General features: G+C 44.7%; 1 protein-coding gene across 1 annotated transcript; it reads left to right on the forward strand.

The window, feature by feature from the left end:
• Nucleotides 1–37,193: 37,193 nt before the first annotated feature.
• Nucleotides 37,194–40,763, forward strand: LOC145813658 (uncharacterized). Its single transcript, XM_082909407.1, has 2 exons — nt 37,194–39,957; nt 40,033–40,763. Exons 1-2 carry the CDS (start codon nt 39,520–39,522, stop codon nt 40,654–40,656), a joined length of 1,062 nt encoding a protein of 353 aa, XP_082765533.1. The 5' UTR covers nt 37,194–39,519; the 3' UTR covers nt 40,657–40,763.
• The last annotated feature ends 31,326 nt before the right edge of the window (nt 40,764–72,089 follow it).

Here is a 72,089-nt window from a genome sequence, read left to right on the forward strand (position 1 = left end):
TCATTGTTGCACGTCAAAAATGCCACCCCAATCCAATCTGCAAAAAAAATAAATTAAAAGTTTTAGTAATTAATCAATTATACAAAAGATTAAAAACATTAGTAACTCATCAATTTACAATTAGGACGTGAAGAGGTATCCCCCTCTTCTGATGCGTGGGTCAATGCCTCATGATGAGATTGTGAAAGGGCTTTCGATGGAATCTCTAACAGCTGAATAACATAATAAAATATGAATATATGTAGAAAGATATACATGTCTATGTGTGTATGAATTGAAAATAACAAGAAAGAATATATTTCATAATGCATAAATGTATAGTACCTCATGCTCAAACGAATCATAGGATTCAGTGCCACTGCTATCTTCAGCCTCTGACGGTCGATAATCATCGTCATTTTCCTCAATTGGTATTTGTTTTTCCTTCCTCAATTTCTTATGTTGAACCGCAGCCTTCAAACAAGTTGTTATTCTTCACTCCTAGAGCATTCATTCTCTCACGATTTTTATTAATATTCTTCATTCTTTGTTTTCATAGCTCGTTACCTTCTTAGTTGCGGTACTTGGTTTGGTCAATTGCTTTTTTGTAGCGTCCATTTTGCCCAACTATAAAGCATAATTGAACATTTTTTTGGTGGATACACATAATTGAACATTAGATGTAAAGAAAAGATAATTATATATTTCTATACATAAAGCATAAAGCAACAACAACAATCTCAACAAGTGGATATGTCATATAGGCTCTAAATCATTGAAATATGGCTAGAGTGAGATGGATGATTTTCGTTTTTACCATTTACTTATCATAGAACAAATTAATTATAAAGCCATCAGACACATTATATGACCAATCAATGATAAACCTACATAACAGTGGATGAATCCCACAACTGAAATTCAACTACATTAATTAAGAACAATGTTCATATAGAAAGTGCAAAATAACTACAAATCCTAGTCTACATCAAGTTCCATATCGTAATCCACATCAGGTTCGTCACACTCTTCATTTTGTTTGTCAGCTCTATTCTCTATCATTGTTTCATCAGATGACCTAACTGTAGACACCCCATTTTTGACCGACCTCGAGACTCAGACGTCACCAGTTGAGCACTCGGTGATCTTGCATGTTGTGCTCGTTCAGAAGTTTCAGAGTCGCGGCCGTGAGCCCTGCCTCCGGACTTCCGAACTCTTTCCTGTGCCTTGTCTCGGTTTGCGAACCAGACTCGTTTTTCTCTGTTTCTTTTCCTGAGAGGAGGGAGAGGTCCCGTAGACCATCTCTCAATGTCCGTAGGCTACATTTGGTGGCCGTAGGCCATTTTTCCCATTTCGGAGTCCGGTTCCCGGTTTTCGGAACCGTTGGCCGTGCGCCTCGGTTCGGGACCGCTTAACCATCTCCTATTGCTCTGATTTTTGGCATACATCTTATTTCATCCCTTTTGAGGGACACTGGGGGCTGAAAAACCCACTTCGAGGTCGAATACCATTTTCGGTGCTTAACGACCCATTTCCGGGACCCCGAACTGCGTGTTTTGGCTCCGGAACATTTGTTTTGCAACGGTTTTCGCTCATTTTTGGCAGGTACCTCTGTTTTATCACAGGGAAGGTCACTGAAGGGTGGGAGGCCAGCAATTGTTGCAGCAACCAGTTATTTCTCTTCCGGAGCCTCCCGGGGCCCGTTTTTCGCACTTCCGGGCTAATGTTGAATACCTTAGAGCTAGTGTTGCCAACTTTCAACCACATATCTGTGATCTACACATCTGAGAGGCCCCTAAAAGTTCATGGCCGGCCAGTAATTCAACTTGACCCTTTTGACCCCCTCTTTCCGAGCCATTGTTGAACCCCTTGGGCCCACTTTCTGGGAATTTCAATTACATGGTTGTGTTGTACACACATAGGGCTACCTCCCCAATATCTGGCCGGCCAGAAAAGCTTGTTGACCCTTTTGACCCCTAGCCGGCCGGCTAGGGGGTGTGGCCGGCCGGCCACCTCCTGTAAAAGTATGAGGCCGGCCGTATTCTCCTCACTATACCCTTTCCAGCTGTTGGGCAATATCCCCCAGATATTTTCTGTATCCGGGGGATATTTTGTGGGGGAGTTTTCCTCTCCATTTCCCCCACCTTTTACACCCCCCTTTTGGCCCTTTTAACCAGCTGATGGCCTCCTCTACAAGGGTTAGAAAATTTACTCTTCAAGCTTCCATAGCCAACTCCATCTTCTTCCTTCTCAATTCTTCAAAAAACCCTAACTCCCTAACCATCATTCCTTCTACACCACCAAGCTCTACCACCACCATCTCATTTCCAGCAACAAGGAAGGGTTCTTGAAGGTTAAAGAAGCTGCAAATCCATCCAAGAAGCAACAAAAGTTTAGATCTTCAAGGGTAAGTAACACTTTTACCCTTTTGACCCTTTTTCTTGATCTATTTCTAAGCCCCACTTCTTTTTGGTTTCAAGCTCCGGCCCTAACTGAAAAGGGCCATATTTTGAGCTCATCTTCACTTCTCATTAAGGGCTCAACCCTGTTTGAGCCCTCCATAATACACTTGCTTCATTGATCATCTTGTATGTCATGATTTTGCATGCTATTTTTGGCCCATGAGCAATCTGTTTTTGAGCATGTTATAAACTGATATAAGGCTTATTTTGAGCCCCTCTTCAACATTGGAGAAGGGCTCAACATTGTTTGGTGTCTCCATGTGTCACTTGTAGTTATATCCCTTATTTGGCCCCATTTTTGCATAAATTGATAGCCCTCTTTGCTTCTGTTTTTGGACCTTGGTCCGAACTGAAAGTGGTCTTATTTTGGCCTATACTTCATGTTTCATTCACACTTTTTTTCTGTTTGGTGATTATTTTATATACTTCATGTTATAGCACCTTTTGAGCCTTGTTTTGCATCACATTTTTAGCATGTTTGTATACTGATTTGAGGTCTGCCATATACTGTGAATGTTCATATTTTTGGTCCATCTTCAGTGTTTTAGAAGGAAATTTTTCAGTTTGAGTCTTGCTTATACCACTTGCTTCATTACCCCTCTTTTGGCCCCTATTCTTGCATGCTATTTTTCCCTTACCTATACTTGCTGTTTGGCCATGTTCATAACTGTGAAAGTGCATCTTTTGGGACTGTCTAGCTTCTGTCTTTGCATTGCATGTCCATATTGTGCATGTTTGGCATAGCTATAGACCATTTCGGGTGCCTTATGTTGCATTTCGGGGCATTTCCTTGCATTTCATGTCATTTCGCTTCATTTCGGGACTGTTTTCCCCCGTATTTTGTTGCTGAAATTCCATTAGCATGCTTGCATATCATTTTTGCCATATTTCATTACATTTCATCATTGCCTCGGTTTGCGTGCCCGTGTGCACGCATTTCGAGGCACTCCATTTTTATCCGACGGCATCCGATGTGAGTGTGGCTGAGGCTCACTCATGTTGGTATAAGCCCATTTGTCATTTTCATGTCATCTCATCGCATTTCATCATTGCCTCGGTTTGCGTGCCCGTGTGCACGCATTTCGAGGCACTTCTTTTTTATCCGACGGCATCCTATGTGAGTGTGGCTGAGGCTCACTCATGTTGGTATAAGCCCATTTGTCATTTCCATGTCATTTCATCATATTTTTGCATCGCCTCGGTTTACGTACCCGTGTGCACGCATTTCGAGGCACTTCTTTTTTATCCGACGGCATCCTATGTGAGTGTGGCTGAGGCTCACTCATGTTGGTATAAGCCCATTTGTCATTTCCATGTCATTTTATCATATTTTTGCATCGTCTCGGTTTACGTGCCCGTGTGCACGCATTTCGAGGCACCCCTTTTTTCATTCACCGGCATCCTATGTGAGTGTGGCTGAGGCTCACTCATGTTGGTATAAGCCCATTTGTCATTTCTATGTCATTGCATCGCATTCTGCCATTGCCTCGGTTTGCGTGTCCGTGTGCACACATTTCGAGGCACCCCATTTTTTATTCACCGGCATCCAATGTGAGTGTGGCTGAGGCTCACTCGTGTTGGTATAAGCCCATTTGTCATTTTCCATGTCATTTGCATTGCGTATGCATTGCCTCGGTTTGCGTGCCCGTGTGCACGCATTTCGAGGCACCTCATTTTCTGCCATCGGCATCTTATGTGAGTGTGGCTGAGGCTCTCTCATGTTAGTATAAGTCCATTTGTCATTTTCCATGTCATTTGCATTGCGTATGCACCGCCTCGGTTTGCGTGCCCGTGTGCACGCATCTCGAGGCACCTCATTTTCTGCCATCGGCATCTCATGTGAGTGCGGCTGAGGCTCACTCATGTTGGTATAAGCCCATTTGTCTTTTTTCATATCATCGCCTCGGTTTGCGTGCCCGCGTGCACGTATTTCGAGACACCTATCATCGCCTCGGTTTGCGTGCCCGCGTGCACGTATTTCGAGACACCTATCATCGCCTCGGTTTGCGTGCCCGCGTGCACGTATTTCGAGACACCTATCATCGCCTCGATTTGCGTGCCCGCGTGCACATATTTCGAGGCACCTCATTTTCAGTACATTCTGTCATTTTCTCGGTTTGCGTGCCCGTGTGCACGCATTTCGAGACATCTCATTTTCATAGCATTGTATATGTTAGGATTGCATCTTAGTTGCATTTCACGCATATCATGCATATTGCATCGTGTCCGGAATATGAGTTAGCCCGGGCACGGGAAACGAGGTATGTTTCGTACTCCGAGTGACGGAATGTGTCTCAATTCTCCAGTCACCGACACTCCGGATTATCCATGATGGAGTTAGGTTTTAGCTGTAGTTTCATGTGCATTCATCCTATATTGAGTTGTGCATTTCGACTCCTCTGCCATCATGCCTCGGTATGCGTGATTGGTGGCACGAGGATCGAGACATGCATATATTTGTGCAAATACATTGCTATGCCCCTTTCTTGCTCTCTGTTGCAGCAAAATCAGGAATCAGCAACTTTCCGGGACTTGGCACGCTTTTCAAAAAATAACAGGTGTAAACAGAGGCTAATTGGGGCATTCCGGTGGATTTCCGCGCAAGACAGTCCGGACATGCATCATCCACCAGAAGCAAGGCAGTCCCTGGCTTGCACGCCAGTTTATTTGCTTTCTAGTTAATTCATTAATTAATTAGAATTCTGTAATATTTTGGACTGTAATATTCTTTTATTTTGGGGACTGTAATATTTGGACTGTATTATTTATTCGGACCCTCCGAGTGAGGGCACAATTGTAATAAGTGTGCGTGAGTGTGTTGTATGTCTTCCAACCCCACGTCTTTCTCCCTTTTATTTACCCGCTTTTGATGGTTAGATTAGGGCATATTTAAATTAGCATACAATATGATAGCATGTTTGCATCATTCATCTGTATTGCATGCACCGGGCTCGGCGCATCATACTAACTGCATTGTACTTTTAATTCCAAGTTGAATACATGTTAGTTGTAGCATTTCATATGCCATCTTAGAATAGCCGAGCCTACTATAGTTGCATTTTGCATGTGTTGCATTAAGCATTTTTGTATACTTAGGATCATGCATGATTTCTAATGTAGTTCCTATTTTGGCTTGGAGTACTCGGTAAGTTCTATGCTTTAGCATCCTCGCATGCGTGTGAGTGACTGCCATGAATAGCATGCTTACCATGAGGCTATGTGCTTATGTGATATATCTGCCTGAATGCCTGTGGGTGAAGGTTGAGTTGTTTAGATTGGAATAAATCATCGACTGTTTGTTTTAAGCCCACTAGATAGTGGCAAAACCATCTTTTCTAAACCCACCTGCGGGTGGGAAAATCTGCATTTTAAGCCTACTTGCGAGTAGCAAATCATCTTTCAAATAAACAAGCATGAAATGTTTTGTTCCAATTCGGGCGATCCAGTCTATACTTATATGCTGTGTGCATCACATAGTAACCTAGGCTAATAACCGGAATAAGAACTCACAATGTTTTCAAAAATTGATATCATGGTTAGTAGAGGCCGGTCTATGACCGGGCGAGCGGGGGTGCTCACGAAGTGACCTTCCCCAATCGTACCCAAGTTCCCGAGCCGAGGCAACTTTGGTGATGACGGACACGTGGCCTTTTGGCACCGAGTCAGGGTTTCCTAAATTTCCCAAAATAAAATATTTAGGTGGCGACTCTGTATCTGGCAAAGCAGTCCATGTTTGGCACTTCTTTCAAAAATCTGTTTTCTCAAAACGATTTGCCGGATTTGGACTCTTTGGTTCAGACTTAGAACCGTGACTACGAAAAGTCGAGTCCGAGCTGTAGCGAGGTCCCCCCGCGGGCCATGTTACACTAACCCTTGTAACAACTTCAGCTTCAACACCATCTCTATAACATTGAACATTAGGGCCGATGTCAATTGGAACAACATCGGTAATATTTTCTTGTTGGAACACATTGTTTTCTTCTAGTTCATCTAACGATTCTCCATCACCTACCTCTGGTACATCAAAGACACCGCTATGTTGCACTCATTGAACGACTTGCCAAGGTTGTCCCCATTTGGTATCATTTAGGTAAAAGACTTGCTTAGCCTGGCTAGTACATCAAAGCGCCAGCCGACCCTTTTACTTGTGCAGCTAGTAAGAACGCTCAGACTCCAAAGTACCTGCCCCGAGGGCGCAGGACCTTTCATGCTCTCTACATGCCCCTATCTAAGGCACTTCAGATCCTTGCGGAGAGGAGACACCTTAAACCCTTGGAGCCTCGGCCTCTCCCGAAGAATCTCCCTACTACGCATGATGCTGCTCAGTACTGCGCGTACCACCAGCAGACAGGCCATGCTACCAACAATTGTTTCCGCCTCCGTCATGAGGTGCAAGATTTGATTGACAACGAGGTTATCCTCCCGCCCACCTCAGCCAAGTCCGTTACCACCCAGTTATTGGATTTTGAGGACACAGATACTGCAAGTATGTAATCAGAAAGTGAACCACCTGCGGGCGGCATTTGGTATATTTTGGATGTGGCTTCTGGCACGCATTTTTTGAGCATCTGTGAACGCTAGCTTTGTAATTTCTGGCTTGGGTATCGAGTCAGTCTTTTGTTTTGAGTCTGTCTCTTTGTCTTGAGTCAGTCTTTTTTTTGCTTAAAGGTCTGTCTTGTTGTAGCGAGTCAGTCCCCTTTGTATAGGATACCAGGTAATTCTGGGGTTGTTGCCTCGAACACCGTTTTGTCTTGTAATTACCCGTTTTTGTTGTGAGTCTGTTTCTACCGAGGGGCCAGTTATGCCAACAAACCTAAATGAAACAGCTGTGGTTATCTCATTTTCATGTTTGCTTTCAGTATAAGTTAGTTATGCCAGAGGATTCGATTGAGCTGACAGTACATCTCGCCTGCTCTCTTGCGCGCCAAACTCATTGCATTGGCCTAAGTTTTTCAAAAACCCCTTTTGAACACTGCGGTGATAAAAACGAAGAGGAAGGAATTCCTCGGGTTTTGCAAAATTTTGATCATTTTTTAGAGAAAGAGAGGCATGCTAAGCTCTTAATGAATGAAACCATGCTTGTCGGCGTGAGTACTGAGAAGGATCCTGGCTTGATCTAGATTGGCTCCACACTATCTTCGGCGCGAGCGATTTGTCGCTTTCTTAAAAACTTTCAAAAACAAATGTTTTACGCAGCCCTGCGAAGACCTGTGTGGGATTGCTCTTGAGATTGTGCAGCCTAGGATCGCTCTCAACCTCAAGATTCGACCTGTTTGTCTTGAACCTCGAACTCATTCGGAACATCCAACAGTCAACTGTCGGAGGAGGCCCGTGTGGCCAGTTTTGAAGCAGCCCTCGAGCAAGAGGCACCAAAGGCGAGTCAAAAGGATCAGATCCCACTAGAAGAAGCTTGTGGAGCAGCCATGACGGATTCTTCTGCAAATCATTGCAACAGCCGTTCTCCTAGATACAGAGAGGCTTCAACTTCAAAAACTGTTTGGCATGGACTTGTTACACTTTTACCCTTTGAGAGGCTCGCTGGACCGAAAACCCGGAAGGGCGACCCAGGTAAAAGTTAGAGCAAGAGAAAAATACAAAAAAAAGCAAAAAAAAAAAAAAGCAAAAAAAAAAAAAAAGAGAAGAAATAAAATCAAAAAATCAGAAAAAGAAAAAGAAAAAGAAATCAAAAAAAAGAAAGAAAAGCTCGCAAGGTCGAAAACCCGCATCGGGCACCTTGGCAAAAGTTAGAGCTTGAAAAGTGAAGGTTAAAATACCCGAGTGTACCTGTAGACACCCCATTTTTGACCGACCTTAAGACTCAGATATCACCAGTTGAGCACTCGGTGATATTGCATAACGTGCTCGTTCAGAAGTTTCAGAGTCTTGGCTGCGAGCCCCGCCTCCGGATTTCCGAACCCTCTTCTGTGCCTTGTCTCGGTTTGCGAACCAGACTCGGTTTTCTCTGTTTCTTTTCCTGAGGGAAGGGAGAGGTCCCGTAGACTATCTCTCAATGTCCGTAGGCTACATTTGGTGGCCGTAGGCCAATTTGCCCATTTCGGAGTCCGGTTCCCGGTTTTCGGAGCCGTCAGGCCGTGTGCCTCGGTTCGGGACCGCTTAACCATCTCCTATTGCTCTGATTTTTGGCATACATCTTATTTCATCCATTTTGAGGGACACTGGGGGCTGAGAAACCCACTTCGAGGTCGAATACCATTTTCGGTGCTTAACAGCCCATTTTCGGGACCCCGAACTGCGTGTTTTGGCCCCGGAACGTTCGTTTTGCAACGGTTTTCGCTCATTTTTGGCAGGTACCTCTGTTTTATCACAGGGAAGGTCACTGAAGGGTGGGAGACCAGCAATTGTTGCAGCAACCAGTTATCTCTCTTCCGGAGCCTCCCGGCGCCCGTTTTTCGCACTTCCGGGCTAATGTTGAATACCTTAGGGGTAGTGTTGCCAACTTTCAACCACATATCTGTGATCTACACATCTGGGAGGCCACTAAAAGTTGGTGGCCGGCCATTAAGGTCACCTGACCCTTTTGACCCCTTTCTTCCCGGCTAATGTTGAACCCCTTGGACCTTTTTTCTTGAACTTTGAACCACATATCTGTGATGTACACACCTGAGAGGCCCCTAAAAGTTCATGGCCGGCCAGTAAGTCAACTTGACCCTTTTGACCCCCTCTTTCCGAGCCATTGTTGAACCCCTTGGGCCCACTTTCTTGGAACTTCAATTACATGGTTGTGTTGTACACACATAGGGCTACCTCCCCAATATCTGGCCGGCCAGAAAAGCTTGTTGACCCTTTTGACCCCTAGCCAGCCGGCTAGGGGGTGTGGCCGGCCAGCCACCTCCAGCCAAAGTGAGAGGCCGGCCGTGTTCTCCTCACTGTAGCCTTTCCAGCTGTGGGGCAATATCCCCCAGATATTTTCTGTATCCGGGGGATATTTTAGGAGAGAGTTTTGCTCTCCAATTCACCCCCCTTTTACACCCCTTTCTTGACCTTATAACCAGCTGAGGGTCTTCTTCTTGGGGGTTAGAAAAATTCCTCTCCAAGCACAAACCCTAAACTCCATTGTCATCCTTCTCAATTCTCCAAAAAACCCTAACTTCTTAACCTTCATTCCTTCTACACCACCAAGCTCTACCACCACCATCTCATTTCCAGCAGCAAGGAGGGATTCTTGAAGGCTAAAGAAGCTCCAAATCAACCCAAGAAGCAACAAAAGCTTGGATCTTCAAGGGTAAGTTACACTTTGATCCTTTTGACCCTTTTCCTTGATCTATTTCTAAGCCTCATTTCTTTTTGGTTTCAAGCTTCGGCCCTAACAGAAAAGGGCCATATTTTGAGCTCATCTTCATTTCTCATTAAGGGCTCAACCCTGTTTGAGCCCTCCATAATACACTTGCTTCATTGACCATCTTGTATGTCATAGTTTTGCATGCTATTTTTGACCCATGAGCAATTTATTTTCGAGCATGTTGTAAACTGATATGAGGCATATTTTGAGCCCCTCTTCAACATTGGAGAAGGGCTCAACATTTTTTGGTGTTTCCATATGTCACTTGTAGTTATATCCCCTATTTGGCCCCATTTTTTGCATAAATTAGTAGCCCTCTTTGCTTCTGTTTTTGGACCTTGATCCGAACTGAAAGTGGTCTTATTTTGGCCTATACTTCATGTTTCATTTACACTTTTTTTCTGTTTAGTGATTATTTTATATACTTCATGTTATAGCGCCTTTTGAGCCTTGTTTTGCATCACATTTTTAGCATGTTTTTATACTGATTTGAGGTCTGCCATATATTGTAAATGTTCATGTTTTTTGTCCCTCTTCAATGTTGTAGAAGGAAATTTTTCAGTTTGGGTTTTGCTTATACCACTTGCTTCATTACCCCTCTTTTGGCCCCTATTCTTGCATGCTATTTTTGCCATACCTCTATTTGCTGTTTGGCCTTGTTTATAACTGGAAAAGTGCTTATTTTGGGGCTGTCTAGCTTCTGTCTTTGCATTGCATATCCATGTTGCGCATGTTTAGCATGGCTATAGGCCATTTCGGGTGCCTAATGTTACATTTCGGGACATTTCCTTGCATTTGGTATCATTTCGTTTCATTTCGGGACTGTTTTCCCCATATTTTGTTGCTGAAATTCCATTAGCATGCTTGCATATCATTTTTGCCATGTTTCGTCATATTTTGCCATCGCCTCGGTTTGCGTGCCCGTGTGCACGCATTTCGAGGCACTCCATTTTTATCCGACGGCATCCGATGTGAGTGTGGCTGAGGCTCACTTATGTTGGTATAAGCCCATTTGTCATTTCCATATCATTTCATCGTATTCTGCCATCGCCTCGGTTTGCGTGCCCGTGTGTACGCATTTCGAGGCACTCCATTTTTTATCCGACGACATCCGATGTGAGTGTGGCTGAGGCTCACTCATGTTGGTATAAGCCCATTTCTCATTTTCATCATTCTGTCATCGCCTCGGTTTGCGTGCCCGTGTGCACGTACTTCGAGACATCTCATTTTCATTGTATCTGTCATCGCCTCGGTTTGCGTGCCCGTGTGCACGTACTTCGAGGCATCTCATTTTCATTGTATCTGTCATCGCCTCGGTTTGCGTGCCCGTGTGCACGTACTTCGAGGCATCTCATTTTCATCATTCTGTCATCGCCTCGGTTTGCGTGCCCGTGTGCACGTACTTCGAGGCATCTCATTTTCATTGTATCTGTTACCGCCTCGGTTTGCGTGCCCGCGTACACACATTTCGATGCATCTCATTTTCATGGCATTCCGTCATTTTCTCAGTTTGCGTGCCCAAGTGCACGTATTTCGAGGCATGTCATTCCATAGCATTGTGTATGTTAGGATTGTATATTAGTTGCATTTCATACATATCATGCATATTGCATCATGTCCGGAATAGGAGTTAACCCGGGCACGGGAAACGAGGTACATTTCGTACTCCGAGTAACGGAATGTGTCTCAATTCCCCAATCGCCGACACTCCGGATTATCCATGATGGAGTTAGGTTTTAGCTGTAGTTTCATGTGCATTCATCCTATATTGAGTGGTGCATTTCGACTCTTCGGCCATCATGCCTCGGTATGCGTGATTGGTGGCACGAGGATTGAGACATGCATATATCTGTGCAAATACATTGCTGTGCCCCTTTCCTGCTCTCTGTTGCAGCAAAATCAGGAATCAGCAATTTTCCGGGATTCGGCACGCATTTCGAGGATAACTGCTAAACAGAGGCTAATTGGGGCATTCCGGTGGATTTCCACGCAAGACGATCCGGACATGCATCATCCATCAGAAGCAAGACAGTCCCTGGCTTGCACGCCAGTGTTATTTGCTTTCTTAGTCAATTCATTAATTAATTAGAAATCTGTAATATTCTTTTATTCGGGACTGTAATATTTAGACTGTATTATTTATTCGGACCCTCCGAGGGAGGGCACAACTGTAATAAGTGTGGGTGAGTGTGATGTATGTCTTCCAATCCCACGTCTTTCTCCCTTTTATTTACCCGCTTTTGTTGGTTAGATTAGGGCATATTTAAATTAGCATACAGTATGATAGCATGTTTGCATTCATTCATCTGTTTTGCATATATCGGGCTCGGCGCATCATACTAACTGCATTTGTATTTCAATTCCAAGTTGAATACATGATAGTTGTAGCATTTCACATGCCACCTTAGAATAGCCGAGCCTACTGTAAATTGCATTTTGCATGTGTCGCATTAGGCATTTCTGTATATTTAAGATCATGCATGATTTCTAACAAAATTCCTATTTTGGCTTGGAGTACTCGGTGAGTTTTTATGCTTTAGCATCCTTGCATGCGTGTGAGTGAATGCCATGATAGCATGCTTACCATGAGGCTATTTGCTTATCTGACATAACTGCCTGAATGCCCGTGGGTGAAGGTTGAGTTATCTGAATTGGAATGAATCATCAAAATGTTTCAAACCTACCTGCGGTTAGCAAACCATTTTCAAAAACAAACATAAAATGTTTTGTTCCAATTCGGGCGACCCGGTCTATACTTATATGCTGTGAGCATCACATAGTAACCTAGGCTAATAACCGGAATAAGAACTCACAATGTTTTCAAAAATTGATATCATGGTTAGTAGAGGCCGGTCTATGACTGGGCGAGCGGGGGTGCTCACGAAGTGACCTTCCCCAATCGTACCCAAGTTCCCGAGCCGAGGCAACTTTGGTGATGACGGACACGTGGCCTTTTGGCACCGAGTCAGGGTTTCCTAAATTTCCCAAAATAAAATATTTAGGTGGCGACTCTGTATCTGGCAAAGCAGTCCATGTTTGGTACTACTTTTTTTCAAAAATCAGTTTTCTCAGAACGATTTGCCAGATTTGGACTCTTTGGTTCAGATTAGGAACCGTGACCACATTGAGAGTCCGAGCTGTAGCGAGGTCCCCCGCGGGCTTGTTACAGTTTCTGGCGACTCTGCTGGGGATTTAGAGAACTTGACTCGAACTCGTGATATCTGTTTTTGACTACACTTGAGTGTTTCTTTGCATTGCATTTGCATTGGTGCGCCTAGGACACCGTGTTTGCCATCTGCTATTCCTGAACGGTTTGCCGGAGGCTTGTCTTGTCAATGCATGACCATAAGGCTGACCGGTTGTGGGCTCTGCCAGTATGGGAACACAAACCCCGGTTTTACCGGGGCACCCTCTTTGACCATTCGACCTAGTGCATATTCGGAATCCATAGTGACCATTCCATACTAGGACAGGTTGCTTACCCGTTTATAGGTTGTTTGAAACCGCTGCATGCGTAGTGAAACCCTAGCTCCTGACAAAATAGGACAGGGAAACCTTACCCCTTCATAGGGGTGTTTTGGCTCTCACTTATCTGTTATGTGCTTTAGAGTGCGTCTCTACAGGAATGCATGTATCAGTGTATGAGTTTGGGCATCAGGCCTGCGGGCACCAGTTTGCGAGTTTGGGCATCAGGCCTGCGGGCATTACTATCAGTATTTGGGAGTCAGCTTTACCCGTGGGTATCAGACTCAGTTTAGGGCAGGATTTTGGGGCAGAATTCAGTAGAGGGCACACTCATTCAACTATGCTTGTATCCGTTCAGATGGAATCAGGCTGAGATGCTGTCTGTTTTCTCTTTTGCTAGGTAGTCTGGGAACCATAGCTTCTGAAGGCTCCGATATCCCCCGAGGTTCATCGAACTTGTGCTGATAGACTTTGCTAGGTCAGAGATTCAGTTCAAGGGCAATCAGTGTTCCTCCACCAGAGGCAAGGGATAGATACCAATCAGTCAGATGGAACGGCAGAACACATCAGGGATAGAGGCCATGATGCGCCAGATGCAAGAAAGTATGAAACTCATGCAGCAGGACGCTGCCCGTCAGGAGGAGTTTTCCAAACAGCAGGCCGCAATCATGACCCAACAGGCCGAACTGATTACTAGACTGCAACAGCAGAATGAGGCATCTGCTTCACAACAAATTCCTCCACCGGCAGGGGCTCCATTACCTGAGCAGATACCTGCTGTTCGGAACGCTCCTCCAAACATCCAGAATACTGTGCCGACTATCCAGAACCAGCAAGAGGACACAAGTCTTCCAACGGGGCCAGCTCCGCCCCCGCTTCCACCACAACTGTCCAAGGTCCATACACCCAATCACCCGGACTCTCCATTCGAGGTCGAGGTTGATAATACAGCTCTGAAATTGAGCAAACTGGAGAAGCTCTTCAAAAAATCCCAAGGGGCCAAGGCTATGCCGGATATCGGAGACGGATATACCGAGGAGGCCGTAACACTCCCTGATAGGTTCAAAATGCCACAAATCGACCGCTTTGACGAGACCGGCGACCCCATGGTCCATATTCGACTGTTTGCAGACGTCTTGCGGCCGATGGGCCTAACACGACCACAGAAGCTCTCACTATTCGGCCGAACCCTGTCGGGTGTGGCCTCCCATTGGTACGCAAGATTACAAGATGAAGTGAAGAAGAATTGGGATGAGATGGCTGAGGCCTTTGTCACACAATATTCATACAACACTCAAATCGAGATCACAACTCGTGATCTCGAAACGACAAGGCAAGAGCCCAAGGAATCTTTCTCGGACTTTGTGATCCGGTGGAGGGCGAAGGCCTCGATGATGACTCTAAGGCCTACTGATAAGGATCAAATTCGGATGATTGTGCGCAATCTCCAGCCTAAGTTAATGCAGAGAATGATTGTAATCCCCTTTCCCACTTTCTCAGATTTACACGATATGGGGGTACAAATCGAAGATGCAATGAGGCAGGGTCTGTTTGACCAGGATAAGGAGCAGCCCAGGAGGGCGTTTTCCCGCAGTTCGAATGCGACCACCAGTGGTGATGCAGCTGCAAGATCTTCTGATGTGGGCATGGTTGCTACCACCGTATCAAAAACAGCTACCCCATTCACCGGTGCGTCCGGAAGTAGCTCACAAGGAACCAAATATCCACCCCAAGCCAAGAAGGTTTTCACCCCACTTTATATGCCTTTGTCAAAGGCTCTTGGGGTTTTGATCAAGAAAGGGCATCTGAAGCCCCTGGAGCCGCAACCATTACCAAAGAACCTCCCTCTCTCGCACAATCCAGCCGACTACTGTGCCTTCCATCAGCGAGCCGGCCATGACACTGACATGTGCTTTCGTCTCCGCCACGAAATACAAGATCTGATCGACAACGGGGTCATCCCTGCACCAGGTCCTACAAAGTCTATCGGCACTTGATCAGTGAACTTATGGTGGGATAATGAGATGTGATCGAGGGATGAACCACCTGCAGGCGGCACTCAGATTACTCCGGATGTGGCGTATGGCACGCACTGTTTTGAACATTTTGCAAATACTAGTTTTTGTGCTTTCTGACTTGGGTATTGAGTCAGTCTTGTCGTTTTGTTTTGGGTCTGTCTTGTTGTATCGAGTCAGTCCTGTTGTATAGAAGTCGGGTGATTCCGGGGGATGTTACCTCGGGCGTCACCATTTTGTTTTATGCTTGTCTTTTCGTTTTGTTTTGAGTCTGTTTCTGCCAGGGAGCCAGTAACACCAGCAGATTTGATTGAAACAGCAGTGTTTTTTCATGCTTTGTGCTTGCTCCTGCTTTGTGCCAATTGTGCCAGAAAGATTTAAATGAAACAGCAGTAATTTTTGCACTTCTGTGTTCGTTGCTGCCGTGTGCTAGGTGTGATGGAATCTGAATGAAATGGCAGTGCATTCCACCTGCTCTCTTGTGCCCCAGAATCATTGCATCGACCTAAGTTTTTCAAAACTCTTTTTGAACATTGCAGTAAAAACGAAGAGGAAGGAATTCCTCGGGATTTGCAAAACTTTGATCATTTGAGAGAAAGAGAGGCATGCTAAGCCCTTAATGAATGAAATCATGCTTGTTAGCGTGAGTACTGAGAAGGACCCTGGCTTGATCCAGACTGGTTTCACACTACCTTCAGCGCGAGCGATTTGTCGCTTTCTTAAAAACTTTCAAAAACAAAATGTTTTGTGCGGTCTTGCGAAGACCTGTGTGGAATCGCTCTTGAGATTGTGCAGCCTAGGATCGCTCTCAGCCTCGAGACTCAACCCCTTCGCTTCCAAACCTTGAACTTGAAATCAGAAGGTTCGACGGTCAACTACGATGTGAGGCCTGTGTGGCTAGATTTGAAGCAGCCCTCGAACAAGAGGCACCAAAGTCAGGTCAAGAAGATCAGATCTCATCAGAAGAAGCTTACAAAGCAAAGCAGCAGCCATTCTCCTGGATTTAGATGACTCCAGGATCTCAAAACCATTTGGCATGGACTTGTTATACTTTTACCCTTGAGAGGCTCGCTGGGCCGAAAACCCGGAAGGGCGACCCAGACAAAAGTTAGAGCAAGAGAAAAATACAAAAAAAGAAGAAGCAAAAAATGCAAAAAGAAAAAAAAAAAGAACAAAAAAGAAAGATGCAAAGAAAAGAACGAAAAAAATCAAAAAAGGAAAAAGAAATGAAAAGAATTGAAAAGAAGAACAAAGCTCGCAAGGTCGAAAACCCGCAACGGGCGCCTTGGCAAAAGTTAGAGCCTAAAAAGGAGAGGTTAATACCCGAGTGTACCTTAACCCCGAACTACGTAAGGCTTGATTCCCATCTTTGGGATACGTAGGCAACTTCATTCTGAAGTCCAGCCGTAAAACACTTCAAACTCAATCATGTCCATGTAATGGTTCTGATAATCTTTGCCTTCTCTATATCTGAGAGTCTGGTTGCGTTCGTCGCTCTAAGGACTGACTACAATACACTACGGTGCCATTCAGACAAGGGGCAACTTTCCGTTGCCATTCAATGCACCGCGGTGTAATTCAAACAAGGGGCAACTTTCCGTTGCCATTCAATGCGCTGCGGTGCTATCCAAACAAGGGGCGACTTTCCGTTGCCATTCAGAACGCCGCAGTGTCATTTCAAACAAGGGGCAACATTCCGTTGCCATGCAGTGTCCTTCAGACAAGAGGCAATTTTCCATTGCCATGGATCCGAGGTTGCGCATCTCAAGAGTAGGTTCCGTACTCGTTGAGCAGTGGTCATTTGCAAAAATAGTTTTTGAGAATTTTTACTAAGGTTGACTAATCTTCTCGAAAAGTATTCCATTTTCAAAACTGGACCATTTCTTGGACCCAAAAAAGGAAAACTCTCAGTGTTCACTGCCTAACTTGCATGATTTTAAATCAGAAAATTGAACAAATATGTTAATCTAACTCTCATTTTGGTCAAAATTTTTTAGGAGAAAACTAAAACTAAAATGGTCAAAATGATGAACTACTGGCACAGTTGAGTTAGGCTTCCTGCCTTTTCCCCACTGCCAACATACTTGCCAGAAGGGCACTCTACCCGCCAAAAAAGGGGATAACCGAAGTTAACAACAAATGGCTGAAAGTTCTCTCATCCTCCAAGCAGCGAGGTATCAAGCCGAGTGCGAAGCACGATTTGGAATGGATCGAGATGCTCCATTCCCTCATCCGGCGCATCAACAGATGTCACCGAAGGAAATAGCCGCGAGCTGATTATGTTGGGCATGAGCCCGCAATTTCCTGTTCATCCATCAACCACCCAGGGGAGGGATGAAAGATGAGAGATTGAAGAATAGAGAGATGTGTGATGAGAGAAAAAGTGAGAAAAGGGCTTTTTCAGAAAAACAGAGCTTGAGGGCCGAGTGATGTGAGGATTACAAATGAGAGAGGGTGGGGAACACTACCCGGTGAAACAGGCTCCCTGTGCACGTCTGAGTGTCGTGTCTTTTTGTTTTATCTCGATTCTTGTTTTGAGTCGTTTTGAGTGTTACTCGATGTGTCTAGGTTGTGTGCCTTTTATTTCCTTGTTGCGTCGTTTTGCTGCGTTCAGTCATAGGCTCAATACTTGGTCGAAAGCTCATCTCTGAATTTCAAAAACAAAATCGTTTTGTGCTCCGAGTGCCATGCCATTCTCCACATTTGTGCAAAACAAGATTCGTTTTTTTCATAAAACCGCAGGGTTCAACCCAGGTCATGCGAGAACAGTAGAACTAGGACCTATTTGAAGCTATATGGGTTCCAGACTACAAAGCAAAAGCAAAAGAGGAAATGTCGGGTATCTGAGTTTGTTTCAACTTCAGTAAGTTCCGAGACTACATCCCGTGTGTGCCTCTTCAAGTCTTGCCAAGGCTCCGAAGTATGAGTGTGCCTCTACCTCAAGCTCAAGATCAAGTCTGCTTCAAGCCAAAATGGTAATCAGAAGTGCTCTCCCTGAGTACCATTCCCCGCCAGAGGCATCTTGGCCGTGTTCGCAATGAGTTCCTAGGAGACCAACTGCGACGGTGGAAACTAGAGTTCGAATGGCCGATGCCTAGAACGTAAAGGTTCGGGATTTCCGAGACCAAAGTCTGGTTTAAATACCCAGAGGCATGCCCTCGGCTTGAAATCTGTATGGCAGCCCCATAGATTGAGATAGCATGTGAATGCGCCTCGATTCTGGATACTGAATCAACCTAGCCTGTCACCCCGTTGGAGAATAGGGAAAGTTGTGAACATGGCCAGGAAGGAAAGGTAGTAACTGCGGTTTGGAAGTACAATCAAGAAAGTGCAAGGAGAACCCACTCTTTTCAGTTCAAAATGTTTCTGCGGAATTTTCAACTCATATCTTCGATGTGTGGCTCATCGTCAGTCGGCATGCACGAGGTGTATCCTTTTTGGAATATATCGTGACCCCTCCGAGAGGTAAATCGGAGGTTGCGTTTGGAATTTGGTCTACTTAAGGCTTGTATTCCCTTATTCGGTATTTTTGTTTCAAACGGGTGTTGTTACGCGCGTTCCACTGGCATTGTTGTGCTCATTCGTTGCATTGTTATGCACATCTATCTAGCATTGTTATGCTCATTCATTGCATTGTTATGCACATCTATCTAGCATTGTTATGCTCATTCCTTGTATTGTTATGCGCATCTATCTGGCATTGTTATGATCATTCGTTGCATTGTTATGCACATCTATCTAGCATTGTTATGCTCATTGCTTGCATTGTTATGCACATCTTCTAGCATTGTTATGGTCATTACTTGCATTGTTATGTACACTTCACCTGCATCATTATGCACCTTTTCACTTACAATTCTTATCTTTCCTCTCTTGCATGTGATATGCTGAAAGGTTTTCTCTTGCGTGTGATACGCTGAGAAATTTATCTTTCCTCTCTTGCATGTGATATGCTGAGTAGTTTTCTCTTGCGTGTGATACGCTGAGAAATTTATCTTTTCTCTCTTGCATGTGATATGCTGAGCAGTTTTCTCTTGCGTGTGATACGCTGAGAAACTTATCTTTTCTCTCTTGCATGTGATGTGCTGAGCAGTTTTCTCTTGCGTGTGATACGCTGAGAAATTTATCTTTTCTCTCTTGCATGTGATATGCTGAGCAGTTTTCTCTTGCGTGTGATACGCTGAGAAATTTATCTTTTCTCTCTTGCATGTGATATGCTGAGAAGTTTTCTCTTGCATGTGATACGCTGAGAAACTTATATTTTCTCTCTTGCATGTGATATGCTGAGAGGTTTTCTCTTGCGTGTGATACGCTAAGAAACTTATCTTTTCTCTCTTGCATGTGATGTGCTGAGCAGTTTTCTCTTGCGTGTGATACGCTGAGAAATCTCCCTTTTCTCTCTTGCATGTGATATGCTGAGCAGTTTTCTCTTGCGTGTGATACGCTGAGGAATTTGCCTTTCTTCTCTTACGTGTGATACGCTGAGAAGTTTACCTTCCCTCTTTTGCGTATAATACGCTGAAAGGTTTACCTTCTTCCTCTCCTATGTGTGATACGCAGAGAGATGTTGTGTGTTAGACTCTGGGTATTCTCGGTAGTCGATTTTAGCCTTCTCCACGTGAGACGCAGTGAGAATTGCATAATTTTCTTACATCCTTCTGCATGAAATGTAGTTAGATTTGTATTCGCTTGCTTAAAACTGCTGCATGGTATGCTTCATTACAGCTCTCTTTGCATAATCATAAGTTATGATCAGCTGCTTGCGTATCATTTTCATTTTGCCCCTGCCTGCGGGCACATCTCTGTTTATCTTGCCTGTTTGTCTAAGTCTTCGGCCTTGTCAAAAATGGGTCGTCTCTGGGCTTTGACATTCACTCCCGTCACTTATGACTTCCGAGTTCTGTCAAAGAGGGGCAACTGTAGACACCCCATTTTTGACCGACCTTAAGACTCAGATATCACCAGTTGAGCACTCGGTGATATTGCATAACGTGCTCGTTCAGAAGTTTCAGAGTCTTGGCTGCGAGCCCCGCCTCCGGATTTCCGAACCCTCTTCTGTGCCTTGTCTCGGTTTGCGAACCAGACTCGGTTTTCTCTGTTTCTTTTCCTGAGGGAAGGGAGAGGTCTCGTAGACTATCTCTCAATGTCCGTAGGCTACATTTGGTGGCCGTAGGCCAATTTGCCCATTTCGGAGTCCGGTTCCCGGTTTTCGGAGCCGTCAGGCCGTGTGCCTCGGTTCGGGACCGCTTAACCATCTCCTATTGCTCTGATTTTTGGCATACATCTTATTTCATCCATTTTGAGGGACACTGGGGGCTGAGAAACCCACTTCGAGGTCGAATACCATTTTCGGTGCTTAACAGCCCATTTTCGGGACCCCGAACTGCGTGTTTTGGCTCCGGAACGTTCGTTTTGCAACGGTTTTCGCTCATTTTTGGTAGGTACCTCTGTTTTATCACAGGGAAGGTCACTGAAGGGTGGGAGACCAGCAATTGTTGCAGCAACCAGTTATTTCTCTTCCGGAGCCTCCCGGCGCCCGTTTTTCGCACTTCCGGGCTAATGTTGAATACCTTAGGGGTAGTGTTGCCAACTTTCAACCACATATCTGTGATCTACACATCTGGGAGGCCACTAAAAGTTGGTGGCTGGCCATTAAGGTCACCTGACCCTTTTGACCCCTTTCTTCCGGGCTAATGTTGAACCCCTTGGACCTTTTTTCTTGAACTTTGAACCACATATCTGTGATGTACACACCTGAGAGGCCCCTAAAAGTTCATGGCCGGCCAGTAAGTCAACTTGACCCTTTTGACCCCCTCTTTCCGAGCCATTGTTGAACCCCTTGGGCCCACTTTCTTGGAACTTCAATTACATGGTTGTGTTGTACACACATAGGGCTACCTTCCCAATATCTGGCCGGCCAGAAAAGCTTGTTGACCCTTTTGACCCCTAGCCAGCCGGCTAGGGGGTGTGGCCGGCCAGCCACCTCCAGCCAAAGTGAGAGGCCGGCCGTGTTCTCCTCACTGTAGCCTTTCCAGCTGTGGGGCAATATCCCCCAGATATTTTCTGTATCCGGGGGATATTTTGGGAGAGAGTTTTGCTCTCCAATTCACCCCCCTTTTACACCCCTTTCTTGACCTTATAACCAGCTGAGGGTCTTCTTCTTGGGGGTTAGAAAAATTCCTCTCCAAGCACAAACCCTAAACTCCATTGTCATCCTTCTCAATTCTCCAAAAAACCCTAACTTCTTAACCTTCATTCCTTCTACACCACCAAGCTCTACCACCACCATCTCATTTCCAGCAGCAAGGAGGGATTCTTGAAGGCTAAAGAAGCTCCAAATCAACCCAAGAAGCAACAAAAGCTTGGATCTTTAAGGGTAAGTTACACTTTGATCCTTTTGACCCTTTTCCTTGATCTATTTCTAAGCCTCATTTCTTTTTGGTTTCAAGCTTCGGCCCTAACAGAAAAGGGCCATATTTTGAGCTCATCTTCATTTCTCATTAAGGGCTCAACCCTGTTTGAGCCCTCCATAATACACTTGCTTCATTGACCATCTTGTATGTCATAGTTTTGCATGCTATTTTTGACCCATGAGCAATTTATTTTCGAGCATGTTGTAAACTGATATGAGGCATATTTTGAGCCCCTCTTCAACATTGGAGAAGGGCTCAACATTTTTTGGTGTTTCCATATGTCACTTGTAGTTATATCCCCTATTTGGCCCCATTTTTTGCATAAATTAGTAGCCCTCTTTGCTTCTGTTTTTGGACCTTGATCCGAACTGAAAGTGGTCTTATTTTGGCCTATACTTCATGTTTCATTTACACTTTTTTTCTGTTTAGTGATTATTTTATATACTTCATGTTATAGCGCCTTTTGAGCCTTGTTTTGCATCACATTTTTAGCATGTTTGTATACTGATTTGAGGTCTGCCATATATTGTAAATGTTCATGTTTTTGGTCCCTCTTCAATGTTGTAGAAGGAAATTTTTCAGTTTGGGTTTTGCTTATACCACTTGCTTCATTACCCCTCTTTTGGCCCCTATTCTTGCATGCTATTTTTGCCATACCTCTATTTGCTGTTTGGCCTTGTTTATAACTGGAAAAGTGCTTATTTTGGGGCTGTCTAGCTTCTGTCTTTGCATTGCATATCCATGTTGCGCATGTTTAGCATGGCTATAGGCCATTTCGGGTGCCTAATGTTACATTTCGGGACATTTCCTTGCATTTGGTATCATTTCGTTTCATTTCGGGACTGTTTTCCCCATATTTTGTTGCTGAAATTCCATTAGCATGCTTGCATATCATTTTTGCCATGTTTCGTCATATTTTGCCATCGCCTCGGTTTGCGTGCCCGTGTGCACGCATTTCGAGGCACTCCATTTTTATCCGACGGCATCCGATGTGAGTGTGGCTGAGGCTCACTTATGTTGGTATAAGCCCATTTGTCATTTCCATATCATTTCATCGTATTCTGCCATCGCCTCGGTTTGCGTGCCCGTGTGCACGCATTTCGAGGCACTCCATTTTTTATCCGACGGCATCCGATGTGAGTGTGGCTGAGGCTCACTCATGTTGGTATAAGCCCATTTCTCATTTTCATCATTCTGTCATCGCCTCGGTTTGCGTGCCCGTGTGCACGTACTTCGAGGCATCTCATTTTCATTGTATCTGTCATCGCCTCGGTTTGCGTGCCCGTGTGCACGTACTTCGAGGCATCTCATTTTCATCATTCTGTCATCGCCTCGGTTTGCGTGCCCGTGTGCACGTACTTCGAGGCATCTCATTTTCATTGTATCTGTTACCGCCTCGGTTTGCGTGCCCGCGTACACACATTTCGATGCATCTCATTTTCATGGCATTCCGTCATTTTCTCAGTTTGCGTGCCCAAGTGCACGTATTTCGAGGCATGTCATTCCATAGCATTGTGTATGTTAGGATTGTATATTAGTTGCATTTCATACATATCATGCATATTGCATCATGTCCGGAATAGGAGTTAACCCGGGCACGGGAAACGAGGTACATTTCGTACTCCGAGTAACGGAATGTGTCTCAATTCCCCAATCGCCGACACTCCGGATTATCCATGATGGAGTTAGGTTTTAGCTGTAGTTTCATGTGCATTCATCCTATATTGAGTGGTGCATTTCGACTCTTCGGCCATCATGCCTCGGTATGCGTGATTGGTGGCACGAGGATTGAGACATGCATATATCTGTGCAAATACATTGCTGTGCCCCTTTCCTGCTCTCTGTTGCAGCAAAATCAGGAATCAGCAATTTTCCGGGATTCGGCACGCATTTCGAGGATAACTGCTAAACAGAGGCTAATTGGGGCATTCCGGTGGATTTCCACGCAAGACGATCCGGACATGCATCATCCATCAGAAGCAAGACAGTCCCTGGCTTGCACGCCAGTGTTATTTGCTTTCTTAGTCAATTCATTAATTAATTAGAAATCTGTAATATTCTTTTATTCGGGACTGTAATATTTAGACTGTATTATTTATTCGGACCCTCCGAGGGAGGGCACAACTGTAATAAGTGTGGGTGAGTGTGATGTATGTCTTCCAATCCCACGTCTTTCTCCCTTTTATTTACCCGCTTTTGTTGGTTAGATTAGGGCATATTTAAATTAGCATACAGTATGATAGCATGTTTGCATTCATTCATCTGTTTTGCATATATCGGGCTCGGCACATCATACTAACTGCATTTGTATTTCAATTCCAAGTTGAATACATGATAGTTGTAGCATTTCACATGCCACCTTAGAATAGCCGAGCCTACTGTAAATTGCATTTTGCATGTGTCGCATTAGGCATTTCTGTATATTTAAGATCATGCATGATTTCTAACAAAATTCATATTTTGGCTTGGAGTACTCGGTGAGTTTTTATGCTTTAGCATCCTTGCATGCGTGTGAGTGAATGCCATGATAGCATGCTTACCATGAGGCTATTTGCTTATCTGACATAACTGCCTGAATGCCCGTGGGTGAAGGTTGAGTTATCTGAATTGGAATGAATCATCAAAATGTTTCAAACCTACCTGCGGTTAGCAAACCATTTTCAAAAACAAACATAAAATGTTTTGTTCCAATTCGGGCGACCCGGTCTATACTTATATACTGTGAGCATCACATAGTAACCTAGGCTAATAACCGGAATAAGAACTCACAATGTTTTCAAAAATTGATATCATGGTTAGTAGAGGCCGGTCTATGACCGGGCGAGCGGGGGTGCTCACGAAGTGACCTTCCCCAATCGTACCCAAGTTCCCGAGCCGAGGCAACTTTGGTGATGACGGACACGTGGCCTTTTGGCACCGAGTCAGGGTTTCCTAAATTTCCCAAAATAAAATATTTAGGTGGCGACTCTGTATCTGGCAAAGCAGTCCATGTTTGGTACTACTTTTTTTCAAAAATCAGTTTTCTCAGAACGATTTGCCAGATTTGGACTCTTTGGTTCAGATTAGGAACCGTGACCACATTGAGAGTCCGAGCTGTAGCGAGGTCCCCCGCGGGCTTGTTACAGTACCTTAATCGGAACTACGTAAGGCTTGATTCCCATGTTTGGGATGCGTAGGCAACTTCGTCCTGAAGTCCAACCCCTAACGCTTTCATAGCGTCTCGGTCCATGCAATGGTTTCGATTTCATCCCAAAGCCCAGTCGCCAACACCTTCAAAGTGACTGTGTCCATATATTGGTTTTGACCATCTTCGTCATCTCTGTGTCCAAGAGTTCGACCACCACCAATGAAGACTATTTGCGGACTGTTGCGGCATCATCCAAACAAAGGGCAACTTTCCGTTGCCATGAGTCGTCGTGAGTCGCCATTCAAACCAAGGGCAACTTTCTGTTGCCATCTACCCCTTCCAAGCCAGGGGCAATTTTCCATTGCCTCCAATCCGAGGTTGCGCATCTCGAGGGTAAGTTTCGCGCTTGTTTAGCTCCGGTCATTTGCAAAATAGTTTTTGAAAATTTTTACTGAGGTTGACTATTTTCTCGAAAACTATTCCATTTTCCAAAACTGGACCATTTTCTTGGACCCAAAAAGGAAAATTTTCAGTGCTTACAGCCTGACTTACATGGCTTTCAAATCAAAAATCGAACAAGTATGTTAATCCGACTCTCATCTTGATCAAAACTGTTTTAGTAAAAAACCGAAATAAAAATGGCCAAAATGATGAACTAGGAGCACAGTTAAGTCAGGTGTTCTGTCTTTCCCCCGTCATCGACGTACTTGCCAGGAGGGTACTCCACCCACCAGAAGAAATAGCTGTGAGCTAATGGCATCGGGTGTGAACCCGTAACTTCCTATTCATTCATTAATCACCCCGGGGAGGGATGAAAAAATGAGAGAATAAAGAATAGAGAGGTGTAAGTTGAGAGAAAAAGCGAGACAAAGGGTTTTGAGAGAAAAACCGAGCTTGAGTGCCAGAGTGATGTGAGAATCACAAATGAGAAAAGGGTGGGAAACAATACCCAGAGAAACCGGCTCCTCGTGATCTGAGGTCCCCCGTCTTCGTTAACGCGTCTGTATGTCGTGTCTTTTGTTTTGTGTACCTCAACCTTTGTTATAGGTCTCTTCCGAGCGTGCCTCGTTGTGTTTAGGTCGTGTACCTTTGTTGAGTCCTTTTCCGCTGTATCCAGTTGTGGGCTCGATACCCCGGGTAAGAAAACCTCTTTTCCAAAAGTTAATCGTTTGTGCTCGGAATGCTGTGCCATTCTCTACAATTGGGCGAACCAAAAGAAGGAAGGGAAAATTTGGGGCATCCGAGCATGTTTTAACCCTACCCAGTTTCACCTTTGAAGGCCGTCTTGTCAGACTGGGCTGTTTTGTTTAAAGTTTGCCGTGTGCAGAATAAACCAGGTGTTGGGTTACGGGCTGTATGCAGATTAATCCCCAGTAGAGTAAGGGCTGTGTGTCCAGAATCAGGCAGTGGGTTGCTTGGGTTATTTTGCTGTTAACTGTTTAGTTATCTGATTATTACAGTGCAAGTGTTCAATTTTCAGACAACCAATCAATTTCATTTACATTGAGGTGTAATATGGGGTGATGCAATGCAAAGTATGAAATGTAAAGATATACGGATATAAACACCTTTTTTAGATAAAAAGCCTATTTCATTTCATCATCTTTTCAAATACACAAGTTTTGGAGACAAAAATCTGCCTGCGGCAGTACAAAGTATCCTAACTACCAACAAAAGAGAAAAGTACAAGAAAGAAGAAAAACAACAAAAATCTGTATCCGTGTCAAGCGGCTCCGAGGGCCATCAGTCTGTCCTAGTCCTCTTCCTGGACGAAGGTCCAGGAGCATCATCAGCATCGTCATCAGAGCCCGAGCTAGAACCGCCTCCGGTCTCCTCCTCAGATGACCCGGCCTCTGTCCCTGCCTCGAACTCATCATCGTCATCATCAGGGGTCGGCACCCGAGAACTACTCCCAACATGAGTACGCCCTCCCCTGGTACGGGGATGTGCAGTGTCTCCACGCCCTCCTCGAGCAGGAATAGAAGGCCCAGCCGGAGCACCACCCACCGGAGGAATCTGGAAGGGAGGCTGAAAAGCACAAAAGGTAAATACATCAGAATACTGTGAGCAGTGTATCAGTGCAAGATGCAGTGTACAGTATGAGAATGCCGAGGGCAGTGTATCAGTGCAGAATGCAGTGTACAATGTGAGAATGCCGAGGGCAGTGTATCAGTGCAGAGCGCAGTGTATAAATGCAGTATATGCAGTGTATCAGATGCTGTGAGATCAGTGTATCAGGTGTTGTGTCGTGCATCAGATTATGTGAAGCAGTGTATGAATGGTTTGAGACAGTGGTCAGAAGGACATACCGGAATACTATAGAGGGCCAGGAGGTTAAAGGTCCGCTGTAACATCCCCATCATGGAGGCATGCAACTCCACAGACTGCCGGGTGTACTTGGAGGACGCCTGCAAGAGTATAAGATATATCAGTGTTCTGCGGAATATCAAATAAAATGAAATGCAAATGCAAATGCAAGATGCAAAATGATGTAATACATACCGGAGGCAAGTCGGGGATACCGGCTAACTCATGACCAGCCGGGGGAGGAGCAAAGGGGATCTGGTAGGTCGCCCCCATCCTGCCCTCTATATGACAGTACAGTGGGCAAGGCGGGCCAGCCAGTCCCCCGTCCCCCCCGAGCTCCGCTCCTGCCATGCACTCGAGCCCTCCTCGATGTGCCCGCTCCAGCCCCAACTCCCGCTCCAGCTGCCGGCGCCGCTGGCCTCTCCCCCTCAGCTCGGCGACCACCGCTCAAGGGTCGCATAATGTAGGTTCGGACGTACTCTGCGTAGTCGCCCCTTGCCTCTGTGATGCTCCTCACCCCAGTCGACGGTGAAGTCCCTCATCTGCTCAAGAGAGAACCCCTCTGTATGCCTCATATGCTTAGGAGGCGGACCCGGAACTATCTGCTCTTGTAAACCCAAGGTCTGACGCAAGAAACGCTCGCCCAGGTACCAAGCCCGACAGACTGGGCCCTCCAACAAAATCCGGCAACGGGCAGTCTCCTCGGCGCCCTCATAGTGATCCCTCACCACAGCCGGTAACGGAGCCCAAGGCTGCCAGGTGATCTGAAAATAATGTGCAGTTTATTATCTACCGTTATTGAAAATATACGGTGCGAAGCAAAGCCAAAATAATAATAAACTCTAAAGTTGAACATACCTCCGCGGCGGTGATGGTGTCGAAGTATCGGCGGAAGAAAATAAGAGACTCCCGTGGTCTCCGCACGCATCGCACATCGAAGCGATGAAAGAAGGGGACGCCGAGTGGGATCTCCTCATCGGGTACTGGGGCAAGCCTAGGAAAGTAGGCATACACCCACAACTGCAGAACAGATATCAGTATGACTATCAGATAAGGCAGAATACAGAATAAAGCAGAAATAGCATAACCGTGTGTTGTGCAGGGTATTGTGCGGAATGTACAGTGTGCGCAGTATACAGTCAGTGTAAAGCAGAGTATATATGTGCCGGGTGTGTAGTGTACAGTCAGTGTGGGGCAATGTACAGTATATGTGCAGTGTGCAGAATACAGAAAGCAGGAAGCAGAAATGTAAAAAGGGAAGAGGACGTACCTCCCAGGCTCGCCAGTAGCCACTGAGAAGCTGTCCGCTGAGGCGGGAAGAAGAGCTCATATAACCATACAAAGTGGCAAGAGCGGCGCCATCCTAGTTATAATGGCGGATCTGCCTGACGTCCACCAGCGCGCTCAACAGGCATAAGGGCACGGTGTTCGCCCGATCGGCGAAGAGAGTCATCCCGAAGAGGAACATGATGAAGCCCCGCGCGTACTGGTCCACCTCCTCCGGGGACATCTGCGCCTCCTTTGCCAAAGCTGGCTGGATCCGAAAGTGGCTCTCAAACCACGAATACCTGACAAACCCCGCTCGAGCAAGGGGAGGCTGCGTACCGAGTAGGTATAGCTGGGCAGCGTCCCACTCATCCATATCCGTGTCGAAGGGGATCGGATCACCCCCTACCCCAATGCCAGTAAGCATCGAGAAGTCGTAAGGGGTCATCGTCATGTCCCCTGCGACGGAGAAGTGGAAGGAGTTGGTGGTATCCCACCACCTCTCCGCTAGAGCAGCAAGCAAGGGCCTGCAGGTAGTCAGTCGAGAGAGCCCCCTGCAGAAGATGCCAAAGCCGGCCTCGTCGACGATGCCACGAACCGCATCTGGCAGCTCGAGGTACCAGTCCCGAGCAACGGTATTCCCATACCCGCGGATGGTATGGGAATCCCCCTGTAATAAAAAACAACAATTGCAAGGCAATATTCAAAATGCAATTCTGAGAAGCATACAATGAACTACAACGCGTGATGTGTCAGCATGTTTGGGTGGTTCAGGGCAGATGTAGTATGCGTGCAAGTTTTAACAGATTCAAACAAATACCGGGTGCCGGTGTGCTTACAGTAAACTACAACGTGTGATGTGTCAGCGTGTTTGGGTAGTTCAGTACAGTATAGCATGCGTGCATATTTTCAGACTCAAGCCAATACCAGGTACCAGTGTGTATGCAGTGAAATACAGCGTGCGCCGTGTGTTTGGGTGATTCGAAGCCAGTGTAGTGTGTGTGCATGTGTCAGTTTCAAACAGATATCAGTTGCACGTATGTTTACAATCAACTACAGTATACGGTATATCAGAATTAAGCAGTTAAAGAGCATAACCAGCTACGGCAGTTTTGCATCCTACATTGCAGAAAGTAAAGTAGGGAAGGAAAGTTACCTCGGAAGCACCGAAGGACAGATGGGAAGTAGGCTCACGCAGGAGGAGCTCGCGTGCCACGCCCCTCTCGAAGCTCCGGAACTGGCATAGTCCGTCGGGGAGCATCTCATGAACTGCAGGCCTGTAGGTCTCTGGATCGAACGGTCGGATACGGAGTGGCAAGGGCTCGGCCTCAGGGTCCATCTCGAGCTCTGGAGGAGCCCCGCCTTGTGGAAGATCGTCCGCCATCTCGAAGAGAATGTGAAAATGGCCGAAAGGCGAAAAATCGGGCAAAAAGGCGAAAAGTCAACAAAAAGTCAAACCCTAAGAGGGTCGAAAAAGCCGGAATACAGAAAAGGCACGAGAATCGAGAAAAACTCGAGTGAAACAAGCCCCAAGTGGCGAAAATCAAGAAAGAAACACCGAAACGAAGTTTCGTTCGGTTGAAAATGTCCGAAACGCGAAGGGGATCGCGAATCGAACAATGAAACGGGAGCTAGAACGCAAGAAAAGGAGAGAATCAAGGGAGGAAAATGCCCTAGAGGGGAGGGGGAAGGATTTTCGACCAAGGAGAAGTGAAGAAAATAGGGTTAGAAACCCTATTTTAAAAGACCCGTGGCCAATTGACAAAACTGCCCCGATACAGGAACTTTTTGCCGGTCGGCCACACTCTTTGCCGGTCGGCAATATATTGTGCTGATGGAATTGCATGATGGCTGGTGGACGGTCGGTGATGCATTTTGATGGCCGGTGGACATCCGGTGGTCTCCTACAGTGATTTTGGAGCCTCCTACACCCTTTTTTGAGTTATTTGTGGGGTTCAGGGCCTTCATTGCTCAAAACAGTGCAAAACAGTGCATTTCCGACGCTCAACCGGCCTCCGTTTTGACCTCGGGTCGTGTCTTCTGTGCATGGCACTCAAATTCGTGCAAGGTGTATCCTTTTCGTATCCTTTTGGCTTTTACGAAACTCAAAAGTTGCCCCCCTGTGCATCACATATCAATCGCACTGTCTTGTGCATTTCAAATCTATCGCACTGTCTTGTGCATTTCAAAATCACTAGCGCTGTTTAGCGTATCGCACTGTTTAGTGCACTGCATTCCATCGCGCTATCTTGCGCATTGCACTGTCTTGTGCACTCGCGTTGTCTAACGCATCGCGCTATTTTACGCATCTCATTGCATTTTACATGCATTCCATCGCGCTATCTTGCGCATTGCACTGTCTTGTGCACTCGCGTTGTCTAACGCATCGCGCTATTTTGCGCATCTCATTGCATTTTACATGCATTCCATCGCGCTATCTTGCGCATTGCACTGTCTTGTGCACTCGCGTTGTCTAACGCATCGCGCTATTTTGCGCATCTCATTGCATTTTACATGCATTCCATCGCGCTATCTTGCGCATTGCACTGTCTTGTGCACTCGCGTTGTCTAATGCATCGCGCTATTTTGCGCATCTCATTGCATTTTACATGCATTCCATCGCGCTATCTTGCGCATTGCACTGCCTTGTGCACTCACGTTGTCTAACGCATCGCGCTATTTTGCGCATCTCATCGCATTTTACATGCATTCCATCGCGCTATCTTGCGCATTGCACTGTCTTGTGCACTCGCGTTGTCTAACGATCGCGCTGTTTTGCGCATCTGTAGACACCCCATTTTTGACCATCCTCAACACTTGGGCGTCACCGTTTGAACACCCGGTGATCATCCATGTTTGTGTTCATTTGGAGTTCCCGGAGGTCCCGGCTACCCGCCTTGCCTCAGGATCTCCGAACTCGACCGTTTAGTGTCTGGTTTTGCACCAAACACTTGTGTTTTGCCTTGGAGGGGGAGGGAATGCCTTGTGAGGCATCCCCACACATCACCGGCCATGGCCACAGGCCACCGGCTGTGTTTTGTTTCTGTCGGCAATCTATTTTGCCGGTCGGCACTATTTGTTACCGGTCGGCACTAAATTTTGTCAAAATGGCAATTTTGAGCGGCCGACTACTGTTCATCTACTTTATGTAGATATTTTGTGCCAGCTGTGATAGCTGGCACCAACTCTGCTTCCCTCCATACACGTGTATGGAGGGATTTCCCTCTAAGCAAGCTTGTTGTGTAAGCTTTGCAAGAGGGACTTCTATAAGAGGAGAAGTCTTCTCCTTGTTCTAGGTTAGAAACTTTGAAGGCAAAACCAGAGCTTATACATATAGATACACCCTCTCTCTATATTTCCCTCTCTCCTCCCTTGTGTGTGTTTCTTGGCCTAAAAGTGTGTTTTCACCTTACTTTTGCACTAATACACACACTATTTGTGACATCCCTGTTCTGTATTATGCTAATTGGTCCCCAATACGTATGTGATTATATGTTTTGAGATAATTTTTGTGTGCCATTATGTGAATATATGCAACTTTGGAATTCTACCTGTTCACCGTAGGAATATCTGTTTGAATAATCTGCTCTGGAAATTAAATTGAGGGCCTTATCGGCCACAGAACCCGAAATTGATTACGCCACTGTGATTGGCATAATTTTTAGAGCCTACGGTGAAATTTAATTAGAAATTGATTCTGGTCAGATTAAACTGATTAAATTGATGAATTAAGTGCCCAAATATTTTATATTAAAATATTATATTAGTGGGGCTTGTTGTATGATAGCACTACACCCCCCCTTTAACTCTTATGAACTCAAAAATCTGAGGGATTCAATTGTAAGAGAGTGAGGGCCGGCCTTAGTGAGTGAAAGGGAGAGAAATTGTGCAATTTGGCTTAAAGCTTGGAAATTTTGGAGATTTAGCTCAAGAATTGACTAGAGCTTAGAAGATCAAAGCCTCTAGGTAAGCATTTGGCCTTGAATTCATAAGTTTGAAATTGTGATCTTGTAAGTTCAAGGGTTGTTTGTGATCAAGAGCATGTAATGAGTTGATTTTTGTTGAGTTTGAAGTCTTAGAACTCATGCATGTAAGAAATTACTTTGAATTTGCATATTTGAGCTTGAAACACATGATTCATGTAGAGTTTTGGTTAAAACTCATGTTGTAATCACCATTTGTACCATCTAAGTTGAGAATGATAAGCATCTCCCACATGCATGTACAAATCATGGGAGTATAAGTCTTGAATGTTTGAATTTGAGCATGTTGGTGATGGGTTTGAGATATTTTGGGACATGCATGTAGATAAATCATGAAATTGAGCTTCCTAATGTTGTAATCTTATATTGGTAGCATGTTAGCATGTGTAAATGTGTAATTTGAGCCATAACATGTATGAATTGTTGGTTGGAAGTCGAAATAAAGCTCAAGAACACAGTTCTGGGTTTTTCAGAATTTTGAGGTCCGCTCGAGCGGGTAACCTGACGCTCGAGCGGGAAATGCGTGCTCCCAGTACTTTTTACAGACTTAATGCCCGCTCGAGCGGGGTAATTAACGCTCGAGCGTGGGAGCTATTTTGATAGGCCTTCCGCTCGAGCGTCATATTTCACGCTCGAGCGTATTTTTGATGCAACCAGCACTTTTGCAGGCCTATAGGGTCCGCTCGAGCGGGGACCCTATTTTCTGAAATCCTGTTTTTGCATTTTGTGTTCTGTTTTCCGTTCTGTTTCACTTGTAATCACTCTTAGGCATGTGTTAAGCATTGCAAATGAGTTAATGAGATAAGAATAAAGCCTAAAGAGGAATATGTGAATTAAGGAACGGATTGAATTGTTAATGACCCTTTTGTGTTCATGGAATGTGTAGGGTCAAGCTCCAGGGCGAATCCACAAGCCGATCACTGTGAGTAATATCGATATTTGAATGATTGTGAATGTCCAATTATTATTCCCTTATAAGCTTTATGAGTTGCTAATTGGGATTGTGGACAAAAGTCAGACAGGGATAAACATAAATGGACCAAAGGTCGTTCTGATAAACATAAATGGACCAAAGGTCGTTCTGATAGAAATGAGTGGACCGAAGGTCGTTTTGACATGAATGAGTGGGCCGAAGGCCGTTTTGACAGAAATGAATGGACCGAAGGTCGTTTTGATGGAAATGAGTGGACCGAAGGTCGTTTTGACATATATGAATGGACCTAAGGTCGTTTTGACATGAATGAGTGGGCCGAAGGCCGTTTGACATGAATGAATGGGCCGAAGGCCGTTTTGACGTGAACGAATGGGCCAAAGGCCATTTTGATAGAAATGAATGGGCCGAAGGTCGTTCTGATAAACATAAATGGACCAAAGGTCGTTTTGATAGAAATGAGTGGACCGAAGGTCGTTTTGACATGAATGAATGGCCCGAAGGCCATTTTGATAGAAATGAATGGGCCGAAGGCCGTTTTGACGTAAATGAATGGGCCGAAGGCCGTTTTGACATGAATGGAAATCTGAATGGGCCAAAGGCCAGAATGTTTGGAACTACAGTCACTTGACTTGGATTTCGTATAGTTATATAATTGTTAAATAGAAATAAGAATTGGGCCCAAGGCCGTTCGGAACATGTTGTTCTACATTGTTATGTAACTTCTGTATTTGATTTGATATTATTCACTGGGCATTCGCTCATGCTCATTCATGTGTTTGTAGGTGAGCCAAGAGAAGTCCAAACCCAGCCCTAGTGAAGTTTGTGAGGAGCAACAAAGGTTTTGGAGAGTCAGCCCTCGCGTCTCACGTACGAGACCCGTCTTCGCCCTTTTATTATGTATTTACATTTTGTCATGTTGGCGAGGACTTTGTGTATATCCATACATAGCTGTGATGGGTTGACTTAGTTTTGAATGATCATGTTTGTACAGAACTTATGTCACTATGTTTCTGTCGTGAGTTATTAACGTACATATGTTTGGAATGTTATGACATGCATATAAGCACAGCTCTATGGACAAAGTTTTAAAATTGCTTCCGTTTGGCCCCTTTTACTCTGATGTGTTAAGTCTGTTTGGGTTTGAGGCCGTAGGTAATCTTAGGATTACTGGCCGGTTACGTCCTTAACCCATGGGGGCGGGTTTGGGTCGTGGCACTATTACACCTTGCTCCGAGATTGAGGGACTTTGAGGGTTGATTCTTGAGTTTTGGGGCTGTTTTTGATCAAAAGAAGAGGACTGCATTGGCTGTTCTTGAGGTGTACTTCAAGGGTGAGCACTTTGCTTTAGTTTTCCCAAACTTGCACTAGTCTTTTACCTATCTTGCTTGCTGATTTAGTTTTTGTGCATAACATAAAAAAGGCTTATATTTTCATGCTTAAGAACTTTCATTAAGGGTCTTTTATGGTTTGAGTTCAAACTCACCCTCTTAGGCCTTATTTGGCCTTTTTGGTGTTTCCTTTGTGAGGCCTTGTTTGCTCGAGTGTTTTGGTCTTTTCACCACTGAAAACCAGTGTATTTTCAGTGGTAAGGAAGGTGGTTTAAAGTCTTGCATAGGGGAGGGACACCCCTCTCCCTTCATTATCTTATTTCCTTGCATTTTGGCTTAAAGGGTAACATGTATGCTTGATTGGTTTTGGCCCTTTTTCAGAGGTTTTTGGGTGTTTTTAGGTCATGTGTAGTCTCTGTTTTTGGTCGGATTTGTGCCCTTTTGCATGCTTAACATACTTGCTTTACATTCCTCTATTTGGCCTAGAAATGCACCTTGTGTTTAAGCCATGATTCTTGCATGTGTTGGCTTAGTTCCATGAAGGTGTTGGCATTATTTTACCATGTTTAAGGTCTGTTGGCCATCTATTTCAGTCATGCTTGCCTTGTTTGGTGTCATCTCTTTGTGTTTTAGCTTGTAAGCTTTGAGCATATTGACCTCTAGCATGCGTAGCTATGACCATCCTCATGATTTGGCATCATTTAGGACCATATGTCAGTCCATAAATCATGTTTATATGTGTGCATGTGTGACCTCTTTCATGCCTTGAGGGTGTGCCCTCTTGTGCCTAGAAATGAGCTTTGGTACATGCATCCCATTGGAGCCATTTAAGCTGCCATGTTAGTAGGTTTTTGGGGTCTTTTTTTTTTTTGCATGTTAAGTTTCTGTTTTTGCTTGTCTAATTCATGCCATGAGTGGTCATGTTGGTGGAAGTAAAGTACCCCCTTTGTGCCTTAACTTTAGGACCATTGGCTTGCTTGTTGGCATGAGTATTTGTCCACCTTTTTAGGCACTTTTGACCACTGTTTTGGGTTGGATCAAGGTCTGCCCCTTTATGGTCTAAGGCCCCTTTGCATGCTTGTCTCATGTCCATTGCATAATTGCTTCATTAAGTGTTGTAATATGTTGATCCTATTGCTTAAATTGTCCATGTTTGCATTGCATTTGCATCTTGCATGCCTAGCATTGCATACTTGCCATATTAGTTGCATGGCATTTGGCATGCCTTGCATTTCCAATCTCATGTTGTACCTTTGAGTCATTGTTCCCATAGCATGCATTGCATTACTTGGTTTGGGGTGTCAAACCAAGTGTGAGGGTCAAGGAGCATTCATACTATAAGTGATGTAATGTGCCTTGACTCTCGGTCACCGGGGCCCTTGACTTCGGTATGATAGGGTCTTGGCCCTCATTTGTGTGATTGCATGCCTTTTTTACATCAAGTGGCAAGCTTGATTTCTTGGGCTATCATGCACCATTGATGGCTCGAGGATCGAGGGCCATGCCTCCCTGAGTTCAACACATGACGGGGAACATGACCATGCTTACATGTGCCTGAAATCCCATGCCATATGCTGTCTGTCCTCTGTTGCTGTCAAAACTGTCTGCTGCAGGAAGTTTCTGCCGACCGGCAGAATTCAGTGCCGACCGGCCATTGGTGAATGGCCGATGACTCAATCATCAGCCGATGGAAGTTATACACTGCCGGTGGGAATTTCCCCCTGCCGATGGTATTTTGTAGTGTGCAAGGAACCTGTCCCAGAACTTTGGAATTTTTCAGAGAAGCAAGGCAGTGAAAACAGAGGCAACAATGGTATGGTACGGACTTTCCGGGCGAGACAGGTTCGAGCATGCATCATTCGCGCATCCTGAGGCGGGGCTGTGGTCACCTTTCTTTATTTTTTGCACTCATTCTGTTAAGTAAATTAGAAATTCTGTAATAATTTATTTGCTTATCATTCGGACTGTAATATTTATTTGTACCCTCTGAGTGAGGGCAATGATGTAATAAATGTGCGTGAGTGTGTGTATGTCTTCCAACCTCGCGTCTTTCTTCCCTTTTATTTACCTGCTTATGATGGTAGACTAGGGCATATTTAAAATTAGCATGCCTTATGCTATGCATGCGCACATTCATGCATTTGTATTGCATGCATCAGGCTCGGTACATCACGCTAACTGCATTTGTACTTCAATTCCAAATTGAATACGTGCATCAATTAATCGCATTTCACATGCCATGCTTAAGTTAGCCGAGCCTACTTTGATTGCATCCTGTATGTGTTACATTAGGCAATTTGACATGAAATAGGACCATGCATGTTGGCTAACTAGTTTATTATTTTGGCACGGAGTACGATGTAAGTGTACGGGGAGCAAATATTCCGGCGTGCCCGTATTCCTTTCTTCCGAGCTCCGTCGATGTCCGATCACCTGCGAGCAAATAATGGTGAGCTACCCGGCGGTGTGTGGCCGAAAAAACCCTCCGACGGTCAAGTTAGCACATACCTTAGAGGGAATAGAGAGAAGGGAGAGAGTGTTTTAGTGTAAGGATTTCTTACAGATATGTTCGTCTGTCCCGTATGGGGGGCGCAGACATGCTTATATACCTTCTGAGCCCCATATCCACTCCCTGTCATCTCCTGACACGTGGCTCTGCTATCCCATCTGTCAGCATAAACCATGCCATTCATCACCTGCTCTCAACTGCCTGTCAGCACAGCCGGAGCTCGGCAGCCGAGCTGCCCTACCTCGGTCGCACCATGCTTCATACCTTAAGCGCCTAACCGGATAAAGAAATGAAGGACCGGGCTAGGCGGCATCTCGGCAAAGCCTAGCCCGAGCTCCTCCTTTGGTCGGCCTTCTCGCCGGTCAATCAACTACCTCGGCTGACCGCGCCTTTCCGAGCGCCGGTCTCTCGGTCTGTCTGGTTTCGACCATCCTCGGACCGAGCATCCTGGTCTGACCGGTCACTTCCTGGCCGAGCAGCTTCTGCACGGTCCGTGGCAGCACACACTCAGTCCAAACTCTGCCCGGCCCAAGTTCTAGTAGCCCATCTCCGGGTGAACAGTCGATCATCTCGGCCCAATGCTCTGCTGGGCCCTCAACTTGCTCGGTCTATACCTCGGCCCAACACCGGATCATAAATCACCCTCTCAATTGCCCCTTAATCCCGTCCGCGAAAGCGTGACTGGGATTATTCACTTCGACCGAGATAACATTTCTCAGGTCGTCAAGTTGCCAAGCCTTGACCGAGCTAGTTGACGTCATTGTCTGCAGATTTGACCGGTTATATTCCTCGGCCGACCTGTTCTCGTCGAAAGTAGCTCGGTTGGCTCTTCGTCTTTTCAACCCGTCGCTTCAGCCCCGACGTAGCCATAAATGGGGACACGTGGCGGCCTGCCATTGGGCATCGGGCAGCCAACCCGCCGTTTTTGTCAGAATTTGAATTTGGGCGGACTCCCCCTTGCTTATACATACGAGACCTCCCCCAAACTCCAATCCCTACTGCCATTTCGATATTCAACCTCAGAGCCCCAGCACTCTCGTATTCAAATCTTCTGCCATTCTGCCATCCTTCGTGTTTTGGAAGAACACCCTCAGCCCTTCACAGGTAAGATACTCAATCCCTCTTACGTTGCTATTTTCTTTTATTTTACACACATTAGGGCACAAAAACGTAGCTTTTAGGGCATTGATCATTGAAAACGTCACAAACCTCCCACTGTTCTTGGCGTTCTTCGTCTCCCTGAAGAACGCTGAAGAACTGGGGTGAACCGGGCTCTGGGCCTTCTTTTGATCCAAAAAACCAACCAAACCGGGCAAACAACATGTTTGTAATAACCACGGCACAAACCGAGATAACCCAATTACTCGATCGCTTAACCGGGCTAAAATTAGGTCTGCTTGGGCGACCGAGCTCCTTAATTAGTCAACCGAGGTGGTTTGGCACCCTTACCGACCGAGCTGAAGTCTAGCTCCTAATGCGAAACCGCGCTCACTTACACTTGCCATCCTTTTCCTGCAGAGTCCAAGGGGACCACTGCCATTCCTGAACCTCTCAGGACCGAGCTGCAGCCAATTACCACCGTGCCCAACCCATCAACCGGGCTATAGTAAGTCGGCCTCCAATGGGGAAATTCCGCTTCCTAGTGGACACTCCGGCCGCGCTAGCCGCTTTCAGAGAGGATTACGGCGTCCCGGCCGACGTCCATCTCGAGCTGGCCGAAGAAGAAACCACGCCTTGGGGTAGGGAGGAATGCCCCTTCACCGTGCTGTCCATTGTCGAAGGGGGCCTTCGTTTCCCTCTTAACCCGCTGATTACCGAGTTCTTACGCCGAACCGGGCTAGCGCCAACCCAAGTGTCCACCAACACATACAGGATAATAAATGGCGTGCATGAGTTAAATAACCGGTTAGGCATAAGCCTAGGTTTAGCCGAGATCCTACACCAGTACACACTTGGCCACACCGGCGACGGTCTCGCCTATTACTTGAAGATTCGACCGGGCCGAGAAAAAATCGTAACCGGCACACCAGACAAGGATCTTCATGACGATGATTTCTTCTGGGTGTCTGGTAACTATGAAACAGCCGAGACACCGGGCTGGATGATTAGCAAAAGTTTTGGGAGCACATGTAAGCTGCGCAAATAATCTCGGTTTACATACTTATGTTTTTCGCAGTTTAATCATTCTCTTGTTTCTTTTGCAGCCATCCAAGCCTTGCAAGCCAACTACAACTTCCCCAACGTAGAGGCGATCAGGACCGCGCTTCGCTACCGGGATCGTGACTGTAACCAACTACTCGGCTACAGTCCTACATATAGATATTCCGCTCCCCGCCGGAGTAAAGTAACCGACTTCCTCAGAGCTCCTTCGCCACCGCCAGATCCAACCCTTCCCGACATCCCGTTAATCCGGTTAACAGACGAGCAAGAAATGGCCAAGAGAAGTCGAATCAAGAACCTGCTCACCGCCACATCTGCCGAGGTGCCGAGCGTGGTAACCCGGTCGCCAACCGCCGGTCAATCCAGTGGCGCCGTGGTCGCCCTAGCCACTGCATCCGCCGGGCAATCCAGCCGAGAACCTTCTGCGCGGCGGGCCGGGAAAAGAGCTCGGGCAGATCCGTCCGCCGAGCTAGTCACCGAGCTCGCCACCGAGCACCCCACGGACGCCCCCGCCCCAGTGCCAGCCTGGCGCCCACATCTGAAGCACCGGGGTCAGGACATCCCGGCGACGGCTTCGATCAAGGCTGACAAAGAGCATCTGCTCGCCTTTGATCTGTCCAAAGCATTCCTACTACCGAGCGACGTGGTTGGCAGCGACCACGTCCCTGACACTCGGTTAGTCAAGTCATCAGTAAAGTCCATGGCCAGGGTAAGCCAATGCAGCTCTGAAAATTTTCCTAAGTGTTTGCCCGGTTCCGTTTCTCATCAACTTTGTTTTTTGCAGGCCATTCAAAAACAGCATCTGGTTTTGGAGCGCATCCACCGGCTTAGGCAAAAGGCAAATGACACAGCCAGCCAGGTTGAGAGCCTTCAAGCCGAGCTGGGCCGGGCTAAGGCTTCCCTCCAGATAGCCAATGCTGACAACAACAGACTGCTCGGTCAGCTGGAGGCGGCCGAGAAAAAACAAAGTGAGCTCCAGATTGAGGTGGACGCTTTTAAGAAGACGAAGAGGAGAGCTTGCCGGGCTGCCAACAATGCCGGGTTTAATGAAGCCGAGAAGAACTACAAGAAGCAAGTCTTTGCAACACAAGACATCTTTTTCAAGGCTGGCTGGAAGTCCGCCTGCGAGCACCTCGGCCAGGGCTCCAACACCGATGTATTTACTAATCCTCCTCCCGCCAAGCTACCGGTCTACCTCGTGCCTTACGCAAATGATGTATTCAGTGCGCTTCAAGCGGAGGCCGAGGAGGGGCTTGAAGAAGGAAGTGATGAGACAGATTCGGAGGCTGAGGACGCCGAAGTGGAAGTGCAGCCCGGTCAAGTTGAGCCCGGTGCCCAAGAAGCGAGCCCAACCGTCAACCTTGAGGCTGCCGAGGATGAATTCACCAATCTATCCCCCTTGGTTTAGTTTTCTTTTCTTTGTATTTTTGCTTTCAATACTTTTGATGTAACCGGGCTCTGTCCCCACCTCTTGTAATGAATTTCTTTATCAATGAAAAATTTTGAATTTTCGCCAAGTGTTTGTCCGGTAGTAATCCATTCCATCTTCAGCAAACTATCTCGGTATAACTTATCATTGGAACACTTTGTCGACCGGAGTCCATAACACGGTCGAAGCAATTTGAGCATAACAAAACAAATTCATGCACCGAAATACCCATCTCGGTTGTAGCTAAGTTTGGACAAGATACCATGTTGGACAAGACGCCAACTCTTCCAACCGGAGTACTTCATCACGGTTGGGAATCCCAAGTTGGACAGAACACCAACTCTTCCAACCGGAGTACTTCATCTCGGTTGGGAATCCAAAGTTGGACAAAACACCAACTCTTCCAACCGGAATACACCATCTCGGTTTGGAATTTTAAGTTGGACAAATCACCAACTCTTCCAACCGGAGTACATCATCTCGGTTGGGGATTCTAAGTTGGACAAAACACCAACTCTTCCAACCGGAGCAGATCATCTTGGTTGGGAATCCTAAGTTGGACAAAACACCAACTCTTCCAACCGGAGCAAATCGTCTCGGTTGGGAATCCAAAGTTGGACAAAACACCAACTCTTCCAACCGGAATACACCATCTCGGTTTGGAATTTTAAGTTGGACAAATCACCAACTCTTCCAACCGGAGTACATCATCTCGGTTGGGGATTCTAAGTTGGACAAAACACCAACTCTTCCAACCGGAGCAAATCATCTCGGTTGGGAATCCTAAGTTGGACAAGACACCAACTCGTCCAACCGGAGCAAATCTCGGTTGTAAACATTAAAAGAACAATCCAAGTGCTAATGCAAAATGACTTCTATAATTTGACAAAAAGAATTACATTCTGCTTTGCAAGCCAAAAAATTGCTTTACAAAAAGAGGAAAGTAAAAAGCTTAAAAATAATACAATTTCAAGTTGGCCGCATTCCATGGCCGGGGTATGGCTCTTCCCTCTAGATCCTCCAAGTGGTAAGCCCCCTTGCCAGCCAGACCAGTGATCTTGTAGGGTCCTTCCCAATTTGCCCCTAGTTTGCCTTCTCCTGGCACCAGGGTGTTGCCCATAATCTTCCTCAAAACCCAATCCCCAACTTTGAACGGTCTGGGGTGCACTGTCTTGTTATACTTCTTGGAGAGCTCTTGTTGGTAAGCGGCAACATGGATGAGGGCTTTCTCCCGGCGCTCTTCCGCTAGGTCCAACTCCAAGGCAATAGCCTCGGCATTTAGCTCGGGCTCAAAACTCTCAGTTCTGAGGGTGGGCATTTCAACTTCCAAGGGTATGACCGCCTCCATGCCATAAGCCAAAGCAAATGGAGTTTCCCCGGTCGAACGTCGCGGGGTTGTTCGATATGCCCAAAGGACGCTCGGTAATTCTTCAGCCCACTTGCCCTTAGCCTTTTCCAACCGTTTCTTCAACCCATCCAGTATAGTCTTGTTTGATGCTTCGGCTTGACCATTGGACTGCGGGTAGGCCGGGGTGGAGTTGTAGAATTCTATCTTCAGATCTTCACAAAATCCTCTGAATAGGCGACCGTCAAACTGGGTACCGTTGTCAGAGATCAAAATCTTGGGGACGCCAAACCGCGTGACAATGTTCTACCAGACAAATCGCTTCACGTCTTTTTCTTTGATGGTTGCCAAGGGCTCAGCTTCAACCCACTTTGTGAAGTAATCTATGGCCGCGATGAAGAATTTCCGGTTGCCCGGTGCTGTTGGCAACGGTCCCACTATATCTAGCCCCCACATGGCGAAAGGCCAAGGACTGGTGAGGGGAAGAAGTTCCCTGGCAGGCTGGTGGATCTGATGGGCGAATTTTTGGCATTTCTCGCACTTGCGGACATATTTTTGGGCGTCGGCCTGCATGCACGGCCACCAGTATCCCTGCGAAATAGCTCGGTAGGCCAAGGACCGTCCCCCGACGTGGCTGCCACAACTGCCTTCATGAATTTCAAACAAGAAGGCCTCCACACTGTTCGGGTGCACGCACTTGAGATAAGGACCGGTGAAGGACTTCTTATACAACGCGCCTGATGGAGAGAGCCAAAACCGCTCGGACTTCACCCGGATTTTGTGTGCTTCTTCGCTGGAAGAGTCCGGTCTCTGAGGAACGAGATCAAGGGGTCCATCCATGAAGGACCTAGCTCGGCGCAGAGTACATCCGTCTGCCCGGCGTTTTCAATGCTTGGCCGCGGAAGAAAGTCAATCAACAGGGGGTTTGGAGATGTGCTATCTACCATGGAAGCGAGGCCGGCGAGTTCATCAGCCCGGCTGTTTTCTTCCCGGCCAATCTGCTGGACTCTGATTGCCTCAAACTGCTTGATATGGTCCCTGACCAGAGCTTGGTACTTCGCCATCCTGTCGTCCTTCGCTTCATAAATCCCGGAAACTTGATTAACCACAAGTTGGGAATCACTATATACCAGAAGCTCGGCAGCCTTCATTTGGATTGTGCTCTTGAGCCCAGCAAGAAGCGCCTCGTACTCAGCCTCGTTGTTAGACGCCGGGAAGCCGAGTGTGATAGAATGCTCTATGGTTAGGCCGTCCGGGGATATAAGAACAATACCTAGGCCGGCACCATGGCGGTTGGACGCTCCATCAACAAAAAGCTTCCACATGTCCCCCACGAAAAGCTTCCAGCAGTCAGATGGGTCCTGAGAGTTGCGAAGGGCAATGGGATCACAACTGCTCGGCTGTGCGGTGTCAAGTTTGGTGTTGACCGGTTCAAAGTCAGTGCCCCTTGGTGATTCGACATCGGACTCAGCAAGTTGGTCCGTAATGCCCAAGTCCGTAGGCGAAACACCAGGTTGCGGTGTGAAGCCGGCCGCAGGTTCTGAGCTGCCTGGAACCATTCCTTCCCCCCTTGAGGATTCGGCACCGGACTCAGCAAGTTGGTTCAGAATGCCCAAGTCCGTAGGCGAATCATCAAGTTCTAAGCTGTGTGGAACCATTCCTTCCCCCCTTGGTGATGCGGTACCGGACAGAGTGGATGGGTTGGTGATACACAACTCCGTCATCGCAGCACCGGGAGGTATTACCGTGCAAACTGAGGGAATTTCGATGGTGCGCGCTAACTCCGCGGCGCGACCTTCTGCAGCTGGTAGTTCCTCGGTTGGCATTGTGGGCGTCTCATCATCTGCCCCGGCAATGTCGACCGGGCATACCGGATGAGTGCCAGGTGAGAACTCGGCAACAAAATCGGCCAAGGTTTGGGCTTTGATTGCGGTGCGCGGCTGGAACTTCACATCGAACTGTCCCAACTCGACCGCCCATTTTAATATTCGGCTGGAAAAGTCTGCGCGCTCAAACAAGGCCTTGAGGGGGAACTCGGTCAGTACGACGATGGTATGGGCGTGAAAATAATGTGCCAATTTCCTCGAAGCCATCATCAGTGCCAACGCAAGCTTTTCCAGCGACAAGTACCTCGTCTCAGCCGGCAGAAGGGTCTTACTTACGTAAAAAATTGGGAGGTGCTTAATTCCTTCAGCCCGGACTAACACCGCACTTACTGCGTGCTGGGAGACGGCAAGGTAAAGGTAGAGTTCCTCACCGGGCTCTGGTGTAACCAACAGCGGCGGAGAAGACAAATAATCTTTGAGCTCGGCCAAAGCTCGGTCACACTCGTCATCCCATGAGAACTTTGACTTCAATGCTTGAAAGAAAGGGCGGCAGCGATCTGATGACCGGCTTATAAATCGATTAAGCGCGGCGGCCATCCCGGCCAGATGCTGCACGTCCTTAGCCGAGCTGGGTTGTTTCAATTCTTGCACGGCTCTGATCTGAGTAGGGTCTGCTTCGATGCCTCGGTTCGTGACTAAGAATCCCAAAAATTTCCCGGATCCCACGCCAAAGGTACACTTCGAGGCGTTCAAGCGCAGCTTGTGCTTCTTAAGAATGGCGAACATCTCGGCTAAGTCGGACAAATGGTGTGCCTCATGTCGGCTCTTTACCACCATATCATCGATGTAAGCCTCCATTGTCCGGCCGAGCAAAGGAGCGAACATTTTGGTCACCATCCTCTGAAAGGTTGCCCCGGCGTTTTTCAAACCAAAGGGCATAACTCGATAGCAGAAGAGTCCCCTTGGAGTCGTAAAAGAGGTGATTTCTTGGTCAGGCCCATGCATGGCAATCTGGTGATAGCCGCGGTACGCATCCAAGAAACTGAGCCGACTGTGTCCAGCCGTCAAATCCACTAGCTGGTCAATGCGCGGCAAAGGGAAGCTGTCTTTTGGACAAGCTCGGTTGACTGTCTTGTAGTCGACACAAACTCGCCACTTTCCATTTTTCTTGGGCACCACTACCGTGTTGGAAATCCACCGAGGGTAGTGCACTTCTTGTATTGCTCGTGCCTCAAGCAAGTTCTTTACCTCCTCTGCTACTACCTCGGCGTGATGCAGCGCCGATCGCCTTGTTCGCTGGATGACTGGCTTTGCTCCAGGGAAGACATTGAGGTGATGGCAGATAAAGCTTGGGTCAAGACCAGGCATGTCATAGGGCGACCATGCAAAGACTTCGATGTTCGCCATTAAAAACTCAATCATCTCGGTTCTCTCCATGGCCGAGAGACTTGAACCGAGCAAGAAGAATCTGTCCGGCTGCTCGGCATCAATCCGCACCTCAACCAATTCTTCAACTGCCTTGTCTTCTGCTTTGGTGCCAACATCATCCAAGACACTCTGGTCCTCCGGTCCCTCGATCATTTGAACGAATCCTTTGGCAGCCCGGCTCCCGTTGACCGCCACGAAGCACTACTTGGACATGACCTGATCACCCCAAATCTCCTCGATTGCCCCCATAGCCGAGGGGAATCTCATCACCTGGTGGTAGGTCGATGCTACGGCTTGCATGGCGTGAAGCCATCCTCTTCCAAGGATAAGGTTGTATGTTGAAGGCACTTGTAGCACCCAAAACTCCACTTGCTGGACCACGGATCCCGCTTTGACCGGCAGGATAATCTTTCCCAATGGCCACTCCGGCTGCGAGTTAAATCCAACCAGTGGCGAAGTGGCCGGTGCCAAGTCTGTCTCACGAAGTTTGAGCTGTTTGAACGCATCATAATACATGCTCTCGACCGAGCTTCCCTGATCGATCAAGATCCGTCTAACATCAAATTCTTTGACGCGTAGTGTTACGACAAGAGCATCGTTGTGCGGCGTCTGGATACGCTCTAAATCCCTTGAGGTGAAACTGATCACGTCTTTCTCCTCTGTCTTCCCCCTTTTGATGGCAGGCTGTACTGACAAAACCTCCCTCATATGCTCTGCCTTCTTAATCATGCCCCGGAGTTCGCAAACACGCTCCGGTTCCACAATTCCGTGGATGACATTAATTACTCCCTGTGGTGGTGCATCTCGGTCGTCCTGTCCCTTGGGATCGACCGGAGCCTGATTCGGTTTCACTCCGCCATCGATGTAAAGGTCCAGATGCCCGGCCGCAACCAGTTCTTCCAAGTGTTGTCGCAGAGGCAAACAATCCTCAGTCCGGTGGCCCCTCTCCCGGTGAAACATACAACGATACCGCGGATTGTAGCCCTTTTGTCCATCGCCCAATTTAGCAGGAAACTGGACATACTCCTCGTCTCGGATTTCACTAAGTATGCGATAGATTGGAATCTTGAAGACCGTGGTTATGCCAGTCCTTACCTTCATTCTTCTGTTTGCGTCCTCAACGTCATCTCGGGGATAATCATCCCGGTCATTACGACGTCCTCTACCCCGGTTTTTTCGACTTGAACCTCGGTCTGATTCCTCTGCTCGGTCATTTGAGCGGTTGGACTCTTGCCCAACTGCGTGCACCTTGCCTGCTGTCTTCTTGTCTGTTCCGACCGGAGTGGCCTTCACGGTGGAAGCCGACGCATCATCCTCTACTCGGATGTGCTCATTGATGCGCTGCATGAGCTGGCCCATGGAGGTCGGTTGGTGCATGGTAAACGAGTCCCGCAGTCTATGTCCGACCGGGAGACCGCGCTTATATTGCGTGATAGCAAGGTTGACCGGGCAGTCTAAGATCTCGTTGAAGGTTTCCCAATACCTTGAATTGTATGCCTTCAGTGTGTCGCACGGTTCCATCTTGACACTTAGCAAGTGATCGACTTCCTTTGGCGTTTTTGTGTTGGTTTTGAAGCGCGTAACAAACGCCTCGGCCAACTGATGCCACCTTTGTATGCTCTCTTCCGGCAACCTCTCGAACCACTTTAGGCCCAGCTCGCCTAAACTTGACGGGAAGATTAGGCACATACGTCCGTCATTGCGCCGATGTCCGGCCATAACCTGTCGGAAGTGGCTCACATGCATGTACGGATCGGTTTTTCCGTCGTAAAGTGTGAACTTAGGCTGGTGGAAGCCTGCCGGAAGCGGCGTTGTTTCTATTTCCAGGGAAAAAGGAGTGGCACTCAGCCTTGCCAAGTCTGTATCTTCGAATATTGGCATTGCTGGGCGGGGTGGAGGCATTCCGACCTCCTCGCTGCCGTGAACCCCGTAGGAGAGCCGCTGGAAAGCAGGTATTCTCTGAGCTTCGCGCCGGCGAGCCCGCTCCCTTAACACTGCCCGTAGATCCTCTGACTGAGCAGAATAAGAGTACCTCGACGTCGTCGCCGGACGTGAGGGTTTGTAAGTGCTGTCTTGCGCGCTAGACTTTTCTGCACGCATGTCGGAATCACCAACCTGGTAACTCCTGGTGATGGAAATGGACTGAGTACGTCGCTGACTCTGATCGCCTGACCGGCGGGATGGGGTGCGCTCACTGTGGTCTCCCACCCCACCTTTCCCTTTGACATGCCGCTTAAGATCCTCCATCTCCGCCGCCATCCGCCTGATGACAGCGTCTTGGTCCCTTAACTTGCTTTCCAATCGCCTGGCGTGTGAGTCTCTCCGCCGGTGACCGTCTGGACTCCGTGAATGCCCATGACTCCTTCCGCGCTTATCCCGCGCGTCACCTGACTGTCCTCCAGTGGGCGTCCCCAAGTCAGCCATTGGATGGACGGCAGGTGGTCCCTTTCTCCTTCGGGTATACTCCGGGGTGGCTCCATCGATGGCGGACAACGGGAACTCGTCGTTGTTCGCCATGGATGGCGATCAGATGAACCTGGAAGACAAGGTTTTGTCTGTCAAGATTCCCACAGACGGCGCCAATTGTACGGGGAGCAAATATTCCGGCGTGCCCGTATTCCTTTCTTCCGAGCTCCGTCGATGTCCGATCACCTGCGAGCAAATAATGGTGAGCTACCCGGCGGTGTGTGGCCGGAAAAACCCTCCGACGGTCAAGTTAGCACACACCTTAGAGGGAATAGAGAGAAGGGAGAGAGTGTTTTAGTGTAAGGATTTCTTACAGATATGTTCGTCTGTCCCGTATGGGGGGCGCAGACATGCTTATATACCTTCTGAGCCCCATATCCACTCCCTGTCATCTCCTGACACGTGGCTCTGCTATCCCATCTGTCAGCATAAACCATGCCATTCATCACCTGCTCTCAACTGCCTGTCAGCACAGCCGGAGCTCGGCAGCCGAGCTGCCCTACCTCGGTCGTACCATGCTTCATACCTTAAGCGCCTAACCGGATAAAGAAATGAAGGACCGGGCTAGGCGGCATCTCGGCAAAGCCTAGCCCGAGCTCCTCCTTTGGTCGGCCTTCTCGCCGGTCAATCAACTACCTCGGCTGACCGCGCCTTTTCGAGCGCCGGTCTCTCGGTCTGTCTGGTTTCGACCATCCTCGGACCGAGCATCCTGGTCTGACCGGTCACTTCCTGGCCGAGCAGCTTCTGCACGGTCCGGGGCAGCACACACTCAGTCCAAACTCTGCTCGGCCCAAGTTCTGGTAGCCCATCTCCGGGTGAACAGTCGATCATCTCGGCCCAATGCTCTGCTGGGCCCTCAACTTGCTCGGTCTATACCTCGGCCCAACACCGGATCATAAATCACCCTCTCAGTAAGTATTTAGGCTTTAGCATCCCGCATGCGTGTGAGTGTTGCCATGACAGTATGCTTGCCATGCGGCTAAATGCTTATGTGATAAATTGTTTGAATGCCTGTGGGTGAAGGTTGGATTGTTTGAGTTGGAAAAACTCGTTGAAATCCGTATTTTAGCCTACTTGTGAGTAGCAAATTCCAAAACATTTTTCCAAAACAAACGGATATGCAATGTTTCTTTCCAAATTTGGCGATCTAGTCTATACTTGTTTTGCTGTGCGCATAACATAGTAATTCTAGGCTAACAATTGAAATAAGAACACATAATGTTTTCAAAAACGGATATCACGGTTAGTAGAGGCCGGTCTTCGGACCGGGAGAAAGGGGGTGCTCATAGCTGACCTTCCCCAATCGTACCCAAGCTCCCGAGCCGAGAAACTCCGGTGATGACAGACATGTGGCCTTCGGCATCGAGTTAGGGTTTCCTAAATTCCCCTATAAAAAAAAATATTTAGGTGGCGACTCTATATCTAGCAAAGCAGTCCATGTTTGGCACTTCTTTCCAAAAATCTGTTTCTCAAAACGATTTGCCAGATTTGGACTCTTTGGTTCAAGATTAAGAACCGTGACACAAATCGAGTCCGAACTGTAGCGAGGCCCACGGGCGCGTCTACAGCATCTCATCTTATTTTACATGCATTCAATCGCGCTATTTTGCGCATCACACCATCCCGACAACGGAACGGTCTAGGAGACCTTAAATCCTCGGAAGGTGCAAGACCTTTGGCGCATTAATGTGCACAGTTCGTTTGCATTGTCATGCATATCTTAAGCCGCACGTTGTTGCGCATTTCAAGTTCACTTGCATTGTTATGCATTTCTTGTGCAATTTTTACGGTCTAGGAGACCTTAAATCCTTGGAAGGTGTAAGACCTTTGGCGCACTGATGTGCACAGTTCGTTTGCATTGTCGTGCATCTTAAAAGTCGCGTGTTGTCGCGCATTCCATGCAACATGCATTTTATGCATCATTTTCATTTCAAAAACAAAAAACAAACACACATGCATTGCCACGCATCATCGTAAATAGTTGCATTGTCATGCATCATTAGAACATAGTGCATACTGCATTGTCATGCATGTTTGTAAATATCCATTCCATTGCATATTTGTAGATATTGTATTGTAGTTTGCATGCATTTATTGCATCACCTCCCATCTATGGCTTGCGCCTTTCCAGGTTGAGCTTGGTCTGGTATGTGCCCTTACTTTTCACGTTAAAGCACAGTTCTGCATGTGTACGCGCCTATTCCACGCTGGTATGCTGGTTTGAGGGTTGCGGCACCTTTTCTGTGTTAGACATGGCTCTTATGCGTACATGCCTTTCCTAGGCAAGATTTAGTTTGGCCCGCGTGCCATATCCATTTTATCCATTTCTATTGCATTATAGCTTGCATGCATTCACTGCATCACTGCCATCTATGGCTTGCACCTTTCCATGATTGAGCTTGGTCTGGTATGTGCCCATACTTTTCACGTTGAAACATAGTTCAGTGGACCGTTCTATGTTAGACCTGGCTTTTACGTGTACATGCCTTTCCTAGGCAAGATTTGGTTTGGCCCGCAGGCCATATCAATTGTATCCATTCCATTGCATATTTGTAGATATTGCATTGTAGCTTGCATGCATTCATTGCATCACCTCCGCCCATGGCTCGCGCCTTTCCATGTTGAGCTTGGTCTGGTATGTGCCCATACTTCTCGTGTCGAAGCATAGTTCAGTGGACCGTTCTATGTTAGACGTGGCTTGTATGCGTACATGCCTTGCCTAGGCAAGATTTGGTTTGGCCCGCGCGCCATGTCCATTGCCATCTCCCCAACATATCCATATATATATTGCATTGTAGTGTAATTTTTGCATCCAGCATTAGGATCGTAGTCCTTTCCCCAGCGGGTCGTTTCCCCACTTGTGTCAATCCCCCCCAATACTTGTTCTTGTGTCCGTCTACATTACTCATAGTTCAGTAGACCGTTCTATGGTAGACGGACTTATTACCTCCATCAATCTATTTGACATAGGCGTGGTTTCGAACCGCTCACAATTGGATCATGATTCAATTGCTTTGCATATAGTTTGCATTGTTTCAATTCCATTGCATCTTTATTTGCATTGTTTGTACATTGTTTTGTATATATTGCATATCATTTTGCATCCATTTTTGCATTGTCATGCATGTTGCTAACAACATCGTACCTGTTGAGTTGTTTTCTTTACAGGCACGATATTGTATGTACGGTTCATTTGAGGCTGGTGCAACCAGACGAGCCGCACAGGTATTGTATCCTCCGAGTGAGACGTATCGAGAATTGCATAATTCTCTTACATCCTTTCTGCATTGTAGTGTAGTTTGGTGTATGCCAGCTTAAAATTGTTGCATATGTGCTTCGTTACAGCTTTTCTTTGCATGATCATAAGTTATGTCCGGATCTGTGCATTGTCTTGCATTTTGCCTCTGCCTTCGGGCGCATACCTTGTTTGTCTTGCATGTTTGTCCAAGTCTTCGGCCTTGTCAAAAATGGGTCATCTCTGGGCTTTGACATTCACTCACGTCATTGTTATGACTTTCGAGTTCTGTCAAAGAGGGGCAACTGTAGACACCCCATTTTTTACCGTCCTCAAGACTTGGACGTCACCGTTTGAACACCCGGTGATCATCCATGTTTGTGTTCGTTTGGAGTTCCCGGAGGCCTCGGCTACGCGCCTTGCCTCAGGATCTCCGAACTCGACTGTTTAGTGTCTGGTTTTGCACCAAACACTTGTGTTTTGCCTTGGAGGGGCAGGGAATACCTTGTGAGGCATCCCCACACATCACCGGCCATGGCCAGAGGCCACCGGCTGGTGTTTTGATGCCATCGGCAATGTATATTACCGGTCGGCATTCTTTGTTGCCGGTCGGCACTCAATTTTGACAAAATGGCAATTTTGAGCAGCCGACTACTATTCATCTGCTTTTGCAGATATTTTATTACAGCTGTATGGCATTTTGTTCCCCTCCATACACGTGTATGGAGGGATGGCTTCCTTGTTAGCTTACCTTGTAAGCTTTACAAGATTGGCTCCTCTATAAGAGGAGCCCTCCCCTCTTGGCTTTAGGTTAGACATTTTAGAGACAAAAAATACAGAGGAGAGCTCTGGTTCTAGGGTTAGTATAGTTGTAGCTATTCTATCTCTATTTTTCTCTCTTAAGTGTTCTAGGTGCATTTGTTCTTAGTATTGCACACAAACACCTACCATTACACCTTCTCTTGGCTATTGAGGTTCTAAGGGGTTCTTTTCAAAGCTTTGGAGCTGGTTTGGAGCTTAAGGAGCTGCTGGAGCTCCATTTGTGAAAGGGGTCTTCAAGGGTAAGAAACTAGTCCCTTTTTATCCCATTTTTGCATCCTATTTTTGCCTATCATAGAACTGTTTTTGAGCTTAGTGTATAATACAACAAAGTTCTGTTTTTAGGCCCTCTAAATAGTTTGTTTAGAGTGTTTTGTGGTTTGAGGTTGTTTGACCCCTCCTAAGCCTTGTGAGGCTCCATTTTGTGCTATTTTGTGTAAGCTCCAAGACCTTGGTGTTTGGGCCTCCTCACCTCTGAAATTTCAGAGGTGAGGATGGTGCCTTGAGGTCCCAAGAAGGAGAGGGCCACCCCCTCTCCTTGTTGTCCTTGAAATGGACCATTTTTGGCCTCTTGAGGGAGCACCTAGCTAAGCTTCTTGTTGACCATGCCTTGGCTGTTTTTTGTGCTTATTATGTCATAATATGCATCTGTTTTTAATTGGTTTTGGTACACAATGCATGCTTAGCATACCTACCTTGTAATGCCATGTTTAGGCCTTAACATGCCTTAGGTTGTAAGCCATTGTTCTAGCATGTTTTAGGCCTAGCTTTGTGAAGCTTTTGTGCTTATTTTGCCATGTTTGAGGTCTGTCCTAGGTTGTTTGGGTCGATCTTGGCATGCTTAGTATAGCCCCTTTGCATTTTTGGCTTGTTGGCCTTAAGTGTGTGAATGTATAGCATGCATCCTTGCCTTAATTTAGTGGGTTGGGACCATTTGCCATGTTATTTCAGTCCCTTTAACATGCTTGTATGCTTGCCTTGGATGCCTCTTTGAAGCTTTGAAAGCTTGTCTTGCATGCTCCATGTTTTGGTCATTGTACATGCTTTTGAGTTTGAGCCACTTAGATGCCATCTAGGTGTCCCTTGGGTGTTGTTTAGGCCTGCCTTAGACCTATTTTAAGTCCTCTTAGCCTTGTGAAGTTTGGTTGATTTAGACTTGGTTTAAGCTTCTCGGCTTGTCTTGGGTTTTTGGCTTTGTTTGCATGCCTTATTTATCTTGTTTAATTGGCTTAGCACCCTTTGTAACATGATTTTCAATGCTTACCTTGCATGCCATTAGTCCATGTTATGCCTCTTTCAAGTGTGCTTGAGAGTCGCCCTTTTGTGCTCGAGTGTTAGCCTTTTAACATGTGCATGTGTGTATATGTGTGTTTAGTCTTCATTTCATAGCACTTATGGCCACTGTTTTGGGCCTAATTAGAGCTGCCCAAATCATGTTTAAGTCCATCCTTTGCTTACTTGCATGCTTACCTTGCATGTTGTTTGTATGCTTGCATGTACACCTTGCATTCCCATGTTGCATCCCTAGCTAACATGCTTAGGTTGCATTGAACAGGCATATCTTGTCCCTTGATTTGGTGATAGGGATTGGACCCCTTTGGTTTGTTGGTTTGCATTGCACTTAACATCAAAATGTGCACACTTGGTCCCTTGGGCCATCACGCATTGAAATGCGCGATTGGTGGTCCGAGAACTAAGGCAATGATGTAATGATAGAGGCAACAACCGTTACCTCCACTACCTCCAGTGCCAGTTGAGCTGGACAACACTGATATTATTGCACTAACACAGAAGTTCAATAAAATGAAGCCGCCAATCTTTTTGGATGGGATTGAGCCGTTGAAAGCCGAAACATGGCTGCTAGAGACGGAAAAGATATTTGAAGTATTTTTGTGCTAGGAAATGCAGAGAGTCCTTTTGGCCACTTATACTCTAAAAGAATAAGCTAGACGATGGTGGATGCTTATCCAAGATGGCAGTGGAACTATGACATGGAGTTAGTTTAAAGTAATATTCTATGAGAAATATTGTTCTCAATGCTTCAAAGACCGTAAGATGTCAAAATTTCAAGAACTTAAGCAAGGCAAGATGTCTGTAGCCGAGTATGAGGCTAAGTTTTCCGAGTTGGCCAGATTTGCTCCTCATATGGTTGACACAGATTACAAAAAGGCTCAAAAATTTGAAGGGTGATTAGATCTGGACGTGTTTGATCGAGTAGGCATTCTAAAGTTGCCTACTTATATGGAAGTACTTGATAGGGCATTGATGGTTGAGGCCATTTTGGCAGCAAAGAAACAAACTCTAGCCCCAACAACTGAATGGAAGGGTAAAAGGTCCAGATTTAATCTTAGGAAGGGTCGGTCATTTTCAAAAAGGCAGAATACAGGATCCTCCAGTAGCTCTAGTCAAAGTGGTGGATCTATTCCAAATTGTCCCGATTGTGAAAGGAAGCATAAAGGCACATGTTACCGTGCATCAGGTGCTTGTTTTCGGTATGGCAAGACGGGCCACATGGTTAGAGATTGTCCGCTGAGATCTGATGATGCTAACCGTCTTGCGACAAGTTCAGCCGGATCTACTTCTATAGCAAGAACAAATACAAGAACTAATACCAGGGGTAACACGGAAAATGAGAAGTTAAGGCAAGGGAGAGTGTTCACACTATTTCCCAAGGATGTACAGAACACTGAGTCTGTGGTGTCAGGTATAATTTCCATCTGTAATCAAAATGCATATGTCTTGATTGATACTAGTTCTACACACTCATTTGTGTCGCATGCCTTTTCTCGGAAATTAACTAGACCTTTAAAACCCATGAATTATTTATTATCTGTATGTACACCATCTGGGGGTTCTATGGTATGTACTTATGTTTATCCGGCATGTGAAATAATAATTGGTGATGTGACACTATATGTTGATTTATTGTCATTGGGTATTGACTATTTTGATTGCATACTGGGTATGGATTGGTTGACGAAGTACTGTGCAACTATTGATTGTGTGACTAAATCTGTTGTGTTTCATCTATCTGGCTTACCTGAATTTGTGTTTACTAGGAATGGGGTAGTTCCATCCCCATATTTGATTTACGCCATGAAAGCTGTTAAACTGCTTAGGAAGGGATGTAGAGGGTATATGTGTTGTGTTTTGACTGCGACTTATGATAGCCCTCTTATAGAGAACATCCCAATAGTAAATGAATTTCCTGATGTATTGCAAAATGAACTGCCCGAGGATTTAATTGATAGGGAAATAGAGTTTACTATTGATGATGTACCCGAAACACAACCAATTTCTAAAACCCCATACAGAATGTCCACTTTTGAATTGAAAAAATTGAAAACTCAACTTCAGGAATTGTTAGATAAGAAGTTTGTCTGCCTGAGCTCTTCACCTTGGGGTGCTCCTGTCCTATTTGTTAAGAAGAAAAACGGATCTTTAAGGTTGTGTATAGACTATCGGGAGTTGAACAAAGTAACTGTCAAGAATAAGTACCCACTACCCCGAATAGATGATCTATTTAACCAACTTCAAGGAGCACAAGTGTTCTCTAAGATAGACCTTAGATTCCAGTATCACTAGCTAAAAGTTAAGGCAGAAGACATAGAGAAAACTGCATTCAGAACTAGATATGGGCATTACGAGTTTTTGGTAATGCCATTTGGGGTAACCAATGCACCTGCTACGTTTATGGACCTTATGAATCGGGTTTTCAAACAATTTCTGGATGAATTTATAGTTCTGTTTATTGATGATATCTTGATTTATTCTAAAAGCAGGGAAGAACATGAAAATCATCTAAGAACAGCTTTACAGATTCTACGAGAAAAGAAATTGTATGCAAAGTTGTCCAAATGTGAATTCTGGCTTGACAGTGTAACATTTCTGGGGCATGTAATTAACAAGGAGGGTATCTCTATTGACCCATAGAAAATTGAAGCTATTGTGGACTGGCCTAGACCAACCAATGTGTCAGAAGTTCGAAGTTTTTTGGGGCCTGCTGGCTACTACAGAAGATTTGTGAAAGACTTCTCAAAACTTGCTATGCCATTGACATAGTTGACACAAAAAAATGTACCATTTGATTGGAATGATCAACATGAGTCAGCTTTTCAAGAACTGAAAACTAGACTGGTAACTGCAAGGCCGGGCATAGGGTTATCCGACCCACACAAACCCCCCCTATCCGACCCTACCCGCATGCGTATGGGCGATTTTGCAAATACAATAGAATAGGGTGCGGTTTGAAATATTTTAATTTTTCGGAATGCGGGCAGGTTGCGGGTTTGACCCGCACCCACCACAACCGCCCGCACTATTTTTTTAATTTTTTTTTTTGAAAAATTTGGACTGTTCATTTATTCGATCTATGTAGATATTTTTTGCCCAAACAAAACTGAGAAACCCTAATCTCTTCAAATCCAAACATCTCATCTCACTTTCTTCGTTTTTCATTTGCGCAGCCCCACGCACCGATTGACCTTCACAATCAACTCTCTCTCTTTGGCAACTCTCAGGTAAGGACTCTCTCTATCTTTGTCTCGCTCTTTCTCCTCGATCTGTGATTTGTTTTCAGGAAATCAGATTTTTCTAACTCTCTCTCATTTTCCATCTACACAGCTCGCACCGATCGAATGAAATTTATAGTTTTTGGTGTCAATGATGTGTTTCTATGATATGTGGCTAGTCATTGATTTGCAATGGCCTTTAATGTTAGTTTTTCTAGTTATTGGGTTGAATATGGTCTATGTTTACTTGTAACTAACAGGATTAGAGTTTACGAGTTATTATGGTTGAATTAAACAGCTTGAGGCTTGTTTTAACTTTTTTTAGGTACTGTAGATTTGGTTGATTTTTTCTAAAAAATTATTTTAATATATTTTTGAAAATTTTATTGTCACCCTACAATATACGACAGGTTAGTGACAAACATATACAAATGTTTGAACTTCAGTGTTTTCCTGGCTTAAACACTTCATGGATTTTGGATTGTTGCATTTTTGTTTCCTTCCGGAAATACATAGATAATCTCGATGTTGTAAGTATTTTCACCGCTTGTTCTGTTTATTATGGGGTGTAAAACTCTCAGTTTTGTTGCAGTGTTTCTTATGAATATGCTAATTTACTAAATTACTAATTCCGATGAAAAGGTTTGTGGCATTAATTATTTGAAACTGATTTTTTCCTTAGGTATTGTTGATTTCAAATTTTATCTTTTCTCATTCAGGCTATCACAGGTTACAGTTTCAGAAGTGGTTGATTTAGACACTCAACCAAGCTGTTGAAGAAAAATATTTCAATGATTTTGAATGATTTGTTTGTGTTAGGAATTGATTTTTTTGTATTTTTAATTTTATAAGTTTAATTCATTAATTATTAATATTGGAGCATTTTAAAAAATTCGAAGAAAATGGCCCAAAATAAATATTTACAAAATGGGAAAAAAAAAACTTAAAAATTAATTTTTAAAAGAAAAAATTCAAACCACACACCACCCACATATCCGCAAACCCTATCCGCACAAACCGCATTGCGGACGGTTGCAGTTTGACTTTTCACCAAACCGTATAGATGTTGGTGGGTCAAAATCGAACCGCAAACTGCACAAATCCAATCCGCTAGCACGCCTAGGTAACTGCACCAATTCTGACCTTGCCTAACGGAACAGATGGGTTTCAGATTTACAATGATGCTTCCTACAAAGGTTTAGGATATGTGTTAATACAGAATGGGAAAGTAATTGCTTATACCTCTCAGCAATTCCGTCCTCATTAAAAGAATTATCCGACCCATAACCTTGAACTCGTTGTTGTTGTTTTAGCACTAAAGATTTGGCGACACTATTTATACAGTGTGACTTGTGAAGTATATACGGATCACAAGACCCTAAAATATTTCTTCACTCAAAAAGAACTGAACATGAGACAGAGAAGATAATTGGAATTGATTAAAGACTATGACTTGCAAATTCTGTATCATCCAGGGAAGGCAAATACCGTTACAGATGCATTAAGCCAAAAATATATTGGGAATTTGTCATGTTTGCTCACCGATTAGAGAGAGTTGTTATGTGACTTGAAGAAGGATGGGATTGAAATTGTGTCACGTGAACAAAGCAGGATCTTAGTCGCCATTTCTGCTTAGCCTGCAATCATTGAAGAAATTAGAGAGAAACAACTTGAAGATGGGTTCTTGATGAAAATTGTGAATAATGTTGACTCAAAACCGAAACCGGGATTTATGATTGAGAATGGTGTACTGAAATTCCAGAATAGACTTTGTGTTCCGGATTGTTCTGACTTAAGAAAACGAGTTATGACAGAAGCCCACAATTTTAAATTTGCTATGCATCTGGGGAATACAAAGATGTATCATGACTTGAAACAGAATTTCTAGTGGCCTGAAATGAAGAAGTGTATTGCAGATTTTGTGGCAAGATGCCTACATTGCCAACAAGTTAAAGCCGACCATCAACGACCTACTGGTTTACTATAGCCGCTTCCAATACCGGAATGGAAATGAGAGTACATTACCATGGACGTCATTGTGGGATTGCCTCTCTCTTCTCGAAGTATGGATTCTATCTGGGTCATAGTTGACCGTTTGACTAAATCTGCTCACTTTCTACCTATTAAAACTTTTTATAATGTGGACAAGTTAGCGAACATATATGTGAATGAGATTATGAGATTACACGGTGTGCCAATATCCATTGCATCTGACAGAGATTCAAAGTTCATATCAAGATTTTGGCAGAGCTTACAATAGGCTTTGATGACTGAACTACGATTAAGTAGTGCCTACTACCCACAAACAGATGGCCAATCTGAACGAACCAATCAGACCTTGAAGGATATGCCCAGGATGTGTCTGTTGGACTTCCAAGGGAATTGGGAGACTTACCTTCCTTTGGACGAGTTTGTATACAACAATAGTTACCATTCAAGCATTGGAATGGCTCATCATGAAGCTTTGTATGGTAGAAAGTGCCGATCTCCAATCTGCTGGGCTAAGATAGGTGATAGACCTTTGTTGGGACTGGAACTTGTGCAAGAAATGACAGAAAATATGAAATTGATTCAACAAAGGTTGAAAATTGCACAAAGCTGCCAAAGAGTTATGCCGATGTTCGAAGAAGAGACAGAGAATATAAAGTTGGGGATCACATGTTTATCAAGGTAACTCCAATGAAAGAGTAAACTCAGTTTGGTATAAAAGAGAAATTGGCACTGAGATATGTTGGGCTGTATGAAATCCTTGAAAAGATCAACCCAGTGACGTATCGGGTAGCCTTGCCGCCAGTCATAGAACATATGCATAATGTTTTTCACATATCTACGCTTAAGAGTAGTTGAGAGATCTATTCCATATGATTAAAGCAACTTATGTGCTTTTGAAAGATGATTTTACTTACGAGGAACAACCAATACAGATTATTAATCGCCGAATCAAAAGACTAAGGAACAAAGAAATTCCATTGGTGAAGGTTGATTGGCAAAACCATGAAGGAACTTATGCGACTTGGGAGATCGAGCAAGCTATCATCACATGCATGTTATAGTTTGGAAAACTTCAAGTTTGATTTTGAGCAATTATCATGCTTTGGGCCTTGATTTCATAAAACGATCTTTAATTCTCCATGATTTACAAGTTTGCAAGTGTTTTCTTAAATTTTGGCACGCAAAGGTTGCATTTTGAAGCTTTGAATTTGAGATTTGAACTTGGGAGTGCAATCTAGAAATTCCAGAATTCTACTCTCCGCTTGAGCTACAGAACCTGCGCTCGAGCGACCACTCTGTGTTTTGCACCTCCGCTCGAGTGACCAAAAGTTGGCTCAAACGTAAAATGCATGCTCCCAGAAGTTTACATGTTTTGCAAATTGCTCGAGCGACAAGAGTTGCGCTCGAGCTAGGACCTTAGTCTTACGCTCGAGCGACCATCGAGCGTGCGTCAAGCGGAAAAATCAAGCAACTAGTACTTTTGCATAGTTTACAAACCGCTTGAGTGACCGAAGTTGAGCTCAAGCGACCACTCACATATTTGGCCTTCCGCTCAAGCGAAGGAAGTTGCACTCAAGCGAGACCCCTATTTTCAGCAAATTTGACTAAGTGTTGAACAACATGTTTTGGCATCCTCATTGCATCCTAGGTATTCTTAGGCCAAGATTAAGACATAATAATGAGGATAAGATGTAGAAACACGCAAGAATGAGACTAAATAAGTGTAGTACTACTCGAGCGTGCGTTTCATTATGTGTATCTGTTGTGTTGTGTTGTTTAGGTCACGCACTGTACACTATTTGATCAATCTGTTCTGTCTGTCTGCTTCTGGAGCCATCTGTGAGTAATAACTTTGTAAAGGTACGTTTAACTTTAATTATTTGTTGGTAATATGATGAGCTCTGTTTTCTGAAATGCGATTTGTGAACCATGAATGAATGTCCGTCCCTCTGAAATGTATTTGTGGCATCTATAGTTCACGTGACCCTCGCTTGGGAGTAACAATATCGTGGCCCATATGCACGTGGCCTTTGTTCGGGGGTAACAATACCGTAGCCTATATGCACATGGCCCTTGCCCGAGGGTAACAATACCTTGGCTTATGTTAACATGGCCCTTGCCTAGGCGTAACAATACCGACGCCTATGTTCACATGGCCCTCACCTGAGGGTAACAATACCATGACTACTTGTGCACAAGATGTGGACTTATGTGGTCGTCGGTATCAACTATGCAAAAATTGATATGATATTATGGCTAAATGGATGTACCACATATAACTGCTATGATTTCTAGTTATGTATGTGAATCTGAATTGTATCTAAAATGAAAATTGTTATGGGACATCATTCATTAAATTCTTTACTCTGTTATTATTCACTGGGCTTCTGCTCACTATTTATATTATGTATGTAGGTGAGCAGACACGTGACTAGGCCTAAACTGTTGCCTAGAGAGTTTGGGTCAGCCAGCCTCTGTGTCTCCCGAGGAGGTTCCCTTTTTGAGATCCGATCAAGTCTATGAGAAACAAACGTTTGAGACTTTTGTACTTTCTTATGTTTTATCTGAACATGTTTTGTACGTTCTGTATATGTGGGTTTGGTGACGTATGACTGATATATGTATATGACGTCACTTTTATGTATCTAAGTTTTAAATTTCTATACCGTGTATGTCTACACGGCTCTATAGACTATGTATATTTCTATATTTGCTTTTGCAACCCTTTATTATGTGATAATCTATTCAGAGACCTTTGGTAATTCAAGGATTACTGGCCAGTTACGATGCTAAACCTATAGAGACGGGTTTGGGTCGTGACACCTAGGCTTGAATATCCATATCTATACTTCGAACCAATAGAGATGGTGTAGCGATCCTAGTTTTGCCACTTCGCTGAGTATGTCGAGGATCGAGCTACCCGGTCAGCTCGCGGGGGTCCAGGGGGCAACGCCCTTTGGTGGGTCCTAGGGCAGCGCCATGGCAGGGTTAAGGGGCAGTGCCCCCGAAGAAAAAATGTAAAATGCATTAGAAGTTGCTTGTCCGCTCGAGCGGCTATTTATGCGCTCGAGCGGCCATTTATGCGCTCAAGCGGAGAATGTTTAGTTCCAGAAGTTTGACCTGTTGGCAAAAGTATTGGGAAAGTGTATTTGACGCTCGAGTGGGGCTTTCCACACTCGAGCGAACCATGTTATATCAGTTCGTGAATCTGATATTTTAGATCACTTTTGTATATCTCTCTCTCTCTCTAAAAACTCTTTCATCTCCCTTCCCTCTACATTTCCCTACGCCAAATTGGATCAAAACCATGATTTCTCAAGAACCATTAAAGTTCTGCCATAAGTTCTTCATCAAAGTTGGTTAACTTCTCGAGGGCTTTATTGTATACGGTAAAGATCGAGTTTCGACACCGTTGATTTTGGGGGTTTCATCTCATTTCTTCTTCAAAACCTGAGATGGGGATTTTCTTAGAGTCATATATATATTTTTGCAAGATCTATATGATTTTTGAAATAATCTTTCAACAACTTTGAAAATTGATTGTTGATTCAAGAAGTTGAGCGATTTTGAAAGTGGGTTTGTCTCTTGTTCTTTTAAAATGATCTTATGGGTTTTGATCTTCGTTGATTGAAGAAAATACGATTTTGGAAAGTTTTCTTTCAAAAGATTTGAGTTGTATAGTTTTGGTGAGAAAACCTAGAATTTGGGATTTTTTTTTAAGAAGATTGAAAATCCATGAATGATATTGTTATATTTATTTTGTGTGTCAAAATAAATGGATGTTTGAAAATTTTCTTATTTATATTTATATGAATGATGAATTTCAGGGAATATGAGAAATGTTGTTCATTTTGAAAATTATTGTTCAAAACGTTGAAAGAGTCTTGAAATAACTAATTGTTGAGGATACTTGAGAAGAGGGAATTGTGTTATTCCTTGGATGATGAATTGGAATAAAAGTATTTATATTCATCTTGTGAAATTGGCATATCAATTCATTTGATTACATTAAACTTCGAAAGTTGATTTGAAAACTTGCATTGAGAAAAGAATGTTGAAAAACAAGTTTCATGGAATGGTTTTGGGATAAATACGTTGGTAAGTCTTGATAGGTGGTGTAGATGATATTGAATAAGCTGGCCTAAGAGTCCGGGGTAAATGACCGAAAACCCGCGCGGATAGGTATCGAGCCTTCCGATTAATAGCGGTAAAAATTACAATTTGGTTGTACTTGTATAGTGTACGTGTAGACACCGACCTAGAGATTACCAGAATCGTATTTACCGCCCTTGAAATAAATTGTTAAGTTTTGAACAATTGAAATTGCATGATATCATTGAGCATAATGGTTTTCAAAAGATGAAAATGTGATTTATCTTCAAAAAGGGCATAGCATGGCATGTGCATTTCATCTCTTGAGATTTGTATAAAATGTATATACTTTGTTAAGAATTTCCTACTGGGCTTTATGCTCACCCTACGGGATTTTTGTGCAGGAAAAGATGTGATCTCACCCAACTAGAGGCGTGGAAGTATGTGTGTTGGGAGTACAATGCTCTCATTTTGCTGTAACTCTGTATGTAAGCCAAGGGCTGTGTTTGTGTGGGTTTGAATAACCGTTTTGTGTAACTAGGCTCAAGGCTTGGAAACTTGTAAACCCTTAAGGGTATTTATTTGTTTATTTACTTGTTGTTGAATTAATGTATTATTGCATGAAGAATAATTGTATCATGTAATGCAAGTTTGGAGATTTATATTCAGTTTTCCTTGAAAGAGCCATGATTGTGGTATTATCATTTGGGCTAGAAATTTAGGGCGTTACAACTTGATATCAGAGCTACCGGGTTTGAATACTTGGAGCTCGTGGGAAGTGGTTGTTTAACCACGATGGGTTCATTTAGCATGCTTAGGAAGTGTTATTCATTTTGTGACTATGTGATAACATGCTTATGTGACTAAATGGGTATGAGACTAGACTTTTGGGATGTTGTTTGCGCCTGTTAAATTCCTTGAGGTCTCATTAGAAGGGTACTTGATCAATACTCGTTCTATTAAGAATTCTTGGTTTTTCGTGGGACGGATTTCATCGTAAAAGAATAGTATGTATGTGTTTACATGACTAAGTGCTTATGTGGAGTGAAATTGAATTGTGTATATGGTAGAGAAACATATGGAATTGTTGTAGTCGAGCGTGTGAGTCAAGTTACGAGCACATATGAGTTAATGTGCTAAATTATTTCTCTTGTGTCCTTTATTAGGATATCAAGAAGGGGTCAAGTCCGTGGTGGTAGAGGCGGGAGGTGTGGTAGGGCTCGTCGAGGTGTGCATGAGGTACCAGTCCATAGGGTTCCGGTGCAAAAAGAAGGGTTCAGCCAAGCTAATATGGCCGAGCAAGCAAGCTAAGCTAATGTGGCTGAGTAGATGGGACAGGCGGGTCAAACCGCAATGGGGGCCCTAGCTCGAGAAATGGCAGGGGCTTTAAGAGAGTCTATGAACTTGTTGAGGGTGGAGAATCAAGCCTGAGAGAACACTGCAGAGTCAAGGGCGAGTTTCCTTACTAGAGAGTTCTTGTGAGCCAAACCGGATGAGTTCCATGGTGGCCCTGAGCCTAAGAAAGCGGATGAGTGGCTCGAACAAACTGTAAAGACATTTGAGATACTTCACATCGAAGATAGTAAACTAACAGTGACTCTAGCTAGTTACTACCTTAAGGGAGACGCGGGTCAATAGTGAAAATATGCCACGGGTAGAGTAGAGCCAACATGGGAAGCCTTTGCAGTTGCTTTCCAAGATAAGCACATACCTCTCACTGCTAGGGAGAGATTGAGGCAAGAGTTTAAAGACCTCAAACAACTTGACATGCCCGTGGCCGAGTTTGAGGCGGTCTTCTCAAGTTTGTCTAGATTTGCACCAGAGTTGGTGGCAACGAAAGAGCGCCATTGTATTGAATTTGAAAAGAAATTGAAAACAAAAATTATGTTCAAGTTTGTCGGAAATATGATTCAGGAATATGACCGTCTTGTGGAGACGGCGACACATGTAGAAATTTCCATACAAGCCGAGGAGGAGAGGCTTCGGAGTTCAAGGTCTAGGGGCCAAGAGTCTCAAGGAGACTATATGCAGAACAAGAAGAGCAGGAACACCTATCCATTCCAGTCCCAACCACAATAATCTAGATCCACTTTTCCTTTACCTAGTGCGGGTCCGGGAAAAAGTGCATCGAGTAGCTTCTCGTGTTTCAAGTGTGACCAACCGGGTCACAAGGCCTTTTCATGCCCACGAAAGGGAGGAGGGCAGTTAATGTTACCACCACCTAACCAATCTCGGAGTCATCCTCAGTCTTAGAATAAACATCAAGGATTTAATTGTTATCAGTGTGGTCAGCTGAGGCACATAAAGAGAACTTGCCACAGTTGGGAGGCGCATCTGGCGCATCAGGGTCGAGGCAGACTCAGAGCCACCAGCAGGCTCAATCAATCCAAGCTTTGCGAGTTAATCAGGGAGCCACTTTGGCTCAGTCAGTACAACAGGCCTATGCTCCGAGAGGGGAGCAAGTCAATTAGAGGCCCCAAGGCCATGTGTATGCTATTATCGTGCCAGAGCAGTTGCCAGAATCCTCAGTTGTAAGAGGTTTTTTTGTTGTGTGTAATTCTTTGGCTAATGTATTGATAGACATGGGTGCGTCTCATTCATTTATATCTACTACATTTGTTTCTACATTGGGGTTAGAGATAGCACGGTTAGTGCCTCCATTCATAGTAGAGTCACCTGTTGGGGGTATAGTTGATTTAGACCGGCGTTGTCGTGATTGTGAAATAGAAGTTGCCGGGCGTTGACTTCCATTTGCTTTTATGTTGCTAGATATGTCGAGTTTTGATGTCATTTTAGGCATGGACTGGTTGTGTTCTTATCAAGCTGTGATTGATTGTTACCGTCAGAGAGTTACAGTGTGCATTTCCGGTGGTGATCGTTTCTATTTTTTGGGGAACTGAGTTGATAGAGCCTTGTCGCTAGTTGTTGACCCTCGTAGTAGGAGCAAGCTTAGTGGCCTTCTTGCAACTCTCTTGGATAGTGAGAGTGATGGGGCTCGTGTTGAGTTACCAAGGGTAGTTTGTAAATACCCGGATGTCTTTCCAGAAGATCTTACTAGTTTACCACCTCACCAAGAGATCGAGTTCTCTATTGAATTAGTGCCTGGCACTGCACCGATTTCTATGTCACCGTATAGATTTGCACCCGCCGAATTACATAAGTTGAAGATTCAACTCCAAGAACTTTTAGACAAGGGCTTCATTCGCCCTAGTACATCGCTTTGGGGAACGCTGGCTCTCTTTGCGAAGAAGAATGATGGGTCATTGCAGTTATGTATTGATTACCGCAAGTTGAATAGAGTTACAGTTAAGAACAAGAAGCATCCTCTACCCAGAATAGATGATTTGTTTGACGAACATAGAGGGTCTCATTGCTTCTCAAAAATAGATTTGAGGTCGGGGCACCATCAGTTGAGAGTCCAGGAGGAGGACATTCAAAAGACGGCCTTTCGTACTCGCTATGGCCACTATGAATTCCTTGTAATGCCTTTTAGGTTGACCAATGCACCGGCTTCCTTTATGGATTTGATGAACAAAATTTTTCGAGAACACTTGGACCGTTTTGTGGTCGTCTTTGTGGATGACATCTTGATTTATTCGACCTCTGAAGAGGAACACAAGACTCACTTGCAGGTAGTGTTGGGTTTACTTAGTAAGCACCAATTGTATGCCAAATTTGAAAAATGCGATTTTTGGTTAACAAAGGTGAAGTTTTTGGGGCATGTAGTGTCTAGAGAGGGAGTAACTATGGACTCCTCAGAGATAGATGCCGTACAGGATTGGGAACAACCTAAGAATGTTTTTGAAATCCGGAGTTTCTTGGGATTAGCGTGGCATTATCAACGTTTTGTAAGGGACTTCTCTAAACTAGCTGCACCTTTGACTAGGTTGACTAGAAAGGGTATCAAATTTGTGTGGAGTGAGGCTTGTGAAAAGTCATTCCAAGAACTTAAGACTAGATTGACTACCGCACCGGTTTTGATAATTCTGTAAAGGGGTTTGAATTACACTGTCTATTGTGATGCGTCCGGGGATGGACTTGGTTGTGTCTAGATGCAAGAGGGAAAAGTTGTGGCCTATGGTTCACGACAATTGAAAACTCATGAGAAAAATTACCCCACCTATAATCTAGAATTAGCAGTAGTGATTTTTGCTTTGAAAATTTGGAGGCATTACTTGTACGGTGAGAAGTTTGAAGTCTTCTCCGATCATAAGAGTCTAAAGTATTTGTTTTCTCAAAAAGACTTGAATTTACGACAACGGAGGTGGATGGAATTTATGAAGGATTATGACTTTGAATTACACTATCATCCAGGGAAGGCCAACGTGGTGGCCGATGCTTTGAGTCGAAAATCTATGAGTAGTTTTGCAAGTGAGGCCATTCGGGAATGGGATATGCTAGATGTTATTGGCAAGTTTGATTTGCACTTGGGTGAGTCCGGAGAGAGTGTGTAACGCCCTCAAAATAAACCCATAAAATCAAGCATTCACGATAAAGGAAAGAGATTTCATATTACAATCATCAGAGTATTTTTACAAAAAATATTACATGTTGACAATAAAAGTAAATGCTCTATAGGCTTACAACTTTCCAAGTCAACACTTGGTTACAAAAAGGAGAGTACTAACTCTACACAAAATAAGCCCTTGGCTTGATATACATGTAATATAACAAACAACAAAAAAAAAGTCTAACAGCGTGAAGCCTCCCAAGCTACGTCCTTAGAGGTGGCATAACACCTGTACCTGAAAATGATGTCCCATATAGGGTGAGCCAACACCCAGTAGAGATATGCTAAACATAATATGAGCAATAACTAAAACATTAGCATTCAATAAATGTTTAACTCATATATACCACCTTATAACACATTTTAATTTCATGACAAATATGTCCATATTTCATTCCATTTTCCATTACTTATCCAGTTCTCAATTTATGAATAAGGCTCAGAACCTGGCCAATAATTTAATGAGACTATAACTCATATCAACAATACTTTCATACTTCACAATAGATACACATATTCGCTGTATCAACCCTTCAATAGATGCACATATTTGTTGTATCAATATCACATAAAACACTTCCATACTTCACAATAGATACACATATTCGCCGTATCAACACTTCAATAGATACACATATTTGTTGTATCAATGGAGTCCATCCCCTATCTCCTCCCAAATAAGATCCGGTTAAGGAGTTCATCCCCTATCTCCTCCTAAACCGTAGAGTACATCCTCTATCTCCTCCCATACAACACAATGTATATAAACACAAATCATATACATAATCAATCAATACATAAATTTGATGTATTATTCTAACCGTCATATTCAATGACATATTCAATTGATTAGTTTTACTTCACCTAATCATCATGCAATGTCTACAACAATCAAGACTATCCTCCACCGATAGCCCAAGCAATTATTTCTAAACAGATAATAATTATATTGACAGATAGTTTATCAACATTTTCAAAGGGTGAGTGATTAATGAATCCAACTCCACCATTCTACCTCATAATGAGCCAATTTCATTATTTCCACTCAACTTCATATTTCCATAATAAATGTCATTAATTACACGAATGACCCAAATATACCCAAACATGGCATTTTCTCCCTTTCCTCAACATTGACCTTTAATAACCTTATTTTTAGACCCAAAACACAAATGTTTGAATCAAAAGAATAAAGCCCCTCTTTCTAATATAACACATCTCAAACCCTAACTTCCCAAATCAAACCATTTATACAAAAAGCTCAACATCTATGTCAAAGTTCATAAAAATGAGTAGTTATTCCTACCTCAAAGTTGGAGCTCAAAGGAAAAGGTGAAGAAAATCGAAAGTGCTCCAAATCCCAAGATTTTCGGATTGATAGGTAGACCAAGACAAGCTCCACACTTTTAACAAAGGCCCAAGGGTAGAAGATCACTTCTATTAGATCAAACCCTAGAGAGAAGTTGGAGTTTTAGAGTGAGGTGCTCTCCAATGGAGGTTTTGAAAAGTAAGAGAGAGAAAGAAAGTGTGAAAAGTGATTTAAAATCACCCAGCTGCCATCTGATATAAGACTAGTCCGCTCGAGTGTCAAGCACAAAAATTGAACCCGCTCGAGCGCAAGAATACCCGTTCGAGCGTCAAGACACAATTGCAAAACACACCCGCTCGAGCGCAAAGGGAAACCCGCTCGAGCGCGACCTGCTCGAGCGTAAGGAAATCTGCTTGAGCGTGAAAAACACATCTGCAGTACTTTTGCAGATAGACAAACTACTAAAGGTGTGCAAACTCCGCTCGAGCGCGAAGGGATCCGCTCGAGCGGACCACCAAAAATCTGGGCAACAAGAAATGGGACAAAAGCTCAACCAACCTATTCGAAACACGCCCAAGACATTTCTAAACTCCAATCCAAAGCATTAAAGGACGGAAATGAAATACAGACAACCACAACTATCAACAGAACCGAGTCCGGAATACAGTAAATAAGAAAGGAAAAATCGGGATCGCTATAGAGTGCTACCTTGTTTACTTTGAATGCTCAACCTACCTTGGTTAGTAAGGTCATAGAGGCACAACGAGGAGACCGTAATGTAAGATCAATCAGTGTTAAGATTTCCAATGAAAAGGAAGAGAAAGGTTTGAACGTTCACTCGAATCTGAGTGTACGTTACCTAGACCATTTGTTTGTACCAGAATCTTGTAGAGAGGAAGTACTTTGGGAGTTCCATCACTCAGGCCTTGCAGAACACCCGAGAGACACTAAAATGTATCATGATCTTAGTCGTTAGTTTTGGTGGAGGGATATGAAACGAGATGTCGCTTTATTTGTATCGAAGTGCCTTACTTGTCAACAAGTGAAGGCCGAACACCAAAGACCAGCGGGTTTGTTACAACCTTTAACGATAGGCGAGTGGAAATGGAAGCGTGTTACCATAGATTTCGTAGTTGGGCTTCCTAGTACACAACGAGGCAATGAAACCGTTTAGGTGATTGTTGATAGGTTAACTAAGTCTACCCATTTCATTCCGATGTGCACCAACGACTCAGTTGAATGCTTGGCAGAGTTATACATTAGAGAGATAGTTCAACTTCATGGAGCCCCTGTGACTATTATGTCGGATAGGGATCCTCGTTTTACTACCCGGTTATGGCAAAGCCTTCAAGAAGCGTTGGGAACTAAGTTGACTCTTAGCACCACTTATCATCCTCAAACCGATGGACAGTCGGAACGTACCATTCAGATTTTGGAGGACATGCTTAGAGCTTGTGTCCTTGATTTTAAGGGGCCTTGGGAAAGGCACTTACCGTTGATTGCGTTTGCTTACAACAATAGTTACCAAGCTAGTATTGGGATGGCACCATTTGAGGCCTTGTATGGCCGACCTTGTAGATCACCGGTTTGTTGGGCCAAAGTGGGTGATGCATCATTACTGGGTCCAAAAATTATTAGAGAGACGACCGAGAAAGTTGTTCTCATTCGGAAGACGTTAGCTACGGCCTAAAGCCGACAAAAGAGTTATGTCGATAAGAGAAGATGACCTTTATCTTTTGAAGTTGGTGACTATGTGTTTTTAAAAATCTCACCAATGCAGGGTATGATTAGATTTGGTAAGAGTGGTAAATTATCTCCAAGGTTCATTGGACCTTTTGAGATCTTAGAGCGAATTGGGGAAGTGGCATACTAGTTAGCTTTACCGCCATAACTTTTGAGAGTTCACAACGTATTTCATGTAGCTATGCTTAGGAAGTATGAACCCGACCCTTCTCATGTGCTTGATTGGGCTGACTTGGAGGTAAATGAGAATGCCTCTTACGAAGAACAACCAGTTAAAATATTAGATACCCAGGAGCAAGTGCTACGGGGCAAAACTATACCGTTGGTAAAGGTGTTGTGGAGACACCATAGGGTTAAAGAAGTGACGTAGGAACGAGAGGCGGAAGTCCGCTTTAAATATCTAGATTTATTTGAAAATGCTTAAGTTGCTTTTCTTTGTAATATTCCCTAGTGTTGAGGGAAATGTATTTAAAGTTGTTAACCACATGTTGATATGTGTGTTGTTGTTTTAAGCATAAGGTTGTTTAGAGTTGCCATTACTTTTTGGGAAATTTCATGTTTATGCGTATTTGAGAGGCTGTTGTTAATGAGATAACCATGGCGGAATTTGGTTGAGAGTTAGTATTGTGATTTGAAAATGAAATAGCGTGGTTTTGATTGCTAGAAACCCTTTGTTTAGGTAGTTTGATTTGAAATTTCGAAGACGAAATTCTTTAAGGGGGGAAGGTTGTAGCGATCCTAGTTTTGCTACTTCGCTGAGTATGTTGGCCATCGAGTTGCCCGGTCAGCTCACGGGGGTCCAGGGGGCGGCCCCCCTTGGCGGGTCCTAGGGCAGCGCCTTGGCAGGGTTAAGGGATAGCGCCCCCGAAGCAAAAATACAAAATGCAATAGAAGTTGCTTGTCCGCTCGAGCGGCCGTTTATGCACTCGAACGGAGAATGTTTGGTTCCAAAATGTTTGACTTTCCATGCTCGAGCGGACCATGTTTTATCAATTCGTGAATCTGATATTTCAAATCACTTTTGTATATCTCTCTCTCTCTAAAAACCCTTTCCTCTCCCTTCCCTCTACATTTCCCAACACCAAATTGGATCAAAACCTTGATTTCTCAAGATCCATTAGAGTTCTGCCATAAGTTCTTCATCAAAGTTGGTTAACTTCTCGAGGGCTTCGTTGTGTGCGGTGAAGATCGAGTTTCGACATCATTGATTTTGGGGGTTTCATCTCATTTCTTCTTCAAAACTTGAGGTTGGAATTTTCTTAGAGTTATATATATATTTTTGCAAGATCTATACGATTTTCGAAATCATCTTTCGATAACTTTGAAAATTGATTGTTAATTCAAGAAGTTGAGTGATTTTGAAAGTAGGTTTATCTCTTGTTCTTTTGAAATGATCTTGTGGGTTTTGATATTCGTTGATTAAAGAAAAGATGATTTTGGAAAGTTTTTTTTCAAAAGATTTGAGTTGTATAGTTTTGGTGAGAAAACCTAGAATTTGGGATTTTTTTTTAAGAAAACTGAAAATCCATGAATGATATTGTTATATTTATTTTGTATGTCAAAATAAATGGATGTTGGAAATTTTTTTTATTTATATGTATATAAATGATGAATTTCAGAAAAATGAGAATTGTTGTTCATTTTGAAAATTACTATTCAAAACATTGAAATAACACAGTTCCTGTGTTATTCCTTGGATAATGAATTGGAATAAAAGTATTTATATTCATTTTGTGAAATTGGCATATCAATTCATTTGATTACATTAAACTTTGAAAGTTGATTTGAAAACTTGCATTAAGAAAATAATGTTGAGAAACAAGTTTTCAGGGAATGATTTTGGGGTAAATACATTAGTAAGTCTTGATAGGTGGTGAAGATGATATTGAATAAATTGGCCTAAGAGTCTGGGGTGAACGACCCAAAACCCGCGAGGATAGGTGTCAAGCCTTCCAGTTCATGCCGGTAAAATGACAATTTGGCACTACTTGTATAGTCTACTTGCAGACACCAACCTAGGGATTACCATAATCGTATTTACTGCCCTTAAAATAAATTGTTAAGTTTTGAACAATTGATATTGCATGATATCATTGAGCATGATGGTTTTCAAAAAATGAAAATGTGATTTATCTT

This window comes from Camellia sinensis, chromosome 15 (assembly GCF_055761805.1).
Source record: "Camellia sinensis isolate YWXY chromosome 15, ASM5576180v1, whole genome shotgun sequence".
NCBI lineage: Eukaryota > Viridiplantae > Streptophyta > Magnoliopsida > Ericales > Theaceae > Camellia > Camellia sinensis.

Bases quoted from the DNA above. Each gene is read 5' to 3' on its own strand.
- LOC145813658 (XM_082909407.1), top strand. From the start codon at position 39,520: ATGGCCAAGAGAAGTCGAATCAAGAACCTGCTCACCGCCACATCTGCC. The intron at 39,958-40,032 runs GTAAGCCAATGC...TGTTTTTTGCAG, and splicing joins CAGTAAAGTCCATGGCCAGG to GCCATTCAAAAACAGCATCT.